The sequence below is a fragment of the Biomphalaria glabrata genome, chromosome 13 (assembly GCF_947242115.1).
Source record: "Biomphalaria glabrata chromosome 13, xgBioGlab47.1, whole genome shotgun sequence".
NCBI lineage: Eukaryota > Metazoa > Mollusca > Gastropoda > Planorbidae > Biomphalaria > Biomphalaria glabrata.
This window is the reverse complement of record NC_074723.1, coordinates 20,055,202-20,127,290: the sequence shown is the minus strand read 5'-3', so window position 1 is coordinate 20,127,290 and position 72,089 is coordinate 20,055,202. Positions and strand designations below refer to the sequence as shown.

Sequence of the window (72,089 nt, the reverse complement as noted above, 5' to 3'; positions counted from 1 at the left end):
TTTCAACCAATTGTCCAACGCATTTCGCAGCTCTGTGACAAAACCTCTAAAATTGTTCTGGCGTGGTTTTACCCGGTGGAACCTCTTGCGGCAGGTTTCCGCGTTGATATCCGCATGTCGGAGTAATACGGTCCTCACTTCCTCATAATTTTCATTCAAAAACAGACTGTCACGCAGCATACAGTTTCTTAGAAAGGTAGTTAGTTTATAGGACAGGAGCAATGACCATTCCTTTCTATCAATCTTGCATCTTGTTGCGACGGCCTCAAAGTGTGTTAAATATGCCATCAGGTCATCGTCTTCCTTCATTCCCTGGAAGCTCTTGTCAAGTTTATCTAAAACATTTCTAGGCCGCACCTCTGCCTGTGTTGCCGTCCCAGCCGCTGTTGCTGACTTTTCCTTCATTTTTTCTAGTTCCATCTCCTCTTTCCTCTTGAGTTCCTCCCTGGCATCTCTTTCTTTCCACCTTTCGTGTTCCTCACGCTTGGCCTTCTCCTCACGTTCAAATCTGGCCTTCTCCTCTGCCTTCGCCTCTGCTTTCAATCTTTCCTCTCTCTCAAATCTAGCCTTTTCTCGTTCAAACTCCTCTTTCTTAGCTTTTTCATAGTCTTCTTTCTGCTCAGCCACATACCTCTCTAACCTTTCACCTTCGTACCCCAGAGAACGACCATCACTTATAAACTGGGCAGTAATTGTCAACCTAGTTTCCATGGTAAATACAATGTACACTACTTGGCTGTATTATATTTAAATTATATACAATATGGGAACCAAAAAATTCTACTAATTGTACAAGAGATCAACTAAAGCCTAGAGCCTGCGGTTAAATGGCAAAGAAAGAAACCTATCTGTGCAGTATCCCACGTCGGAGGAAAGTGCCTCACTCAGGCCACAGCGTCGAAATATAGTTGCCACAGGACAATCCAACACAATACTAGTAGCCTCAGACTTCAGTACAGGTACCACTTTACAGCCACTTTACACTCACGTTCGCTTGCTGTCGGGAGCGAGAAGACACTCGTTCGAAGGTGAAGCACAATATAGAAAACAAGAAAATACAAATACGTTTCAATCTTGCAATACAATAGTTATATAGTATATAGTACAGTATAGTTATATAGTTATATCACTTATATCACAAAGGATGTATTTATCTGCTACTTTCAATATACATCGTTGCCAATGGTACACAATTCAATATTAGTACAGTAGATTGTGATGCAATACTATGTAAACAATTATTAGATTGTAGACACTGCTGCTACATAATCAAGTAACTAAAACTTATGTAATGATTGAAATTATAGTTCTGTGACTGGTAGTCACAGCCGGACTCGAGCCCCCAACTGTCAGGGTTATGTTAAGGCCTTAGCTCGTTTGCCCGGGCCCCTGACATTCAACCAGGCACCTTCGTGCATACAATAAATAAATGACTCACTGGTAACAATGTAAATATTTAATGATATAAATATAAGTATGATGACAAACTAATGGAGTAATGACATTGAATTTGGAACATTTTAATACTGTGACTTAACTAATTAAATAATAATTCTACACCTTGCTGTCCCACAACGTACACATTAATGTTCGAAACCACAACACAACACACTGCTGTCTTTAGTCACCAGCGTAGACTTCCAATCCCAAACTAACTCCCTGTAGAAACAAATAGTAAAGACAAACTAACAAAAGGTCTAGTATACTATGGCATCGAAACAACTGCGAAATGCAGTCATGCCTTAGATACTCACCCTAAACAGGGGAACACAGAAGAATCTCAACAAACGTTACACCAGCAGAACAAAAACACTCCATTAACTTACAAGCAAGGCAACAAAAAGAAAGTGCGTTCAAAAATAGTGCACTTAATACACATTGGTGCTAGAATGCCATAATCTACGCACCGACAGTCTTGTCAGGAAAAGAAATAATTGTGCAAAATTTTCAGCTTGATCCGATATTGAGTGTCGGAGAAATAACGTGTACAAACTTTTGCCCAGACTGACGTGTACAAACTTTAGGCCAGACTGACGTGTACAAACTTTAGGCCAGACTGACGTGTACAAACTTTAGGCCAGACTGACGTGTACAAACTTTAGGCCAGACTGACGTGTACAAACTTTAGGCCAGACTGAGTTGATAGAAGCTTTGTAAAAAAAAAGAAAAAAATTCCCAAAATTGTGAGGTAATATGCAGCTAACTTCAAATGTTGACACTTGTCATCCCAATGTGACCGAGTCTCCCAACTTTAACCCCATACCTCCACTGCCAATGGACATTGTCGTCACTTGTCATTAGCCCCCCCCCCCTCCTCTCTCTCCCTTTTTCTAACATAAATAAAACGGGGACATTTCTCTCTCGTGGTGCCTGTCATCACGTGGACTAGTAATGGGATAAACTGCGCATGAAACAATAGGAAGGAATTAGACAATCACTTCACATCATACAGGCTCTAACTGAACCTGTCCATGCGTCTCAGAGTCTTTAAGCTACACCTAGATTTAGTCATTTACTTGAACTTACAAACTTACAACCGACAGCAAAACAAAATGAAATTATTCCACCTTCAATGCACCTTTAATAAAAATTTTCTCTAATTAGCGAATAACTAGTAAGTACTTCACCTTCACCCATCCCTTAGCCTCTGGGGCACCACACAAGATCTATTGACTATATTCCTCCATACCTCTCCAACATAGAATCTCGTTCATAAACAGGCCTCCCTGTTGTCTTTCTATCGCTTTATTTGTCTGACATTTATTCTTTTGCCTGGTACTGTTCCCTGAAGGAAGGTCTTTGCGATCTCTAGGACCTTGTGATATGGCCATAAAGTTTTAGTTTGCATTTTTGACAGTAGTTAGCAGATCACCGTGGGGTCCAAATGCAGAACTAATCCGATTTCTAATCAGGTCGTTTGTAATACGTTCTTTGTAGTCATACCTAGGATCCTTCTGTAGCATCTCAATTCCATTGCTAGGATCCTCTTTTCTAGTTCTGCAAGCATAAAAGAATATGACCATGACCAGGGAGCTCATTAGTCTGATTTTAGTGTTAAGTAATTACTAGCTTTTTGGTGTTTCTGGTGTATAGAAGTTTACAGAATATAGTTAAATGTTAACAAGCTGTATGTATACATTGTAAGCTACATGATAATTTTACTCTTTTAACACTGCAGAATCAAATCTCTAAACTTTCTTTCGAAGGAAATGTGCAACTATGTTACAGTATAGAGAAAGGAAAGCTTGATCGGAAGATCAGTTACTATTGATTCGATGATTCGAGACCATAGACGAAGAGTATTTGGTGGCCCCAAATTGAAATACAAAAATATAAAATATACAGCGAACAAAAAATGTATGTAATTTATAAAAAAAAAATAGTGTACTGCAACTGTCAGAGATGGAGTGACCTCTCCATGGCTCGAGACGTATAATGCCACACAGAGTGTACTCCAACACCGAGGACAAGTTTCACTATTTCTTCTCTAAAATATATTTAAGAGTGCCGTGCTTCCACGGACTCAAAAGTATTAGACGGTTGCCTAATTTCCTATGCCTAAGGCCGGCTCTGTTGCTACTTTTGAGCTATTTAGTCTGCAACATCTTTCAATCTAGCGTCCTTGACATTGCTTTTCATTTCCAAATCTATCCCAATCAGTTCATACGTTTGTTGTTTTCTATACGTTTACTAAATCAACCACACATTTCTCCACATAACGTTCTCTTCTTTTTCTATGTAAAAATGTAGAGCGGATCCTAAAAATGACTAATGCAAACAAAGGGCAGATCACTCTGATTAAGATTCAGCGAGAAGATCCTCATTAAACAACACCCAAGAAGCGAACTAATGGAGTTTAGTTTTATACAGAAACACAAGAGTTCAGTTCAATGACCAAGCCTGGATGTGTGACCTGCAATTAAGGACAACAATGTAGTTCAATATAAAACGTTGGCGTCTGCACTTGATTCTCAATCATCACTGTTAATCGCTAATTTGTTCGCCAAGTGTGCTCGAACTTCAAGTGAAGAAATCTAAATTTACCTCTAACTACTGCACTGCAACAGTTCTCACTAACCAGGTCGGCACGAGGCATGCCACTCTCAAGCCCAACAGATTCTATCGCTAGTTATGAATTGATATTGGCCAAGATGGAACAACGTTGACAGACTTTGAACTAATCCTCAGGCCCTGACATTTGATGTCGGATTGATCTGGATTGTTGCAAAACTCAGTATATAAACACGAAAAAAATATGTAATACTTTTAAAAAAGCTTATTTGTACTGTAGATGTATGAATCAGTTTGGATCAGTCATGTCATTAAATTTATAATAAATCTAAACTAGCAAAAATAAATCTGTGCGATTAGAAATATTTTTACCAATGTTTTTTTTTTTTGTTTCGCACAATTTAATGCTTTTAGCTTTCTCAATACTCTAGGATCCTATCTCTTGTCTAATCCAGTTGTGAAAAGGGGGTGGGGTGGAGAAAGTAGTGAATATCTGGGTGATCGCTTTTTAAATGCATCAAAAAAATATATACGATTCGAACTCGAGGGCTCAAGACTCCTCAAGCCAGTACCACTAACCTCTGTGCCAGTGAGGTGCTTATGAAATTAGAAGGTTTTTATCGTTAGTCTCAGTCTTTTAAGAGACGACCTAATTCTCCAAACAAAGTATAAAGGAGACTAATTTAACTTATTCCACTTCATCTTTCAAGTACAATTTCTTCCCCTTGTTGGTTACCTAATAAAATAATAAACTACCAATAGTTAATTAACTAATTGGATAATTGTTTTATTAATTCTTGTTAGGTACAAGAAATAATTGTGGGTGTGGGAGATATAACGTGTACAAACTGTTTTACCAGACAGACAGAGTGAGTATAAGCTTTGTAAAAACAACTAATAAAGTATTTCCGAAACAAACGTGAGAATCACTGACACAATTACGACGCCCAGCGACGGAATGCCGTCACTTCCTGCGCAGCGCGAAATGAGATATCTTGGAGAAAACATGATAAAAATATCACAAACTTCAGTCGGTTAATTATAGATCCAGAAGATCATAATCGCTATGTTATCTGACGTAACTCTAGAAGTTTTGTTACTATTTTAAAATGAACGAATAGAATGAACCAGTGGCGTAGACAGGGTGGGGGGGAGGAGGGGAAAGAATGAGTGTTGTTTTCTTACATTTTCTTACATTAAATATTAAATATTACGCAAAACGCAGGGGCCCCCAAACAGGTTAAGCCCCCCAGGCCCCCAAATGATGGAATATTCCTAGCTACGCCCCTGGAATGGACAGGACAGCAATTTTTTCATCCTTTGACATTTAGATCTAGCTTGCGATTAATTTTCAATGAAAGACACTAATAGAGAAGGAGAGTGAGAGATGGAATGGCCACGCCATTTTTTTTTCATCATTTACCGTTTAAACGCTGTAAGGATTTGAACTTTGAGAAGAGAAAACTTGAAAGATATTCTATTTTTTTAAAAAAAGCTTATCCAAGGGAAAGAACTCCACACTTACAACTATATATCTCATTAATTTAGAAGTTATCTCCCTCATTCTATTTCAAACACATTAATTAATTACCAATAATTAATTAACTAATTGTTTATTTTTTTTAAATTTATATCTTATCTATGCAAATGAATAAGCATGCAAAGTTTCAACTTGATCCGAGCATAGGTGTGGGGAAAAATAGCGTGTACAAGTTTTTTACCAGACAGACAGACATACAGAGTGAGTTGATGTAAAAAAGGAGAAAACAAAGAAATGAGAATGAAAAGAGAATATAAGTAATGAAGAAAATAATGAAAGAGTGATATATTTAAGATATAGGATAGGATTTTCATAGATATTTGGGCATTGATCAATTTCTTCTTCTATACACATTAAAAACAATTTGCACCAATTGTCCTCGATAGCAAAGAGATATTGGTGCTCAAGCGAGGTCACGAGGCAAGTCAACAAAGATATAGTTTATCAACAAAGTCTGTTCATGATAACAATAATTTGTTAATAGGTTAAATTAACCCAGTCTGTGCGTGTTCGAGTACGAACAAGGGCCGCCTACGAGTTTGTGTGCAACCCAAACTCCCATCGTCAGCTATCTTGTTTGTATTGAACGTAAATGGTCTAAATAAAGAAAAAAATAAGATAAGCAAAGGTATGTATGCGTATTTTGCACTTTAAATAAAATTGTGTCTTTGTTTTAGAAAGTGAACCACAGTTTTGCCACCAAGTAGATACCGGAAATGCTTGAAATGAAAAGTCTAGGGAGATATGCAAGGTCTAGTGAAACGAAAGCAAGGTCTAGTGAAACGAAAGCAAGGTCTAGTGAAACGATCGGTCCTTTGGCAGACAATAAGTACAAGACATCCAATTCATACAACTGTTTATGTATCTATCGTTCTATTCTCACATCCTGAACACAGTCGTGTAAACTATCTGAACTAAACATTTGCCCAACTAGTTAGTAGCGCCAAATTGTTTTCCTTTCACCTCATCAAGCAACTGGAGAATTCCCTTTTGTTAGATTTCAAACTATGACAGTGACGCCCAACTTAATTCTTCCTGCGGGCCATTTTAATGTCAGACACTCGGGCCACATGACCAAAAATTCACGAAAACAAAATGAAATAGATCTGAAACAATTTATTAGAAACCTGTGGATCTAGTGCTTACATTAATTAATGGGATATCTGAAAGTTATCTTTTTTTTTTTTTTAAACGTGACAAAATGGTTTCATTTCTCTACTTAAAATATGAGCAACATTGAACTAGCTTATCAACGACTAAATTTCTTGTCCTTTTTTTTTTTTTTTTTTTGGTAAATATGCCCATCAATCCTCCAATCTCTAGGCGTGCCCATCAATCCTCCAATCTCTAGGCGTAGTTTAACAATATTTTATTAGCGACTCAAACCAATAATGCCTTCATATTTGTATCATAATGCCGTTCATATGTTGTTTTTCTGGACTAATCAAATATGATTTATGGCTTATTATCATGTTCCATTAAAAAAAAAAAGTAAAGATCACTTTTCCCGGAAGTTTCTAAATTCAGAGTCCGCTTCTAGTTTCTTCGGCTCTCCCATTTCATTAACGTACAAACGATAAAGGTAAACGTCATGGTACCAATCCATCAGGAGAAAAAGTGAATGCCCCAACGTTGAGGAGAAAAAGGAAGAGGGGGGGGGATTTTCTAAACTTTGTGCGGGGCGGATAAATGTGCCGGATCTGGCCCGCGGGCCGTATTTTGGGCATCACTGAACTATGACCTTTACAATAATGACAGCTATTTTGAGTAGAGAGGTAGAGGAGGGGGAGCGAGCTAACTGTTGATATCTTTTGGTGCTAATGACACACTTTTATGAATGACTTGCCAACCCTGCATCTGTTTGGCTGATAATATCAATACAACCGAAGTAAAGAGAAAAAAAAAAAAGCTGCCGACTCATCCTGGTGTGACTCTGTGACTAAGTTCTGATTCATTGTCAGCAAATAATAATGACTTAGAATGAGACCGCACGTACTGCAAATTATTTCAATAGATGATGGTAAGATTTAAAAAAAAATATTTGCTATATAAAAATATACATAAATAGAAAAAACAACTTAGAGCCAAATAATATAATTTATAATGGTTCTCAAAATGTTCCTAAAGTCTTTGCACATTTTAAAAGACTTTCGTACACGAATTATCAAGTTTGTGGATAAAATGAATATGTATACATTACATTCTGACCTTCCATCCTTTCGGATGTTTTTTGTACCCTAAAAGAGATTCTTCCTGAAGTTATTGGAAGACAGTAGACACCCCGCCCTTGCCAGCTAGTGGGTCTGGGGGGGGGGCGCTCTGAGTTTTTAACCTCAAACCCGCTTGAGGGTGATTTTATAAGCTCAAAACCCTCTAGAGAGGGGTTTAAACTTAAAATCCTCTGGAGGCGGTTTTAAGCTCCAAACTTCTCTTGGCCAGGCTTATAGAGTTTGTTGACTGTCGCTCGCTTTAGTGTTATACTGAAGTGGGAGTTTTTAACGTCAAAAAACTCTGGAAGAGAGTTTTAAACTCAACCTCCTTCCCCTTGCCTACACTCATGGACCTTGGTGACTGTCATTTGCTTTATTCTTTTTATTACAAAGGAGAATTTAACCTAAAAACCCAATGGAAGGGGATTTTAAACTCAAAACCCCTCTTGGTTGCGATTAGGCTGTGATTGTTTAACTTTAAAATCTCACCTACAATAAACAAAATTAAAGCAGGTAACCAGACACTCCCCCGAGGGGGGATTTCCTTTCGGGGAGGGGGGGTTGAACCCTGGCTACGCCCATGTACATATTATTTTGACATCTAAAATCCTTTTTTATTACGGCTGTTATGTTCTCATAGCACAGTGAGCCTTTTTGATGTCTATAGTAGATATTTGTATTTGTATATGAACTAAACACTATTCAACAACCTAGAAGATCTGGAAATGGAAGTAGATGCGTCCGGTTCCTAAATAAAGTTAATTATAACATCAACCAAATAGGCCCGAGTGTAACACACACGACAACATTGGGCGATGTCATCATCAACAACAACAACAACAAAAAAGTCTACAGGTGAAAGTATTGCGTCATTGGGTGCTCATTTCAGCGTCTCAACTAGTTCAAAGGTTAGCTGAACAGAAGCTCATAAATGCTTTCAACTGAAGTTATGGAGATGAATTGTGTAGACATTCTGAGCTGACGCAAGAGTCTGTCCCAGTTGCTAAGCAGGTTGTTAGTTTCGAATGTTTTTTAATCCAAGTAAGTAATAGTCCCATGATAGTGTCCACTTTGAAGTTTAGAGAGAGAGAGAGAGAGAGAAAGAAAGCGATTGAGAGAGAGAGAGAGATTGAGAGAGAGAGAGAGAGAGAGAGAGGAGGCTGCAACTACTTCGCCAAGAATTGATCATCAACGTAATGTTAAACCCTCTCACACATTTATAGATCGTCTCAGTTTTAGAGTTATTGCCCATGACTAGAGCGTCAGTCTGAAGAAGACTCATCCTTTGTTCCTGGAAACAGAGAGCTTACAAGACACAAAAAGGAACAAATTCGGTCAACAAGGTCAAAGAGGATGGAACTGCGCAGTTTCTCAGGACTCGCGGCCAGCACTGTGTGTGTGTGTGTGTGTGTGTGCTATTGACCGGTTTCTGACGACCACCTCACCAGTCTGAGTAACGTGATGACTGGCAGGGGTGTGAAGGGTGAGTAGTTTGACCATGGCGTGAGCTGCACCCGAGCCATGGCGTGAGCCTCTCCCGATAATGTGGCGTGATTTTATTAGCCTTCACCCTGGACAATGACTACATTGTTTGTATGTTTAGTTGTACTCTTTTTTTTTTCGTTTCGTGTCGTACTTAAGTTCCGGTAATATTAATTAGAACAACATTTTAGAGAAACAATTTCTTGACAAGAATGAAGTGACTATAAACATTTGTTTATAAAAGATTCATATACACCATTTTGGTATTAAAACTAAAAAATATTTTTTGGTCACACTATTAAAAATTTGACTTGACTTGACAAACGGGCTCTTTATTTTGGCGATTAAAAACAAGTATTGCATAGAATAGAAGCTTTCAGACAACTTAGAAACAGCTCATCTTATTCGTCTTCTTCATCGTCTGCGTTCTCATCACCATGTTGGAGGGTTCAGATCCATAGTGCTTTATCTGAGATAAAATGCACAGTGGTTTCTTCGACTACAGCGTCTAAGCCGTTCCTCGGGAACAGCTTGCAGACAGCGTCCAAAGAAGTTTCTATTCTTACACACCTTCTGAATTCTCTCTAGGGAAATGTTTATTTCTCTAATTTACTTGCTCTTTCTTCAATTCAATTGTTGACATCTGCTACTCTGGGCAGAAGTCATTATCATTTGTAAATCTGACAGCCTTTGCAGCCTTTTTTTTTGTGTGGATAAACAAAATTGTTAAATTGTTAGTTTTATATAAAAGTTTTGGATCTGAGTCTGGGTGGTATAAACTGCTACCCATCAAGAAGTCTGTAGTTCAAATCCCGACTGTTTGCTGACCGCATATAAGCAGCACGGAAACCTTCTCCCAGATCCCCCCCCCCCCAACGGGTCCACAACAGAGATTCGTGCTAATGCATGAAAGACCCACTATACAAAAGCAATTAAACAGAAAATCAATTTAAGTTTTAGATAGTCCCATCAAGCAAGATGTTCTAGAGAGGTACGTGACGTTAAAGTCGGGAGAATATAAAACTTGTTCGAGTTGTTCACTAGTAAAGTTCATATCAGCTCTTTATGTTCATTGGTCTTTGTCTTAAAGGTGGACATTTTGGGGCTCAGAATCGTTTTATGGTTCGAATCGAATTAGTTATAGAAGCTCTTTCTTTTTTTAGATGACATTTAATATCATTTTATGTTCGTTGAAATCGTTTTGTTTTTTAGATGAGTGTGTTAGTGTCTGATAGAGAGAAAGGCGTGCAAGGTCCACCGGTGAAGACAAGAAAGTTTCGCACTATTAGTGCAACTATTTTCGGACAACAAGTGAAGAACAAAACGAGAGGTCGGTATTAAATTTCAGAAGACGGGCGACACACAGGGCCGAATTTACGAGAGCCACCCAGGACCTTAGCCTCAAGAGAGGGCCTCCACAATCTAAGAACATGCAAACACTTTATAAAAATATGTATGCTAAAGATAAAAAAAAAAAAAAAAAGAAAATGTACATGCAGCCCACTCTAATGTCTCTTTATCTTTGTATTAATTTAGTTAAGGGGCCTCCGCAAAAATCTTTCACTACCACCACCAGGCCCACTACTAACTAAAACCCGACGCTGGCGACACACTATTGCAGCGTGTTGAAATATCAATACGTATATGGCCTAATTAGTTCTAATAGAGATTATTAAGAGCATTCATTACATTCATACAAAAAACTGAGTGATTTCTCTAAACACGATCGGTCAGTTTGTCTAGACAGGTTTCGGCCAGGCTGGTCAGTCAGTCAGTTCTATCGGTCTTTTATTTGAACGATCGTTCTGCCTGCATTGCATTTTGTTTTATTTAATTAGTTTGATATTTTTATTAGTTCAACAGCAGCAGATTACATTTTACACAGAGTTTCGCGCCCACCATTGGAAACGTCCGTTATTATCTAAAAAAAAAACAACAACAATGTATGAAATGTGTGTATAAATTGAACGTCTTCTGGACAGACCCCTAACCTTTCCGCGTGTAATCTGCCAGCCATTCATAACTGCGTAGTAGAGCCTTAGTATTATCAAGGGTAATGTATGCGAGACAGCTTGGGCTGGGGCTCTATCAAGGTAGTAACCTTAAGTGGAGGCCAAGAGGAATTTCTTTGTACGGAAACCTGTTATTATCATATATCTAATTCCATCTTGAGAAAAGCTAACTACGTGTGGCTTACCAAATTGGTTTTAAAATGTACGTCTACAATACCATAGTGATGTAACATCACTCAGTGGGTTGGAGGAGAAAAAAAGGAACACATTTCTGTGGGCAAGGAACATTAAATGATTGATACAAATGTGTGTACATTCTTTGATACTCTGAATGTGACACATGTAAAGATATCAAGCTAGTGCGGGCTGTAGTCGTCACAAGAAAGGAATTTAACTAGCGACCCTTTCTTCTTTGGCCCCCCCCCCACACACACCTACCACATTATTTTCCTTTTTGTATGTCGCTAATGCATTTTAATTTCAATCATAAAATCCGGACATTGGAGAAGGATAAGAAAAATAACAACCCAAAAGAAGTAAAATGGCTACCTATTGAAAGTATCTATACTACTATAGCTATCACTAACATAAACAATACTTGAAATTGTTGGTACATTCAATTATTTAGCGACATTGTTCATTGCAGTCAAAGGACTTTTTTTTTTAAATAAAAGATTTCATTAATGGTGAATAACTTCAAATATAGGCGTGTCCAGTGTATATAATATCTATCTATCTATCTATCTATCTATCTATCTATCTATCTATCTATCTATCTATCTATCTATCTATCTATCTATCTATCTATCAATCTATCTATCTATCTATCTATCTATCTATCTATCTATCTATCTGGATGGATGTCTGTTTATCTATCTATTTATCTATCTATCTATCTATCTATCTATCTATCTATCTATCTATCTATCTATCTATCTATCTATCTATCTATCTATCTATCTATCTATCTATCTGGATGGATGTCTGTTTATTTATCTATCTATCTATCTATTTATCTATTTGGATGGATGGAAGAATGGATAGATAAAAAGACATGCACGCACTACTAACTACAAAGGAATCACCTCTGCTGAGGTTACACTCATGTATTCAACTCTCCCATCACTGAAAGAGCACATGTTGACAGGAATGGAAGCTCTAGTAAGACTAAAGGGATCCATTGAAATAAACCAGAACCGCTGAGTTCTAAAGAACTCACTGACAAGAGTTGCGTGGCCAGGTTCTATTATAGAACTCTTATTGTCTTAAATAACTTCACTCTGTGTCCACACTGTCTTCTATATTTAGCTTGTATCATGTGCGGACCCGTGAGCTGCTCTGACGAAAGTGGACAAACACCAGTCTCCATTATATCCTGAGTGTAATACTATGACGTCAATAGGTCGCCGTGCTCATAGCAACATCTGCAGAATTAATTCTTGTAGACGTCCTCTACTGACGGTAATAAATTATTGACTTCCCTTCAGTCAACGTGGCACAGGAGACACTGCAATTCACCAAGAAAGAAATCTATAAATAGGACACGGGCAAGGTGTAAGGCTCACAAAGAACTATGGATTATGGCTTTTATTTTTTACTTCTTGGAAAAACATCTGCACTTCAATTTTCTAGGAATGAGATAAAATACATCAATCAATAAGAGAAAAGTCAAAATGTAGAGGAAAAAAGTTTATAGTTGAGTAATTGATATAAAATTTAATCCTTGTGGGTAATAATCTTGGCAATAGTTTAAAGTTTCAACGTGATCCGAGAGTGGGTCTGGGAGAAATAACCCGTACCCCCCCCCACACACACACATATTTAGCCATTAATTACAAGCTTCATTCATAGATTCGGGCATTGGTACAAAAAAATTGCATCTAAGGTCACAAAGGTAAAAGTGTCAATGGATCATTATAAAATATATTTTCCATTTATTAACTAACTCATTGAATAGAATACTGATTCAAATGTTGTTTTTAAAAAAGAATTTTGATACGAAATTCGTTTTAGTTATGAGTTTCAAAAATAACAAACTACTTTTATAGCGCGCAGTTTTGAGATCCTCATTATAGGGGCCTACACTTGACAGTCTAAATAAGACTAAATAGAGCCCTGATCTAGATATATTTTTAATAAATGTATTAATAATTTGAAATGTATTGATAATTTGAACAAAATTTTGATTATTAAGACAATAACATCTTCATACAGCTTAAACTGCAGATTTATTTATTATGTAAACAATAGTATCACATTAAGATACAACCATGATACAACGAACAGCATAGTAGGCCTACACCATTACCCGGTAACAAAAGGCCTACTATTCATGATCATAACATTGGCCTAGGTCTAGTAATTGTAAGATTAAACGTATAAATTCATACGAGCTCTAGTCTAGATTCTATATCAAGATTCTATATCTAGTTCTATCTAGGTGTTTCCACTGTCTTTGTAACCTTGTTTTTTTTTATTCCTGTTTTATTAGGTATAATAAATAATTGTGCAAAGTTTCAACTTGATCTGAGGATGGGTTTGGGAGAGAGAGCCCACTGTAAGTTACAGCCTGACCTATAGATAAAGTGAGTTGATATATACCTTGTAATAAACAGAAGATAAATAATTGAATCTCTCAATACTAACCCATCGAAGCATCGAGTCTCTCAATCATGGGCGTAGCCAGGATTTTTTTTCGGGGGGGGGGGGGGGTGGTTTGGGGGGGGGGGGGATTTTTTTCTCCCCCCCCCCCCGCGAAATTTTTTTTTTATATGTATTTATGTGTGTGTGTGTGTGTGTGTACGTAATCTTTATTGCATTCTGATCCTTTATTCTTTCGGAAGACGTTTATTGTGCCCTAGAATAGGTTCTTCCATGAGTTAGTGGAAAAATTGTAGATTCCCCGCCAATACTAGCAAGGGGGTCTGGGGGAGCGCTAGGAGCTCCCCCACCGCGGGGCGAAGCCCCGCCGCCAAGCACTGTTTCTGGTATTGAAAGCTAACAAAATGCATATTCTGAGGTATCTACAGTGCATTTTCCTGCTGTTAAAAAGTTTTATTTCAAAAACCTAATGTGCTATTCTTACTGACTTAGACCCTCCCGCGCCTTTTGGCGCATTTGCCGTCAAGCTGTTTCCATAAAATTGTAGATTCCCTGCCATTACTAGCAATGGGGTCTGGGGAGCGCTAGCGCGGGGCGAAGCCCCGACGCCCGCCAAGTACTATTTCTGGTATTGAAAGCCAACAAAATGCATATTCTGAGGTATCTACTGTGCATTTTCCTGCTATTAAAAAGTTTTATTTCAAAAACCTAATGTGCTATTCTTACTGACTTAGACCCTACCGCGCCGTTCGGAGCATTTGACGTCATGCTGTTTCCATAAAATCTGTCACTGGTAATGTCTGAAGCCTCTTCCCACCTGCCATGAGGACCTCAATGAATTAGAGTCGTCAAGTTGTACTAGGATATCATTGCAACTCTTCTTATGCGTAATTCATTTTGTCGGAGAACATGTCCCGCAAACCTCATGCGTCGCTCTCTCACAATCTTACTAAAGGGTCGACTCCCAGTTCGGCATAGGATTTCCTTGATTTAAACCAGATCTCTATAACTGACTCCTAAAATCTGTCTTAGCCATCTTTGTTGAGCCATATTTAGTGTTTTTCAATTTCGGCAGATGACTATTCACTGCAGTTTATTAAGGGAGCCCTGCCACTGGTAAAAATGTGTAACCACTCTTGAATACGCTCTTGGAATTAAGTGACTGTAGTTTGCTTTAGATTTTATATGGAAAAGAGAAGTTTTATTGTCAAAATCATCTGTTGGGGGTTTTCCACCTCAAAATGCTCTGTAGGGGGATCTTAAACTCAAAAACATCTGGAGGGGTTTTAAACTTTAAACAAACGCCATCTGTAGAAGAGGGGTTTAAACTCAAACCCCCCGAATGGATTGGCTACGCTCAAATAATTTTAGTGTGTAATTTGCTTTTTTTTTATATTGAAGAGGTATTTTTAGCATTAAACACCTCTGAATGGGGGTTTAAACTCAAAACCCCTTTTGGCAACGCTCATAGCATTTTGAGTGCGTAATTTGCTTTTTTCTTACACTGAAGATGTATTTTTTAGCCTCAAACCCCCCTGGCGGGGGGTTTAAACTCAAAACCCCTTTGGCTGCGTTCATAGATTTTAGTGTGAGTAATTTGCTTTTATTTATATTGAAGAGGTACTTTTTAGCTTCAAACTCCACTGGAGGGGAGTTTAAACTCAAAACCCATTTGACTACACTCAAAACATTTTGAGTGTATAATTTGCTTTGTTTTTATTATTAAAGAGGTATTTTTTACCTTCAAACCCCGCTGAAGTGGGGTTTAAACTCAAATCTGAGTCAAAATCCATTTAGCTACGCTCATAACATTTTGAGTGCGTAATTAACTTTTTTTTATATTGAAGAGGGGGTTTATCGTAAATTTTGGAGGGGGGTTTAAAATCAAAATCTTCCTTTACTGTGCTCTTGGAATTAGGGGATTTTCGTTTGCATTTTTGTTTTATTTTATAGAAGAGGGGGGGGGGGTTAACTGCAAAAGCCCCAAGTAGGGGGTTTAAAACTCAAAACCCCTAGTAGGGGGTTTTAAACTTAAAACCCCTGTTAGGGGTTTTTAAACTCGAACCCCCCTGGTAGGGGTTTTTAAACTCAAAACCCCCTGGTAAGGGGTTTTAAACTCAAAACCCCATTGGTTGTGCTGGGGCAATGGATGTTTAGTATTAAAATCTCACCTAAAATAAACAAAATCAAAGCAAAAAATCATTCACTAAATTCCGATCCCCCCCCCCTGGCTACGCCCATGCTCTCAATACTAGTGAAGTTCCTCTTTCAGACCATGCGGTGTATAAGGCAGATGACGTAAAGGTCATATGTTTCTTTTGCCAACGGTTAACGACCAGGGTGTCATGACCAACCGTCTTTACTTTCTCCCAACTTAAGTCAGGTACCCATTTCAGTTGGGCGCCGTAAAAATCCTGAAATTCAAAATCACAGTCTTCACTGAGATTCGAACCCAGGACCCCAGGTTCGGAAGCCAGGCTCTTAAAACCGCGCCCCCTCTCTCATTACTAACCCATCTAAAAATCAGCCTTTTGTAAAAAAAATATACTTCCATTACTAACACAAAACTCAAGGTGTATGACGATTGACAATACATTTCTTATTCTATATGCTGGGACAAATTCGTACCATTAAGAGTTGCCTGAACCAGCCCCAAAAAAACAAAAAAACAAAGACTCTAATTAACATGCACGCACTTGACGCACTTAGCGCACGGATACGCTTAGGACGTAATAATCTTTGTTTTTAAGTGAGGTCTCCAATTTATAAGATAAGATAACCTTACAAGTCAGCCTCTTGTAAAGAATGCCCAAAGAAAGCCAGAAAACAGCGCCACCTACAAAGTTTTGAAATCGCGTCTCTTAGCAGACTGGGCCAATGGGAAAGAGTTTGAAAAGAAAATGCGCTCTCTCAAAGCCAGTGGCGTCATTAGGGTCGGTATCATCCTGTGTGATAAGCCAGTGGCGTCATTAGGGTCGGTATCATCCTGTGTGATAAGCCAGTGGCGTCATTAGGGTCGGTATCATCCTGTGTGATAAGCCAGTGGCGTCATTAGGGTCGGTATCATCCTGTGTGATAAGCCAGTGGCGTCATTAGGGTCGGTATCATCCTGTGTGATAAGCCAGTGGCATCATTAGGGTCGGTATCATCCTGTGTGATAAGCCAGTGGCGTCATTAGGGTCGGTATCATCCTGTGTGATAAGCCAGTGGCGTCATTAGGGTCGGTATCATCCTGTGTGATAAGCCAGTGGCGTCATTAGTGTCGGTATCATCCTGTGTGATAAACCAGTGGCGTCATTAGGGTCGGTATCATCCTGTGTGATAAGCCAGTGGCGTCATTAGGGTCGGTATCATCCTGTGTGATAAGCCAGTGGCGTCATTAGGGTCGGTATCATCCTGTGTGATAAGCCAGTGGCGTCATTAGGGTCGGTATCATCCTGAGTGATAAGCCAGTGGCGTCATTAGGGTCGGTATCATCCTGTGTGATAAGCCAGTGGCGTCATTAGGGTCGGTATCATCCTGAGTGATAAGCCAGTGGCGTCATTAGGGTCGGTATCATCCTGTGTGATAAGCCAGTGGCGTCATTAGGGTCGGTATCATCCTGTGTGATAAGCTTAGTGTGTCACTCCTCCTCCCAAGGAAAAAATAATCTCCTCCTAAAAAAACAACTATTGTATTTGTTTTGCTTTGTTTCTTATTTTAAATAACAAAACTGTAAGCTAATTAACTGATTGGTTACATCCAAAAATGGTTTTCGATTCTATTTTAAAATGTCGTTGTTTTTTTTTTTTACTTTTTATTAAAAGTAATTACATTAAGCTCACTCGGAGTTGTTCTGGAAGAAGCCCCGGGCGCCAAGCGTGTTTCTAAATTTTCTGGCGTCTACAACTTTTGTTTTCTCATAATAGAAATATCACAAGTCAAAAAGAATTAAATTTAGAAAGTTTGTGACATGTTGGTACTAAACATGGGGGACATTCAAGATATTATTTTTATTTTTAAAATTGCATTTTGGATAAGTGCATTTTTCCGACTTGGGTGTCACCACCTGGTGGGTGTCAGTCGTGCGGCCCGCACCCCCACCCCCACTTCCCTAGTGACGCCACTGCTCAAAGCACCAAATTAACCTATTTGTTTTGGCATGTATGTGCGGGCGAGTATTAATAGTTTGCATACGTGTTTATGTGTGAGTTTAGTGTATGAGTGTATATAACTATATATGCGCCATGTTGCAGGGTATTCACTAACGCAGCTCAGTCAGGGGATACAATTAATTGGTCCATTATTGAAATACGTGGATTGCGCAATGAGCGATTGGCGCGCACGTCACGTGAGAAGCTCGCGTGTGTCGTGTACCGAGTGAGCAGGATCTATATAAAATACATAGGCGTTGATATATAGTGTAGCCACTACTTGTGCAGTGTAGGACACACGTGCAAGGGAATAAACTGTTGTTGCACAACCTCCAAATGAATGGTGTTCGCTGTATCAACACGTAATGAGCGAGTGTTTTACGTGTCATTAGGACGACCTTAAGGTTTCATCGTGTAAATAGACATTAATTAAAACGACAGTTGCGTAATATTTAATGATGTCAGGTCTATCTATATACACGTCAAAATACCGGTCTGTAATCTCCGGAAAGGATTCCAATAGATTAGAATAGACTTACGTTGATTGCCAAAAAGGCGGTTGACTCTTCACTACTCTTCTCTTTCTCTCTCTCTCCGAGGTGGCTCCTCATTGGGACAGTCCATGTGTTATTGTCAGGTACATACAAATATATTGATTCGACAAGGGGGGACAGTTACGTCTAACTTGATACTGCGTTTATAGTTTCTTATGATTTATGTCATCTTCCTTTAATTTCTCTCTCTCTCTCTCTCTCTCTCTCTCTAGCGGTCTCATAAGGGGAAAAAAAGGCTGCTATTGGTTTTGGGCTGTCTGTCTGTTCGTCCGTTAGCCTTTTACGTTTAGAGCTCAAAAATTAAAAGTAATATTGAAAATGTTATTTAATCCGCTGCAGGTAATCAAAATATGAGCAACGGCTATTCTTTTGGTCTTCGGAGAATAAACCATTTAGTATCAAAAGTTTAATATGCGAATTAATTTTCGTTACACGTTCACCACTTTAAAAACGAGATTGTCTAACATAAATGTGGTTTTGTTTGGTTATAGGTCTAATAACAATAAGCACACGTAGTAAATATTCGATATAATTAAGCTGCTTTGTCTACTCTATTAGTGTATTAATTAGAAATAAAATAAATGTGCTCAATGATGAAACTTCTTTTTTTGTTACATAAGTATGCATCTTGTATATACACGTACGAATAAACATTTTCTAAAATCAAGATTTCAATGGCAGTTTGGGTTAATGCGAATTTTTGTTTTAATGGTAAACTTTATTTTGTGCAAAATAATCAGACACGCTTGGGCCATCCACGAGTTTTTTTGTAAAACAAACTTCTATTATCTTGCGATACGTTAAAATGGAGAATGCCCTCGTAATAGTCATGTGTGACACAAGAAAGAAGATCAAAGAGATAATAGACAAGCCGTTGCCCTATAGTCTATTAGTATTGAGATGACAAACAAATAATTGCTACTAAATAGTTACATTTTGAGTAACAAATAATATGTGTGTGTTCATGTTTGTTTGTGTGTGTGTGTGCTTGGTGCAGATGTTCCACCAAATATTTCTAACTGTATTGTAAACATGTTGTTGTTGTTTCCTGACTTGTTGTTATTGTTCTCATTACGACATACATAGATTTGGAGTGGAACAAAAAATAATGCCATGTTTTGTTTCCGAGAAATAACAGAATCATTACCATTTCAAAGGTGAAGTTGATTCAGTCTGACCAAGATTCGGAGTCTATTTTTGAATTCAAGAAAGATTTCCGGAAAAAAAAAACCCCGAGAAAATACAATAGTTTTGTATCGTGCCATGCTAATAATGGCTCGTGGCTTCACAATGTAGGGGAGATAAATGTTATAATTGGCGACAAAATCGATGGATCTCAAATTGCGGTGTACGTGTCCCTTTAGCCCATAGCTATTAAGTTGCGAGCCAAAACTGTTTAAAAGAGAAACAGTAAAGCAAACAAACAAAATAGAGACCGCTACTATAGTGTAACTTTGCTTCTTTAATTCTGAGCTTTTGACATTATTTTTACAACATATTTAATGGCAGTGACTTACACAAAACGTCAGACATGTTTGATTCCAGAAAATGGCGGGAAAATGTCATGCGCGGAGATGCACAATACTGCGGATGTCTATAAGAGAAAAGAGTTTTGACGCATTTTTTTTTTTTTTGGGTTACTTAATTTGTGCGTGGTTGGGGGATGCGTAGATCGGAGATAAAGAGACTGACAGAGAAACAGAGAGAGAGAGAGACAGATAGAGAGAGAGACTGACAGAGAAACAGAGAGAGAGAGACAGAGACAGAGAAACAGAGAGAGAGAGACAGAGATAGAGAAACAGAGAGAGAGAGAGAGAGAAACAGAGAGAGAGAGAGAGAAACAGAGAGAGAGAGAGACAGAGACAGAGAAACAGAGAGAGAGACTGACAGAGAAACAGAGAGAGAGAGACTGACAGAGAAACAGAGAGAGAGAGAGAGAGACTGTCAGAGAGAGAGACTGACAGAGAGAGAGAGACTGACAGAGAAACAGAGAGAGAGAGAGAATGACAGAGAGAGAGAGACTGACAGAGAAACAGAGAGAGAGAGAGACTGACAGAGAGAGAGAGAGACTGACAGAGAAACAGAGAGAGAGAGACTGACAGAGAAACAGAGAGAGAGAGAAACAGATAGAGAGAGAGACTGACAGAGAGAGAGAGAGAAAATGACAGTGAAACAGAGAGAGACTGACAGAGAGAGAGAGACTGACAGAGAAACAGAGAGAGAGAGAGAGACAGAGAGAGAGAGAGAGAGAGAGATTGACAGAGAAACGGAGAGAGACTGACAGAGAAACAGAGACAGACTGACAGAGAAACAGAGAGAGAGAGAGAGAGAGAGACTGACAAAGAAACAGAGAGAGAGAGACAGAGAGAGAGACTGACAGAGAAACAGAAAGAGATAGAGAGACAGAGAAAAAGTTTCTCGCCTTGATTCGTTGAACTGTCATCACAAATAAAGAAAGTACTTTACGCTGCACGTCTTGTGCACGTACAAAAAAGTAAAAAAAATAATTTCTACATACCAGTTAGGTCAATAGTAATAAATATGCCAATGTGTCTACATATCAGTTAGGTCAAAAGTAATAAATATGCCAATGTGTCTACATACCAGTTAGGTCAATAGTAATAAATATGCCAATGTGTCTACATATCAGTTAGGTCAAAAGTAATAAATATGCCAATGTGTCTACATACCAGTTAGGTAAATAGTAATAAATATGCCAATGTGTCTACATATCAGTTAGGTCAAAAGTAATAAAAATGCCAATGTGTCTACATATCAGTTAGGTCAAAAGTAATAAAAATGCCAATGTGTCTACATACCAGTTAGATCAATAGTAATAAATATGCCAATGTGTCTACATACCAGTTAGGTCAATAGTAATAAATATGCCAATGTGTCTACATACCAGTTAGATCAATAGTAATAAATATGCCAATGTGTCTACATACCAGTTAGGTCAATAGTAATAAATGTGCCAATGTGTCTACATACCAGTTAGGTCAATAGTAATAAATATGCCAATGTGTCTACATACCAGTTAGATCAATAGTAATAAATATGCCAATGTGTCTACATACCAGTTAGGTCAATAGTAATAAATGTGCCAATGTGTCTACATACCAGTTAGGTCAATAGTAATAAATATGCCAATGTGTCTACATACCAGTTAGATCAATTACTAATAAATATGCCAATGTGTCTACATACCAGTTAGGTCAATAGTAATAAATATGCCAATGTGTCTACATACCAGTTAGGTCAATAGTAATAAATATGCCAATGTGTCTACATACCAGTTAGATCAATAGTAATAAATATGCCAATGTGTCTACATACCAGTTAGGTCAATAGTAATAAATATGCCAATGTGTCTACATACCAGTTAGATCAATTACTAATAAATATGCCAATGTGTCTACATACCAGTTAGGTCAATAGTAATAAATATGCCAATGTGTCTACATACCAGTTAGATCAATTACTAATAAATATGCCAATGTGTCTACATACCAGTTAGGTCAATAGTAATAAATATGCCAATGTGTCTACATTCCAGTTAGGTCAATAGTAATAAATATGCCAATGTGTCTATATACCAATTAGGTCAATAGTGATCAGCATGTCAATAGAATATGTGTGCATACTAAGTGGGTCATGTGGATATGATTTTATTAACAAGATGCATTTAGTACAATAATGAAGCAAGTATTAACAATAATACTTTTCACCTTTTGTTTCAAGATTATTATCTTTTTATATTCCAGAGGACGACAGGGGAGGGAACCTGACAGGGCTCGAACACGGAACCATCGGAATGATAGTTTAAAGCGCATACCACACGACCATGCTGCCATCTACTTTTATTGCATACTCTAATCGCAGTCTTCTACCCAGTATCCAAGTGCGGTGTCGTTGGGGGCACCAAGGTTGACTCTTTTACACCTTTGCGACATCAGCCTTGATTCTCCTCTGTTGAAAACGAGTCATTGAGGAATAGTCAAGTTTACTTTAAGATCTGTATGTCTCTGGTACTTTGTTTTCGACGCACCACTGTGCTTTTGTCGTGCAATATTTATAATGACAGTACCGGTAACGGAAATTCAAACTTAACTAGATCTACTTTACAATCAGACGAGCACTTTTTACAAAGCTTGTATCAGCTCACTCTGTCTGTCTGTCTGGTAAAAAGTGTCTACACGTTATTTCTCCCAGACCCATTCTCTGATCAAGCTGAAACCTCGCACAATTATTCATTGACATAGACAAGACATGAATCATAAAAACAAATTTACCTATTAGACAATTAATTACTGATAATTCATTATTTTGTTTAATAGCAGAAAGCGTAACAAATTCTTCACTATTTACAGATATGGCTAAATTTGTTATAATTATTAACGCTATTTCTCCCTCACACATTCTTCTATCAAGTTGATACTTAAAACAATTATGTATTGTACCTAGCAAAAGATGAATCAATGAACGCTAATGCCAAAGTAGTCAAATATTTATTGGTAATCAACTATTTTGTTTGATATTGAATAAGGGAAATAGCTTGTACATTATTGGTAGATATAGTTTTAAGGACGGAGTTATTCCCCTTTAGATTATCTCTAAAATATATATATATATATACTGCTTGTTTTTTTTTTGTTTTTCCGTTGAACTGGTAGAAGCGGACTTAGTTTGTAGTTCATCCTTCACATTGAATGGCAAGGTATCAAGAGGGAGTTATTTGTTCCTCGCTTGCATGCGACGCAGGTTCGAAAAACAAGAACAACAACTTGGTTTCCAAAACCCTGACCTTAATTATTTTATTATTCTGGTGTAGGCCCACATCATGGACTTTGGTCATTTCCTGTAAAAATGTCCGAGATTGACGTTTCTGTCATCATAGTTATTGTTTTCCGCTCTTCACATAAACGACAGTGAACAAAAAAAAAAAAAAAAGAGAGGATCAGGATGCTTGTCTCCCTTTATTTATTTTTAAAAGTGATCCAAGAACTCGGTGACCTAAACAATGGTACATCGATCATTTTAGCAAGGTCCAGGGGCAGTTGTTAGTAAACAAAGCAGGCCTACGTTGCGAGGGACCTTTGCGTGTGTTGTCCAAACAGACCAGCGTTAACATCTTCTCACCCTCACCCCACCCCCTCTCTTTTTTTTCATTTTTCCCGATGCTGGTAGCATGTATTTCCGGACAGGGGTCAATGCAAACCGTTTCCTTCAGAAGCTTGGTATACAAGGGCTTTTTCAAAATCTCTTTTGAGCTGATGATAGCTCCTTTGAATCGTCTATTATCAAAGTTAATCTATTATCAAGTTCTATTACAAGCAGCGTTTTGACGCGGTAGTGAATTAAGGACATTCACATATCTGATTTCTTTTGGGAATCACATTCAGACGGCCAAGCATCACATTGAAACGGTCAAACATCACATTCAGGCGGTCAAGCATTACATTCAGATGGTCAAACATCACATTCAGATGGTCAAGCATCACATTGAAATGGTCAAACATCACATTCAGGCAGTCAAGCATCACATTGAGATGGTCAAGCATCACATTGAAACAGTCAAGCATTACATTCAGACGGTCAAGCATCGCATTCAGATGGTCAAGCATCACATTCAGATAGATGGTCAAGCATCACAATGTTCAGCTCAAAGGCAGTCCAGTTACCAGTGCATCTCTTCTTTATTCAGTGACAGCATGCGTTCTGGACCTCAACCTAAGGACACAGCACAGGGACGTAGTTAGGAATTTGCCATCATTTGGAGCCCGGGAGGCTTAACCTCTTTGGGGGCCCCTGCATTTTGCGTATATTTAAAGTAAAAAGCACTCATTTGGGGGCCTTCCTCAAGTGGGGACCCGGGGGTATTTTCAAATTCTCCCTCCTCCCCCACCCTAGCTACGCCACCGGACACGCAAACATTTATACCACCGGTCTAATCTTTATAAAGCCACGGATAAAAAGACAATTTATTTCTAGCCATACGTCACCAAACAGTTAAATTTTTTTTACAAATCTTATAGTTGCTCACTTTGTCTGTTTGGTAAAAAAAAAATGTGTACACCCAATCTCGGACCAACTTAAAAATTTGCACAATTATTTATTGTACCTGACAAAACAACAATCAATTAAAAAAACAACAACACACAATTAGTTAATCATTGCCTTTTGGTTAAATCTCTCTTGTGCACCGTTCTGGGGAGGAGGGGGGGGGCGCAGGGAGATGTAGGGAGAAGGTTTCCGTGCTGACATTAGATGATCACAAACACACCGTAGCTCGAGTCGGGATTCGAACGAACAAAAACTGTAATGTAGTTTCAAAACATTTCTGCGACAAAGTGTCTTTTCACAGCATGTCATTATTTGCACATACATAGCTTTTCCTGTGGAACTTGGGTGCACATTTTCTTCGTACTGAAGGCTCCAACTTTGTTTAAAAAACAACAACAAAAAACCTAGCTTTCATTGAGATATTGGAGAGCCTCTCGTTTGTATCTCAGTTTAAGTCAACGTCTTCGGCCGAGGACACGACTCAAAAAAGGAGGACATGTCCTCCTTTTGTCGGACGTCTGGTAACCCTATTATTTCTTTTTTTTTAGGCTAATTAATCGACTGTTTAACCTGTTGATGAACGTTTGTTAGACGAGTGCCGGGGTCGGCAACCTGTGGCTCGCGAGCCACATGCGGCTCTTTGGATGTGAAGTTGAGGCTCTTCCGTTCCATACGCAAATATTATTTATTTTATCGAAGCATTTTTTTAAAATAATTCTGAATTGTTTAACGCGAATTAGGCGCCGATTCGATCTCTCAGCCACTTGTACTCGCTTTTCACCACACCCCTCCCCCATTACACTCGTCGTCACTTTTGTCAGTCCGTCTGAAGCTCTCGACTGACTCCCTCGTCGAATGTTTCTAAGTAGGTTTTAATTCGCTTTGACGCAAGACGAATTGGCATCTTAACTACGTGCTTTGACTAATACGTATAGTTTGTTGTTTCAAGTAAATGAGTTAGAAAGTGAATTATCTTCTCAAAGTTATAAGCAATCTACAAATAATGCTAATCTGGCACGCTTTGCGGTACCACTAGAGATTTGCACAAAAAGGCAAACCATTTACAGATGATGAGTATGCCAAAGATTGCTTCCTAAATTTTGTAAATTGTTATTTTTGGCACTTCCGACTAAAAAGGTTGCCGACCCTGCCCTAGTGCATTAAATACATGTTGAGAATAGCGTAGCTTGTAAACCTGAAACCAACAACACGCCACTCAATTTGCAGCATACAACTGAGCATTTCATGAAAATAATAATCTATTTTAATTATGAAAAAAAAAAAGGAACAAGACAAAACGACCCATCAATGCTATTTTTGACCACGTCTGAAGAAATAGAAAAAAAATCTGGCAGTATCGATTGCCTTGTGCAAGACGTCTGAGGCTACCGCAGAGAACATTCGTGACTTGCCTACTATTTGACGTCATCGGTCGCATACTCGTTGAAGGAGGAGGCGGGGCTATTTATGAATGGAGTCAAAAAAAAAAATTGTTTGTCTGAACGAAGAATTATTATCCATATTCCCTGGAGGAACTTTTCTGAGAACATTGGAGTCAGATTTTGAAAAAAACAACAAAAAAATTGTTAAAGGGAAAAAAGACTTTTGATTTATCCTAGTCTTAGTCTACAAAAACCTAGGACTAGCTTGTCTTTACCGGCCACGTTGAGTAATCCAATCCTGATGGGATGTTATTATTAAAGAAAACAAGTAACAAAAAAAAACAAAAAAAAAAACAGGTATATTCTATGGATTTGGGGGCCCGGGGGGGGGATTAGCTTTTTTGGGACCCCTTGCATTTTGGCATTCGACTTCATGACATGAGATAATGTACTTAATAAATATATTAGCCTACATTCAAATTGGTACAGTATATCAGTAAAATTAGAGGGCGCGGTGGCTAAGTGGTTAAGTGTTTGGCTTCCGAACATGAGGTCCTGGGTTCGAATCCCGATGAAGGCTGGGATTTTGAATTTCGGGATTTTTAGGGCGCCCCTGAGTCCACCCAACTCTTAAGGGGTACCTGATTTTAGTAGGGGAAATTAAAGACGGTTGGTCGTTGTGCTGGCTACATGATACCTTGCTCGTTAACCGTTGACCATAGAAACAGATGACCTTAACATCATCTGCCCAATAGATTGCAAGGTCTGAAAGGGAAACGTAACTTTTTTTATATCAGTAAAATTAACAAGAAATAATTATTAAGAATCTTTTAATGAATAATACCGCTGTCTATTGGCGAAATGATGCATAAGTGTCAAATCACAATGGACCTCATTCACCAATCGTAAACAAACAACATTTAGTCACGTGATCTTATTGATAAAACAACGAAAAGAACTGTCACGTGACAACCATCATGAATTAAACATTAGATCGTAAAATATATAGAAGAGATAGAGCACCACGTGGCTAAATGTTCTTTGTTTACGATTGGTGAATGAGGTCCATTCATATCGCTTTAAGTCTTGCTTTCTGTGCAGCAAAGGCATATATAATATCATCTACATCGATACTGTCTAGTATTTGTGACTCCAATGACACACTGGCGGATCCAGGGGGGGGGGGGGTCGCCCCCCCACTCGGCCGAACTCCACCCCGAAGGGGGGGGGGGACGAATTTTAGTATAGAATTCACACAATTTGTATACAAATTTATTACTTATGTTAATAATGTATACTAATTATTTATATTTCAACCTATTTTTTTATTATTTCGCCCCCCCCCTCTAGTATGTTGACCGATTTGGTGGGGTCGGGAGGGGGCGACGGTATCAATCCCGCCCCCCCCCCCATACACTTTCGAGTTGGGGGGGGGGCGGTCCAATTTATATGTAGAAATCACAGCTTGCTAACATAATCAATTAAATATCTATATGATTAAAACTTGTTATTGATATTTTAACCAATCTTTATATTATGTCGTTCCCTGGGGGGGGGGGGGCAAATACTTCTACTGCCCTTCCCACCTAAACTTTTTGAGTGGGGGGGGGGCGGTCCTACTTTTATGGAGAAATCATAGTTTGTGAACAAAATTAGTTGAATTAATATATAAATTTTATATTATGTCGCTCCCGTTCTGGTATCTTGGTCGATTCGGTGGGGTTGGGGGAGGGCGATTGCATGTACTGCCCTTCCCACTCTAGCCCCATGAATGGCAGGGGGGGGGGCGGTCCTATTTTTATGGAGAATCATAGTTTGTGAACAAAATTAGTTGAATATCTATAAACTACGTATTGATATGTGAACCCCTTGTATATTATGTCGTGCCACACTCTAATCTCAAATAATTTTATCATTAGTAAATTTAAATGAAAAAGGGTTGCACCAGGTGGGAAGGGCGATATATGCAATCGCATTTCCCCCATCGGACAAACCAATACTTTTTCTTTTAGTATTATAGTTAAGAAATTACAAAATTTAAAAAATCTGTCACTAATATAATTTATATATATACTATAAATGAAATTCGAGTCGCCCTACTTTTTTTTTTATTCTTTAATGCCAAATGCAATCTTTAGCAGAAATTATTAAAGGAGCGAGGATTTAATCGTTTTCACTCTACCGCCCCTCCCATTTCCAGAGTTTATGTAATTTCACATGAATTTATCATAATTATTTTAAGAAGCCTTTCTTGCGTCATTGTGCTCCTGATTAGCTTGAGCTTTGAGAATGTTCTCTCACATGACGCAATGGAAGTGGCCTGAGTATTCGGATGGAGGTTGCAAGGTTTGAGCACACATCATTACCATTTGAAGCCAGCTTCCTCAATATGTCAATTGCTGATTGTGGCACTGGTTTGTTGATGAAAAGTGCTAATGCATCAATGACATCATTGAACAAGCGAATTGCCTTTATTTCATCAAACAGGAAAAAGTAACACAGTTTTTCTTCAGCGTGTAATCATCCATAGACTCCAAGAGATGTCTTGGTTCAAGAAGAAACCCAAAGATGTCCACATGGTTTTCCAGCCATTGGAATCTGTCCTTCATCTCCATATGAAGTCTGTCTAGCACTTCTGTCGCAACACGTTTGAATTGCAGTTCTATTGACAGTCCTACATCAGAACTCAACTCCCCATCAAGTCTTCTTTTCTTTCTTCTGTTTTTTTTGATTACAGGAAATCCATAGCATTCACTACCTTCTTTTGCTCTTTCGATGGATTGGCTGATCAGTTTCGTCAGTTTCTCATCATTTAGCAGAAAGCATGAAAAGGTTTTACTTTCTTTAGCAGCTTCCCTAAGTGCAGTCCAGTCGTTTCTGAACTATATTAATTGGGCGCAGGAGATTTGACCAGAATTCCAGATAAGCAAAAAAAAATCCAATATTCCACTGCAAGAAGAAGATTCTGTGTACTGCTTCTAGTGTCCATTCTTTCAGTTGTTGATTCAGAAAGTTTATCCAACAGCTTATTGATTTTGTCGAGATGCAAGAACACTGCCGACGTAGCGGACCTTATATTACTCTCCTTTTTTAAACTCCAGGCTCCAGCTTCTTTCCGTCTGGCCTATCTCTGGGGTGAATTGGAAAAAAAAAAAACGTGAACAATTCATGTACAATTCCAAAAAAATTGCTGGATCTATCTCAGCAGAATGAAGAGCTGCCAGGTACAGAGAGTGATTACCACAGTTCAGAAATGTTGACTTTGGATTTATGTCTAAGAGGTGTTTCTGCAGGCCAGACAGACTGCCACACATTTGTGGCTGCGGAAAAATAGGTTTGACCTCTGCACAGATCAAAGTCCAGTCCAATGTCTTAAATAAACTTATTTTGAATTTCTGGTAACAAATATTGTGTCTTCCCATATTTGATTCTATGTAAGTGGTGTTTCGTAACTTCATCAAATTCTGCAAGAAATTTCAAAGATGCTAGGAAGTTCCCAGGATTGCGTGAATTTAGTTTTTCGTTGTGAACACATAAGCTTGAGTTTGTTTTTGCAAAGTACTTAATAGCTGCTGCTAGCTACAAGCTTCAGAATATCTCTCCAATACTGCTGATTTTTCCAAATTTGCATATGAAGCATATGTGACAGTTCATCTGGTTCTGCCTCAAGCTCTTCTTCTAGCTTCTACTTAAAAAAGGAGCTTGTCTGTAATGGACTCCTTCTTCAAGTTCTTTCAGTCTCTCAGGTTTCTTCCATTTGGTGAAACCAACTCCAGGTTTGCTCAATGCTCAAGAGAGAGAGAAAGTAATGGTACTTTGTAACACTGCCCAAAAAAAACAAGGAACTAATCCTAATAGCATTGAAAAGATAAATCTACATCTAAAGTCATTTCAAAAGTGGGTCAATTAAAAGATTAAAATTAATAAAAACCAAATTGATCGTTCTTTTTATATACAGAATAAAACTACCCAGAGAAATCTAGAAAGGGGAAAGGGAATGTGTACGAAGGACTCACTTTGTTGTTGTTGGCTGGGGTTGGGGGGAGGAGGGAGGGATAAGTCAAAGGGATTCTAAAATCTAACAGGTCTAAAATATGAGAGCGTATATGTGTCTGAGGGGCATTATGAAGCAGGTCTTTCCATATCAAGCCAAAATCTATGTGGGAGAAATTATGATGCGCAGTAAAAAAAAAAAAAAGAATGAGGATTCCAGAGAGAAAGAGAGAGCGGGTCATGAAAGTTCATTGTAACAGTTTCACCAATTCACAGGTTAAAAAAGTATGTTATGTTTCCATTAAAACGAGGCCCATTTAAAAAAAAAAAGGTGGGGTGTTCCGGCCATAATAATCAATGGGCGTAGCCAGTGTGTACTGCTGGTATATATATATATGTGTGAAGTTCTGACCAACCATACTAAAAGGTTTTTACTGCATTTCATAGATTTCAAAATTTCTATTTTATCATAGACTATATTGTATTCTTTAAATTGGTTGTTTACATTTCAATTAAAAATTGCATATATAATTTAATTTCATTTACTTTTTTGATGATGCAACGATACTGTTTACATTACAGACAATCATTACTGGATGCTGGAGGAAGGTCCTACCTTCCTAATTTTGTTCTACAATGAAATGAATGGGTCAGTTGACAAGCTCCTCATAACTTTGTTGTCGTTGTGCAAAGGAGGACTGCCGGCATTTATACGTTTAGAACAGTACTGTAGGGTGAAATTTCAAAACTTGAGTGTTCCTATACCTCTGATTATGAAGTGCTGAACTTACGCTTCAGGCCTTGTTCTTATCATCACATTCCTAATGTTCTCAAATTGAGTAAAACAAGGCCAGCTGCGTTACATTTCTCTTTTTGCAGTAACAATAACAATTTTTCAAATAGAGGAATGAACAATGTTTAAGAACAAACTGTTACAGCACTTCTATTCTGTACAAAATCATTGAAGTGCACATGCCCTGATGTGTTTAAAAACATTGTCATGCATATAACCAAGCAGTTATCTATTTATTATATAATTTTTTTTAAACATCAAATAGCTGAATAAGGTTGAAGGAGAAGGGGGTAAGTTTAAAGTCACCCCCACAGTAGATACACCTATGGGATTGGTGCTGGAAACAGATCATTTGGTTTTATTATTAAAACAAAAAACTCAACTGTCAATATCAAACAAACATTTTATTCATGAGTTACACAGTACTTTAGTGAGAGAGTGTGATGCAAGCTGAAATGTGAATTTCATACAATGACTATCTGTAACTAACATTCACACTTGAATGCAAGAACAAGAGAAGAAAACAAATACTTATTTGTTTATATTTTTACCAATGTTACAGTTATTGTGAACCAAGCTCAATCTCTCTACCAGCAATGGTACTTGACATATTTTTATTTTAATTGTTTGTTATTTACCATGATGTCAACATTTTACTTCTAATTTTTGTTCCCAATGAAACTTTTTTTTTTTTTTTAAGTAAAGGGAGGCAACCTTTTTTTTTTTTCAAACAAAATTTCAATCTAAGAAAGTAAACCAAATTTATACAAAAAAAAAAAAATATATATATATAATAATAATGCTAACAAATGTGTTTAACTGTCCTCAAAGAATTTGGGCATGTCTTTTCCTGTCAATGTAAATCTTTCCACACCATCTTTAGAAATGGCAGCTAGTCTGATAATGCCACCACTACTTCCATCACGGTTGATGGCCAAGGAAACAGCTGTCAAACAAACAAAACAAAAAACTAAAACAAATATACATTTTTGATTGTATTCAAAGTAAGTCAGTTACACAAAGTAAAAACTCAAAATGGTGTAATAAAAAAAATATCATGAAATTACCATATACTTATTATTGAAAAATCAAACAAAGCATTTGGATTTATTAAAAAACTTTTCAAAGAAGAACATAAAACTAAAATGATATTTAACAAGATTAGACCAATATTAGGAAATGAGTTTGGAACCCTCAGCTCAAGAAAAGAGACTTGAAGACTTACAAACACAAAAACACAACCTAATAAAATACTCAGAAAAACACAAAGGCAAAGACACACATTTCTTTTTCAATATGCAAGAATAAATTTTATAAGTACCTGGTATGGCAATCTGAGCATTAAAAATAAAAATAAACTGTATAGAATCCTAAATGCTGCTGGTAAAATCATTGGCAAAAAACAAACCCCATTTGGGCAGTTGTTTGAGACAAACATCTATAAAAAAGCTAACAAGATCCTCGAAATAAAGAATCACCCTTTGTGTCAAGATTTTGTGATTTTACCATCACAAAAGAGATACAAGACAACGATAGCAAAGACAAACAGACACAAACACTCTTTTGTTCCCCTGGCAATCAAATCATTAAATAAGAACAATCTGGTATAAGCTTTGTCACATGTAAATTATGAGTGAGTCTGGTCTGAATATATACTTTGGTAAAAATGTAAACATTGTATCTGTATTGTATATATAGTTTTTGTCTCTAATTAACACGAATGATTAGATTAATAAATGGAGGCGTGTAGGATGTAATTATCTTTTCTTTTGAAGGAATGTCATAAGAATAAGATAAGATAAATGTGGGCAAAAAATGTAAATATGTAACTTTCGAAGAAAAAAGTTATGGCCTAAAAAAACAATTTATTTTCTCCCTATGATATTGAAATATTACAGAGTCATATTATTTATTTGTGAATATAGAGTTAAATCACTTTTTCTATTTTACAAAAAAAAGGAAAAAAAGAAAGCAACAATATTAATTAAAATAAAAAAAAATAAATAATTTAATCACACTACATTACGATGAAACATTTTTGTTTGTTTCAATAATTTGTTTAAGAAATAGGGGAGGTTGTTAACAACAGCAAATAAGAAATAATATTTTAACAGTTTATGAAATGAAATTAATAACACCTGTTAGGATTAAGCTTAATATTATAGACAATTTTTCTGTATTACTAATAGCTCAGTATGTAAGCTTTAATTCAGAGAGGTGAAAGTAATAGAATCAGCTGAAAAAGAAGAAAGTATTGAACTAAAGCATTTATAGAGAAAAGAGAATGAAGGCAATGTGTGGCTGTAACAAAAAAAGCCAAATCAAGATTTCAGAACTGTCAAAAATTATTTTTGGCTAAGGCCTAATATTTTAATAAATCCAAGTATAAAACAAATAGGTCTTATGAAAAAAAAGTTTAAAAAACAAAAATAACCCTAGTCATATAAACAAACGATGCAATTAGAAAAGGGAGGGAGGGTGGGTGTAAAGACTGAGTAACAAAGCTTACCATTGGCTATAAATTGTAAAGACTTGAGTAACAAAGCTTACCATTGGCTATAAATTGTAAAGACTGAGTAACAAAGCTTACCATTGGCTATAAATTGTAATGCATCTTCCTTTTTCATATTGGGTTTATAACCTGCATCAACATAACCATAAAGATAAGTGCTACCAGATCCTCCAATAGAATAGGGCATTCTTTGTAGCATGCCACCTAAGGGAATGGAGTACACCTGTTGGACACAGAAAAAAAAAGTGTTAATGTTCTTTCATAAAAGGATTTGACATTCACAATTATGCTGTTAATTTTATTTTTTTTTTGTTAGACTATTTCATCTTTGAATTAAACTCTATAGAAAAATATAATAAAAATAAGTAGGTCAAGCCTGTGTAGAAGCTTGTGCAAAAAGAAAAACAACTTAAATAGACTTGCACTATGATAAAAAAAAGATTATTTGAACTAATTTTATAAGACTAAGATTGCTTTATTAATCCTTATTGGGAATGTGTTATGATTACTGCAGCAATTGGACAACATGATGACCTGCTAACTATCGTAAAAAAACGCAAGCTTTTATGGCCATATTATAAGATCTTCAGGGCTCGCAAAGACCTTCCTTCAGGGAACAGTACCAGGAAAAAGAAGAAGAGGCAGACTGAGAAAGCGATGGGAGGACAACATAAAAGAGAGGACGGGCCTGCCATTGAAAGAGATTCTAACTAAGACAAAAGACAGACGGTCGATGAGTCTTGCATGGTGCCCCAACAGTCCAATAGATTAAGGGATAGGTAAAGGTAAAAGGTTGTGATTACAAGGACACTTTCTTATTTCAATTAAAAACAACAAGAACATCAACATCACACAAAAGACAACATACACAATATAACACAGTATAAAGAGAGGTTCCTTGATTAACAACAAACAGAAGTCAAGAACTTTTTCTAATCCCTAGTCAACGCTGATATAGTCTTACAAAGTAAGGAATAAACACGTTTTTTGTAGTGCTTGGTTCTTGCCTCAAGGGACAGTAGTAGACCAGTGTCACAACAACATTCGGATGGTATGATGTCACGATGTGTTGTGATGCCGGGGATTTTATTTGAATTCAATAGTTAACAAAAATGAAGATCTAGAATTACAATTGAAGATTCTTTGATAAAACAAAACTCTGGAACTTTATTAAATACAACGTAAGTACAGTTTATGTACAAATTACAAATCAATGAGCATGGAACATATTACAAAGGCTTTTCAAACAGAGCTCTTAGAAACGTGACTAGCTACAAGGACTTAATATTATCGACTCCCTTTACCTTCTTACTACCGCCAATTCTCTGGCGCTAACTCTTTTCAAAAATGTCTCTGTTTAAATTCAAAATCAACCAATAGATTTCAAACATACTAATTAAGTCCCTTGGGTAAATCCTGATTTGAATGTCAAGTGTCTAAATTTGAGGATTAAATCCCGAGACTCGTGTCGAGGGCTTATATTTCTTTTAAATAAGAAATGTACACACAATTCTATAATGTGATCTGTGACATATTACCCCCCTCTCCATTTAGCATTTGTATGGTAATAGAAATGCTCATATGTATTAAAAATATTTAAATATACACAAAATACCATACATGAAATTATAGAAAAATGGTTGAGGTAACATATGACAAAATAAAGTCAACTTGGAGATAACAACAATAATAAAAAAATGTAAATGCAGAGAATAAAATTATTGATGACTTTGAACACCTGTCTCACTATTGAAATGGTTATGAAAATGAGACAATGCTTGTCATGAACAATATCAAAAGTTGTACAAAGCATAAATCTTGAATTGAATAAGTTATGAAGCTTCATGATGAAATTAAAATATGACATTATAACTCATTTGTGAAAATGTGTACATGGAAAAAAATATATTGCATATGAAAAATTGACATAGAAAAATAATTGTGATAGTACATGACAATCTTCTGAGAAAATAATACTCAATGTGATATAAATCTCAACATGAAAAATTCCAATTGTCTGTCATGTATCTGTACTATCATAATAGGATATATGCAATAATAATATACCTGAAATAAAATGCTCATGATTTAAAAATTAAAATGTCTGATGCATGTCATATGCAAAGATGCTGAAACATAATTAAAAAGTATCTTGAATGAGTGACTTTCCTCAGTGTGTTGCTTGGTGCTGAAATAAATATAACATCTGATATAGAACTCCTGTGGAAAAAGTGAGTAAACAAATTAATTTATTAATTAAATATAACTGGATAATGTTCTTCCTTGACGAGTATGAATGATAATGGATCAAGTGGCACTAAATATGCTATAGTACATATGTAGAGTAGAAATGTAAAGTTCGGAACCTTTCTGAATTGCCGACATGGATGTGCATTTTCTAAACTTGAAGAAAAGGTCTTTCAGTTTATGAAGCTGTTGTCTCCATGTCATAATGATCTCACAGATAATGTCTGATTGAACCGCGTTTGAGTTTGGTGAAAATAAGAACTGTCCGAAACCAAAACTCAATTTTCTGGTTGATGAACTTTGACGCTGTAGAACAATGGTAGCAGAATGCTTTGCATTAGAATGTTCAATAGAGCAATGACTGAACAAGTCTGAGCTCAGTCGGTCAATACAGCAATGTTGAAGAAGTTCATTTGTTCCTTTCTGAAGAAAAGTTGCCCCTTGAGTGGACGGAGGATGAAACTTGGTGTTGTCAATGTTATTGCTTTCTGAGTTTCTTTCAAATTGCAGTACTGGAAATGTCTCAGAAACACTGGTAAAGAAATCTGCATGGTCTGGAAACACTTTAATGTTCTTCACTGTTTGTAGTGCTATGTCATTCAGAGTGATGACCTTGGGAATGTCAATTTGATTTGATGCTGGTAATGAAACATCTATCTCAGGAATGGGTGTTGATGATGTTTCTTCTTCTTCCTCAGGAATAGTTGCTAAGCTTGTAAAATTATCAACTTCTGCTTTGATGTCTTCATTATCTGTTTCATGGTAATGTTCAAACATATGAACATGACATACTTTAGTAACCTTGTTGACATTGATTTCATAAAGCAGGTTGGAAATCTTTCTGATGATGTGAAAAGGACCTTGCCATTTGTAAAACAGTTTGTTACTGAAATCTGGTAACAGTAATTTGACTTGATCTCCTTGAGCAAAATATCTTGATTTCATGTGTTCATGTAATATTCTTTGACTTCCAATGTTCTTGGTTGTAATGGCTTCTTTAGTTGACTCATATTCTTTCAAATGAGGAATATTTGTATGAGTGTTAGAGTCAAGTTGCATAGTTTTTCTTTTGTCTGTTATAGCCAAAATTGATTGAAGATAAGTTTCTTTAGTTTCTGCTTCTGGTTCTTGAGACTTGTCTTGATTGTAGCAAGAATTTTCAATGAATACCATAGTATTGGTAGATAATGATGCAGATGCAGTCTTGTTCAAGTCTTGATGCATGAAGTCATCATGTGTGAAATATGACTTGTCTTGATGGACTTCAGTTTGGCCAGTTAGAGTTCTTGTATCATTGTTAGAGACTCTGGGCATGTCGTCTTGTTCTTCAAAATTCAACAATGGACATTCGGGAATTGGAGGTGGACTTATGACCGGTAGGGATGGGCTTGATGTAACTGGGGGTGTCCATGTTGAATGTTCTTGATTGTTGCTGGCTATTGGACTAGTAACTGGTTCTGTTGCATTCTGCATAACTTGAGTAACTGAGGTAGCCATGTGATTATTTTGGCTAACTTGTTCAGGTGCCAAATGTTCTTGTTGTCTGGACATGGATCTTGTCCTTACTGCCAAAAATTTTTGACCTTGCTCTATGGCATTTGTACATTCAGTAAGTTCTTGAGGAGTGCATTCTTTAACTCCTTCTATGTTTCCAATGATTAGGTCCACTGGTAGATTGGGTGTTACTAATGCTTTTGTTTGACCACTGAAGAATGGTGTGGTAACATAAATGATGGCTTCAGGTAACTTGCTGACAGTTCCGTTGAATGCAGTGACTTGGATGTGGTTGCCTGTGAAACGGTTTGCGTGTACGAAGCGTTCATGTACTAATGTGGACGTGCTTCCGGTGTCACGAAGAACTTCCACCTTCTTGTCTCCTACAAAGCCTGGATAAAATTTGAGACCATTGGACTTTGCAATGACTGTCATAGTTGAGTGCTCATTGTAATAGCTTCTGTTATATGAGCTTCTGTTTGGCATATATTGTGGTCTGGAGTCCTGTGAATGACTTCTGTAGCGAGGTTTGTTGTTATCTGGTTTATTGTTTCCAGGTGCTTTGTTGAGATTGTATTGCTCTCTATTGTTGTATCTTTGAGTTGGTGATGTGGGTCTATCAAAATTTTGATTTTTGGAGACTGCCTGTTTTTTCCAACATTCATGATTTTGGTGACCCTTTTTATGGCAAAATGAACATTCTGTGGTTCTGCTGCGGCATTGAGACGTGAAATGCCCTAGTTTATGACATTTGTTGCATTTGACTTTGTCATCTGACTTATATCTTGCATTTTTGTCTTGAGCAAAGCAGACAAAATTTTCTTCAACAGATGGTTTGACTGACTTGTTTGGATAGGCTGCTCTATATTGTCTGATGATCTTGGTTAATGTCTGTATATCAGTAGGATTTCTCTCTATAATGTAGGATTGAATATCTTCTGAGTGAGCATGGGTGATGTTGTCGATAATAATATGTTGACGAAGAGCTTGGTAACTTTCTTCTATTTTTGCCATGGATACCCATCTATCAAACCACATTGACATATTAGCTACAAAAATTTGAGGATCATCATTTTGCTGTGGCCTTTCATTATAGAATTTCTTTCTATAGTTGGCTGAAGTTGCTCCGTATTGGCGCAGTAGAGCTTCCTTGATATCAGAGTAAGTGCTGCGTTCATTGATGGACAGTTGTGAGCAAATGTTGACAGCTTTGCCAGTCAAAAGGGTGAGGAGTGAGCTCGACCAATGTGCTTCAGGTAGACCGGATGTTGTAGCTATTTCTTCAAATCTTATGAGATACGAGTCCATATTGTCAATGTTTTCGTTGAAAGCCGATATTTTGTTCATTAATCTGTATTTGTCAAACATACTTGAGTGACCTTGAATTGAAATGCTTTCTTTATTTTCTTTATTTTGCCTTTCGAATTCCATTTTTTCTTTTTCATGTTGTCTTTGCTTTTCGGCGTCTTGCCTTTGTTTTTCAGATTCTTGCCTTTGTTTTTCGGCGTCTTGCAATTTTTTTTCTTCTAATTGCATGCGTTTTTCAGATTCTTGTAATTTTTTTTCTTCTAATTGTATGCGTTTTTCAGATTCTTGCTCTTGATATTCTTTTTCTTCTTGTTTCTCTGCCCACTGGTCTGGCTTTGAAATTTGCTTTTCTTTGGCAAATTCTATTAATTCGAAGAATCGTTGTGTTCTAGAACTGGAAGCCATATTTAATTTCTTTGTTAGTTTCTTGTATTGGAGCAAAATGTTCAATATCTGGATTTTGGCTTTATCTCAGATATAATAATAATACAGATCTATTGAGCCGATGTACTTTTTACTGGTTTAACAGTTGGTTAAATCTGGTCTTCTTTATAACGCCAGTTATTTGATTTACTGGTCTTTTTTATACTGCCAGTTATTTGCTTTACTGGTCTTTTATATTGCCAGTTATTTGCTTTACTGGTCTTTTTTATAATGCCAGTTATTTACTTTACTGGTCTTTTTTATAATGCCAGTTATTATGTATATTGGTCTTATTCCTTTTGCCAATTACATATAATAATAGTTTTCGTGAGTTAGACGTAACTCTAACGAAAATCTTTATAAAAGAATTATCGATAACCAACTGACCTGTTAAACACAGAAATTCTGTCCTCCGTTAAATAAGAATGAAGTTCCTTTGAAGAGTTTAGAAATTGGTCCCAGATCTAGATCTTGAATAAATTTCGTTAAAAGTTGTCCATGAACTTTTGTTAGTCGGAGAGTGCCAAATATGTCACAACAACATTCGGATGGTATGATGTCACGATGTGTTGTGATGCCGGGGATTTTATTTGAATTCAATAGTTAACAAAAATGAAGATCTAGAATTACAATTGAAGATTCTTTGATAAAACAAAACTCTGGAACTTTATTAAATACAACGTAAGTACAGTTTATGTACAAATTACAAATCAATGAGCATGGAACATATTACAAAGGCTTTTCAAACAGAGCTCTTAGAAACGTGACTAGCTACAAGGACTTAATATTATCGACTCCCTTTACCTTCTTACTACCGCCAATTCTCTGGCGCTAACTCTTTTCAAAAATGTCTCTGTTTAAATTCAAAATCAACCAATAGATTTCAAACATACTAATTAAGTCCCTTGGGTAAATCCTGATTTGAATGTCAAGTGTCTAAATTTGAGGATTAAATCCCGAGACTCGTGTCGAGGGCTTATATTTCTTTTAAATAAGAAATGTACACACAATTCTATAATGTGATCTGTGACAACCAGCTATGCTGGAGCAGGTGATAGTTAACTTCAAACATTTTTCTGACTTTGCTGAAACATCTTTGTAAATGTGTTGAAAAAGTTCACTCAAATATGGTGGGTTATGTGTGTGGTTTCTATTGATATTTTTATAAGACGGAGCTCCAAGCAGGGCAACAGTTTGGATATAGTTAACTTTGAATCCATAAAATTGTTTTACCAAACAATGTTTTTTTTTCTAAAGTGTCTACTAAACCGTTAAATGATTAAAGATCATGGCACAACTTGTCTATTAAGAGACATTGCTAATAAAAAAAACAACAACAAAAGGCTGTTAAATAAATTAAAATGTTAGTGCCCATTTGACAAAAGAGCATGAAGACAGAATAGAGGCTAAAAAAGAAAACTGCTGAACTTTGTGATCTATCAGTAGATATTTAGTTTAAACAGATTCAATACAAACAGCTATAAAGCAGGGCCGCCTTAGGCCACTGCAACCTATGGGACAGCAGTGGGCCCCCCACTTTCATAGGTCAAGCGCTAATTCTAGGTGTAAATTATTAAAATAAACCATAATAAGTTATAATAAGGACTCCTGGGGCCTCCTGATTTTTCCAGAAGATCTTGGAAATCTCATGCAATTGTAAAATATAAGAAAAGTCTTCCTTGAGATCTGAAATTATTAAAATCTCCTGAAAACTAAAAAAGAATAGACAAAATTGTCATTTTGGGGTGTCATTCAATATAAAAAATGCCATTACTATGCGTGATAAAAAGAAAACAGCATTGTCAGCTTTCATTTATTAAATTGTAATGGAAAGACAAATTTATTTTGCAAATACAAAATCTTAATTTTCACTTATTATTCTTTTCCCTACCCTGACTGGGGTGACCCATTAAAATAGTGCAGACAAAATAGAGCGAAATTTCCCGACAAAATAGCGAGGACTTATAGATGATGTGTATAAAAGTAAAGGATTATTAGTAATTTAATCACCTGGGCAACATTTTTGTTGATGTGTCTATCCTTTTCAATATTAATACACCTAAAAGTATGCCATATTTGCAGAGAACTAGAGTACTTTAAATTTTATATCATTCCCCTTTTTCACCTTTGATTAACATGCATAACTTGCTAAAAATAGGATTTTGAAATGTGGTGACTGGACAAAATAGGATAGGAAATATGAAAGTGTGTTATACTATAATCGGAAATCTGTAACATCTTTCTTTGACCAAAACAGGGCGTAAGGAATTTGTATGACTATTGGGAGGACAACTATATTGGTCGCCAGAGACGAAACTGCAGAGTGACTCCAAGATTTCCTATAGCATTAAGGAATATTAGAGATCGTGTGCAGGACATTCTTCCACAAACAAACAATTCAGTGGAGAGATGGCACCATGCATTTCAACTGTCTATTGACGGTCATCACCCTGATGTGTACAAGTTAATCTTTCACTTCCTCAGAGAACAGGAGAACACTGAGAACAAGATTCTGATGTACAATGCTGGAGAACGAAGTAAAGCTGCAAGCAAGACAAAGTACCTCCAACTTAAAAGACGACTTGAAGCTATATTGCCAATGTACAGAAACAAGCCAGTGATGGAATTTCTACATGACATTTCCTACAATTTTACGTTTTTTAAGTACACTTTTCATTTTTATAATGTAAATAAATGCTATATTTTGAAATGATTCATTTTACCTTATTATGATTTTGCTTATTTATGTTTTAAGATATCTAAAGTGTTTCCAGCAAAATGACTGAAAAATTAAGATAACTTTAAAACAAACAAAACAATATTGGCTCTATTAATAATTTACGATATCTAAAGTATTTTTTTTCAAAATGACTAAAATATATTTTTTCTGCGCTATTTTGAAGGGGTACCCTGACTGGGTCCCGCGCAATCCAATTCGCCCAGTAAATGTTAGGGCAGGCCCTGCTATAAAACATGAACCTAGATTTTATTTGCTGAAACAAATGTGCAGGATTTAGAACACTTAAAATAGACTAAATTAATTTATTTTAGAATTAAGTTTCCCTTTGTGTCCATTAACCCCATGGAAAACCTAAATTCTGAGGAATTTAGAAGCTAGAAAAAATAAAAGTAAACATTTTAAAACTAAAAAACTAACATATAGTAAGAACAACTGAATTATTTAAACAAAGAACTGAAGCTTATGTTGAACTTGTAGCACATACTAGCTAAATCACTCATTGCCATTTCAGTGGAGTAAATTAAAGATAATAGTAAAAGTGCCTAAAAAAGATGACACCAAAAACTAAAACAATCAAAAGGACATCCATCTTCACACTGTGCCAGTGAACATTTTCTGCAAGGAAAGATCTTCAAAAACTTGTTTTTAGTATTAAAGACATTATTTAGCTTTAACCACAGACCAATTCTATTTCACACTGTGCCAGTGAACATTTTCTGCAAGGAAAGATCTTCAAAAACTTGTTTTTAGTATTAAAGACATTATTTAGCTTTAACCACAGACCAATTCTATTTCACACTGTGCCAGTGAACATTTTCTGCAAGGAAAGATCTTGTTTTTAGTATTAAAGACATTATTTAGCTTTAACCACAGACCAATTCTATTTCACACTGTTCCAGTGAACATTTTCTGCAAGGAAAGATCTTCAAAAACTTGTTTTTAGTATTATAGACATTATTTAGCTTTAACCACAGACCAATTCTATTTGCTATTAGTGATTTAATGTAGGTGTTATAAAAATAGACAAACTCCCATTGTGACTATGTGGAAAGCATATCCTTATAGCACGACTAAGAATTGTATAACATGCAACAGTAATCAACTTCCCCTGTCAAGAATGATCTTGAAGTGGAAGTACAAAATGTAACATTTTCATTGATATCAGACAGTCATTTGTATTTTTATCAATGCTGTTCCAGTTGACCATTATTGTAATTATTATGCAACAATCAATCCATAGTCAATCATGGGGCTTTAGTTAAGTTTGAATGCAATTAATTGCAATTAATAATAACAACCAAAAATAAAAAATTTGGATTAATTAAAAATGGAATCTAATTAGAAATAGGCACAAACATACAGACAAATAAAAGTAATGATCTTGAGCTCTCCTGCATTAGACTTACTAACATGAGGCTAAAGACAATAACAAAATTGATCCATTTCAAAGAGTACTGAAGTACAATTATGAAGTCTCCATTGTACTAGCAAGCATTGGCCATCATGTCTCAAACTAGTAAATATTGTCCAAACTCTAATCCTAAGTGAACAACACTACCAGACACTTCCCTAAATCACCAACTTGAAATATTTACAAAAATGTAGCTAGAAGACAAACACAAACAAATCTCTAGTTGTAATACCTGTCCTCCTTTTTGTTTATCCCATCCAGCCACAATGATTCCAGCTGAAATTTGATCTCTGTTTTCATAACACAGCTGTCTGAAGATGTTGGCTACAGTGTTGACAAGAGGCTCTTCCCCTGTCTCCATTCTGCAAAGTAAAACAGGACATATAAAGGTGATGCATTATGAAAAACAAAAATTCAAATAACAAAGAATGTCTCTTTAACACATACATATAATATACTGTTACATATCTCCTACTATCCAGGCTCTCTTCAAACTGCACCACACGCAACAACAAACTTAAAGCACCTCACAACTCAGGGCTCCAAAGTATCAGTAAGTTTAATTTCAAATGCATCACAATTACTGTACAGTTGGCAACAACATTACACTAACAGTCCAAAAACCTAGTCTTTGCTATGGACTGACTTCACACACAGTGCTGGTTCTGCCTTCGCATCGTACTGGTCACATTACGAGGTAAGGTGAAGTGTCTTGACTCTAACACACTCGCTCTTATATAGGGTCCTTACAGGCCTTCTAGAATCGGATGGAACGTCGCTTGACCACTCAGGTTGATTACATTCGCCGTGACTTACGTGCGTAATATTTATGACACAGGCCCTTGCCGAACTGGTGTGTACTGTCACTGGTCACGGTTGACCGCTCGTCTTGCGCTGGACTGGGGCCATTTGCGTAGGCTAAAAACACTCACAGCCTACGACTATCTGTGTCACCACCAGGTTTATAACGATTATTTGCTAGATGTTTTATCTTTTTAAATTTTTAATCAAGAATAGAACCACTTTATAATTAATAAACCAAAATACATTCTTTAGCCTGTTAATTCTATAACATAGAGAAAAAATTTGTTAAAAATATAAATTAAGGTTCATTGCTGGGGTCCTAACATATCCTACAGCTGCCGCAATGATCTAGGAGATATTTATGCCATTAGATTATTCTAGTATCTGTGAATGTCCAAAGAAAGTATAATAATAATAATTTCATTTCTATAGCCCCCTTAAGAAATACAATATAGGCTGAAGCACTTTGAGAACTTAACAGACTTGCTTGAATGAAGTGATGCATGTGGATTGTCGGAGCTCATTGGGGAGCCAATTCTAAATCTTCTGTACTAGAATTGTAAAGACTTCCAGGTCCAAAATTTGGAGGAGAGAATGCAGCACAAGTAGAAGACAAGAAGTCCATGAAATGCAGCGATCTCTAAGCGAAAGATGGAATAAGGATTGATTGAGGCATGAGGTTTCATCCTTAAAGATGCACTGCTGACAAAGTGTGGCCACCCTGGTATTGAATCTTGATATTTATTTATACTTCACAAGACAGAAATAAGTTAAGTAAATGACAAGATGACAAACTGTATTAACAAAATGATGCTTTGAATGTCATCCTTTTTCAAGCACCAATCTGAATAACTCTTAGGACTGGAATTACATTAAAAACATTAAACTGTATTAATTCTAACTAGTTTAACTTCATGACCAACCTGTGAAAGTCCACATGATATTTGACAATGTCAGCTATAGCCTGGGTATCTGCTGCAGAGCCAGACCGACAACAGTAGATATAGTCTGTAATTTTGGTCAACTTGTCTGTGACACGGTTAGCAACGTAAGAACTGAAATGTTTGAAAGTGCACTCATTAATGGCCTAACAAAAAATTCATTCATTAATGGCCTAAACAAACTTTAACGGATTAAACAAAATTAAAAATTCAAATTATTGCAATAAATTTTTAAAATTTGTTCATGGTGGAAATTATCTTTCTTATGCAATTACTTTATGGAGCAAAACACCATGTAAGTATTTTACAAATGCATTTTTTTTTAGTGAATCAATTATTCTTAAACTTCAACAGTGTTTGGTTATTTGATGCAGGTAGCATTGCTTTCCTTAATCAAGTCGATTACAATTTCACAACAAGGCCAGTAAAGGAGGACCTTGACCCTAACTGAAAGTTCCAGAGTGAGCAGGTGTAATTCAATACTAGCAATGCATGTGATAGGAGAGGTGGATACAATCTATTAAGGGACAAGGAAAAAATAAGATGGAGATAACTCTTTGGTGTGCTTATTGAAAACTCTTTAAACTTGATATCTGTAAGAGAACTATGTTGTTTACTTTTCTATGATTATAAGTGACACATCAACAAGCTAAGCTTTAAGTAGGTTTTGTTTCTACTTGATTGAGTTTAGAGTTGTGATGATAGATTTTAGCTATCACATAAAACACAACAAATATTCCAATATGTGTAGAGCATATATATATATAAGAAATATCCCCAAGTTGACTTTAAATACTTTAATTAATAAATCAATCAAGAATAATCACAACAGGTTTAGAGAAGGACTATCTGTATTTTATTAGATAAGTCTTAATGGTAGTATTGTAATCACATTTAAAAATAGATATGATTAGGCCAAATTACTATTATGATTAAAAATTAAAAGAACAAACTGAATTAATCAAACAAATAAACCTCAATTTCCAAAATATGTTATTTCAAGAGATGTGTCTGTCCTAGATAATTCCACATTCGAATGTCAGGTGACAGGCTTATTTAATTGCTTTCTTAGCATTTCATGAATGTACTAGGTTCAAGGTTGGGCCACTTAAAAATATATTTAAAGTTATATTTTAAAACTATTTACCCTGTAGTAGTCCTGGAATCTGCACCAATAATGACGCCTCCTTCAAATTCAGTTGCAGCAAGTGTCGTCTGAAAACAAACATTGGTATTAGAATACAATGAAATTATTTTATCAATAACTATACTCTTAACACCATGTGCCATGCACACATATAGATTAATAGTACAAAGTTGAAGAACTGAAAAAATGAGATGGCTGAAAAAGATATAAAGTGCACCAAAATATTTCAATGTTTTACTTAAATTATTAAATTTAAAACTGCTTTTTTCGATCGTGACCAATATGGAAAAACACCCTAATGCCAATTTCCATTTATATGAGTTTGAATTAGATAAGATCTATCTGGAATCCACTGTGCACTGAATAAAATAAATCATAGTGTCCAGAATTACAAACTAAAACAGCCAGCTTATTTTAGCTAACCAAATAAGATATATATAGAATATTATCAGAATAAATATTTCTAGTTTTAAATGCAGATTAAATCAATATATGTGATGCAAATCTTTCTAGATCTGTACATCTAGAATGTAGATGTAATAGTAGAACAACAATTATTGATCGACCAAATACAGTACCAAAACAAAGGTGTGATGTCAGGCGCACTGAGATACTCAACACAGGAGAGGTAATTTTAGACTAACAATTATCAATCAACAAGCTACACTAAAGGTGTTGTGTCTAACCGGAGCAATATGAGTGTGTATACAATTATCAAACAACCAGGTAAGCTTCGCCCAGCTGTAAAAGTATGAAAAATAGATTTAGATGAAAGATTTGGGGGTTATAAAATGAAATAAATACGAAAAATGGGTTTAGATGAAAGATTGGGGGTCAAATCACGCTTTAAATGCATGAAGTCTTCTGAAAATTTTAACCAAAAATATTGAATAATAAGAAAGATATGCATGCTTTAATAACAAAAAGTCAAAATTCAGGTGCAAAAATTGTTTTATTGAATACAAAGCCAAAGAAGGAAAAAAAAATAAAAACAAAAAAATCATAACTTTGCTTCTACTTATCATAGAAACATAAATTTGATATTTTTGTAAATGGGAAACCAAGCTCTATTTAATTATATCAATTACAAAACAATATGATCAAAACAAATTTTTTTGTTGAAGTGCTGTTAGATCGTCTAAGAGCTGAGCCGAAGGCTCTTCGAACTCTAAGTTTGAAAAAAAAACCTGTTTGAGCGTCAAACAGTAAAAAAACAACAACATGTGAACCACAGTTCTGTCTGGAAGAGACCCAATTCAATGCCTATATAAACTAATATAAAGCATTACTATTTCCGACATAACAGGCCTCTGGACGCATTGGCCAGACATGGCCAAAGGACAGAGTTTACCGGGAGCCTCTGCCATCTTCATATGGTATACCAAGCTAACCATGGGAGAACTCACCATTAATGTAACGGTCCCTTGAGGAACAGCGCATGGATTATTGACAGGGTCGTGAGAGCTCTCTTTTAACTCCATCCGTGCAATGGGTTCGCTCTCGTGTACCCTTAAACACTCAAACAGGAGTTTTGTTTTGCCATCCATTTAGCTTAGTTACCCCCTCAAGTAACCGTTTCCACCCGGGTGCCACAATGAGACAGAACAACGTACCCGGGTGTTGAAGTGCCTACCTAGACTCTAGACTATTGTATATTAGATTAGTTAGGCTAAAAAATCCAGAAATGCGAAGTAAAAAATGACCTATAATGTTGAGATAGCGCTTTCGACTTTTTTTTGCATTGGCCTCACTTGCAAATTTATTACACTTATGAATGAAATGTGAGAAGTTTTTAGCTTGTTATCGATTACTTTAGACAATGGCATAATTAAAGCTTAATTACGTTTTTTTTTAAAGTTATTTATCATTTTAAAATTTATTATCAAAAATACTCATCTTTTGTTTTTAGCAATACAGGGTCCAGGAAATGATCAATGATTAATTTTTTTTTTTCACGGTAGATATCATGCCCGGCTATAATTCTAGCAAGATTTATCGCGATATCATCGTCGCATCACCCAAAAACTTGAAAATACGGTTAGCATTGTGGGCTATGGTATTTACAGTTTTTTGTGAGTTTTTGATAAGGAAATTTCGTCATCGACGTAAAACCACTGGATATATTCAAATAGATTTTGTGTATTAATCGTCGTCGCATGAAAAGCGCATTTGAAAAATAATTGTTTCAAACGATTTTGATCCCACTTTTAAATATTTTGTTATTTTCTGCAATCACAACGCCGCCATTTTGTCCCTGCCTCTCTGACATTTCTTGTAGATCTAGACCGGATAATTTGTTTATTTCATCAATATTTACATTTTAAACAAGTAAAGTTCATAAAAATAAATGAAATCAGATTTGTGAGCTAGAAATTCACTATGAATACTAAATCTACTATTAAATTTCTTATTTAATAAGTAGATTTATCCTCTACGAAAATCAATTCCAACTTTTAAACTTTTTGAGCGGGGTGTGTGTCTCGCTGACTTAGCGAGCAAGACGATCTCATGATGACTCATCTTACTTGTTCCATGTCATTGTCAACCATGTTAAGCCAAAACGACACAAAAAAATCATAACTTTCTAACTATTAAACATACAGTCATAATTTAAACACCATTGGAAAGTTCTTTCAAAGTAATTTAATGATGTACTAACGAAAAATTGTTTTTTCAAAGATTAATTTTTTATTTCACCTCCCTAATTAGATTATTATTATATAATTATTATAATAAATAAATTTTAATAAATCTAGATTCCATACCTAGATGAGTCTAGAATCTGGATCTACTCAATGCATAGGCTCGATTGTTATATTCATTTTTTTTTTAAAGTTTCGATTTCGATCATTTTTTTTTATTTAATTTTATCGATAACAGGTCACGATTGAAATACTTAAATTATATTAATTGGCATTGGTGATTAATTATTAAAAGTTGAAATCAGGAATGTAAAATTTGAAAAGTAGTCTCACTCTAATTTCAGATAGCTTTGAATACTTATTGTACTTACACCTGTAGATACTTCATTGTTCATCCACTCCATTCCAACTCCTAAACCTTCGGAATTAGGAAAACCGCTAGTCATCATCATCGCCATTGTGAACAGTAAACAAGTTATATTTTTTTATATTCACACAGTGTATTTAAAAACAATTTTATTTTCGCCGAAACGAATGATGCCGATGTAATAGTGAAAACTCAGACGCAAATAATGGTCTGTGAATGAAATTCAATGCGTTGCTTGCCGATTATGCGTTGTTCTAGAATAGATCTTTTACCTTTTCCTATCCCTTAGTCTGTTGGACCGCTGGGGCACCAAGCAAGACTTGTCTACCGTCTTTCTCCATTCCTCCATGTCTTTTGCCTTGTTTAGAACCTCTTTCAATGGCAGGCCGTCCATTCTTTTATGTTGTCCTCCCATCGCGTTATATGTCTGCCTCTTCTTCTTTTTCCTGTTACTGTTCCCTGAAGGAAGGTCTTTGCGAACCCCGATCTACGAGAAAAAAAAAACATTAAAAAGACATATTTATTGTAAATGATTCACTTGTGTAAAATATAAAGATCTAGACTTCTTTCTAGGGCTACTAGTAGGCCTACTAGGCGTCCGGGAAAAGGAGGATATGTTCCCATTATTATGCAGTCCTACGCACGGCAGTGTTGGGTTGGCTTGGAACAAGATGGCTAGTGTAACAACTGATGAAGTCCGTGCTTTGACTGAGAAAAACAATTTGTTAATAAAATTAAAGAACAATATCCCAACTATAAACTCTACACGGTAAAGTTTGCGGAAAGCTGCATTGAATATCAAACATGTCAATGATCCTCTAATTAACTCAACGAAAACAAACAAACTACAGCAGTTTTTATAGATTTGCAACAACCTAACCCTTCAGCCCTTAGCTGCACACTCTTTCTATTCTTCATGAATAACCTCCCGGACCTCATTTCAGTCAATAATTAAGGCACTTTACGCAGATGACCTCTTAATTTATACTACTAAGAAATATCCAGTGCTGACTAGATCCAAATTAAACAGAGCCCTCAAAACTATTTCCACGTTTTCAAAATTATGGAAAATGGAAATAAACAAAGAAAAGTCAGTTTATTCAATTTTTAGCCACAGCAACAAAATAGCAAAATGAAATTACATCCTAAAAATAGAATCACAGCCAATAAATAAATATGAAAATCCAACATATCTTGGTGTAAAATTAGACACTTTATGGCAGATTTAAAAGAAAAGGCATCACAAAGATTAAACATAATAAAACACCTAGCAGGAACATCCTGGGGAGCTGAAAAGAAAACCTTAAGACAGTTATACACTGGATACGTCAGATCTGTCATGGATAACTGTCTCCATACAAGTAGCCGCCAACAAAACCTATCAATCATCTTTTGACACAATCCAAAACCAAGCCTTGCGTCTAATCAGTGGAGGTATGAGAACTACTCCAATAGCAGCCTGTGAAATAGACTCCAATATTGAACCTCTTAAGTTAAGGCGCAACAGAGCAGCATTAGAAGCTATTGAGAGATACAAAAGGTTGGAGGACGACCATCCAAATAAACTACTAATACAGAGAAATAAGAAAAACAAGGGGGGAAAAAGCAAAGAACTCTGATCCAACTTACTGACGAACTAGCCCTAAAACACCATCTATCCAAAAACAGAAAAACTTATCAGATTCTCAAACATAACTCCTGGACTTAACTACAAACAACCAACCATTAAAACTCACTTAATAAATAACACTCTAAGAAAAGAATTAAATCCACTGGAGCTCAAAGTAGCACGCTCGAAACTATTGAAAGCTATCCAAAAAAAAACAGCCATTCATGTATACACCGACGGATCAGCCTTCAAAGCCACCATCAATGCTGGTCTTGGTGCCTTACTGGTCTTCCCCAAAAATAAACACTTTGAAATAAGTGCACCCTGTGGCGACTACTGCTCAAACTTCCAAGCCGAAATTGAGGCAATTACCATAGGTTTGCAGACAGTCGAAAACAAATTATATGAAGGGATACAATCACCATCAGATATTGTTGTCTTTACAGACTCCCAATCCACTCTTCAAGCACTTAACAGCAGCAACTCAAAAAGCCCAAGACCGTTGACAACACTAATAGTGATAATACATCAGATGATGACAAAATTAAACATCAACATTACATTACAGTGGATTCCTGGACATATTGGCGTCATTTGAAATGAAAGGGCAGATAAGCTTTCAAAGGCAGGATCATCTATGGAACAACCAGATAGACCTGTTAACTACCTCACCCTAAGGTCAATGTTAATCAACAACCACAAAGAGGATGTCTTAACCAATGGGCAACAGGAAACACAGGCAGAGCCATGTACAAAGAAATGAACATGCCCAACAAACTGGACAGTAATAACTTTCTCCCCTGCAAAGAGCAATCTACAATCTTCCAACTAAGGACAGAACACACACCTCTGTAAAATTACCATCTCAATAAAATAAATTCTACACAACTCCCCCTTTGTAGACACTGCGCCCACCCTTATGAAACTGTAAACCATATCCTTTTTGAATGCCCCTTCCTAATCCGCCTTAGGCAGACCCTACTAACACTACAGTCCTACATAACCAACACTCTGTACGGCAGTGCTGAACAACTGAAGAAAACAGCACACTATTTTTCCTTGGCACAGTCTGCAAAAGAGCTCACAGCTCAGCAGCAGAAAGCTGGCTAGAAGAAGAAGAAGAAGAACTCAACGATCAAACTTAAGGTGTCTTAGCCACAGGCAGTTCCGAGAAGTAGTTGATGATGTGGAAACATAAAATTCCGATGTTTGCCTCCACAGTAGCGTCCGCTGGGTTAGCATTGGGCAAGGTATTGAGAAGAATATGGGATCAAGTAAGAAATTGTTATGTTCCTTTGCTGAAAGGTAAAACTATTTCTTGTTTTATGGTTGAAAATAACAAGACTTGTCGAATTTGAAAGCAAATTTTAAAACGTCAAGAACTTGAGACCAATTTTCAATATCCTCTCTTCACCATCTAGTACAGCAGCTGATTCAGCTCCAGGGGGAATGCCTCCAAGCAAATTATGACCTAAAAGAGAAGTTCCAGTCAGTTCTTCCGCGGCAGGCAGCTTTATGGGTACCAGAAGCTGTATTTCCACACTTAAAAACATGATGCTAAACTTTTTACATTAATTGGGTCAGCATAATCTATGAAAAAGCATTTTTCTTTTGTTTGAAAATAAGCAACTGTAAGAACAGGTCGATGCTGACCGACTGTAATTTGACAGCTGTCACAAGCTTTGTAATTTGAAACTGGATGTGCATATAAATAGAAAAATCTCTCTATATATTGGTCCTAAGAAAGTCTGTAACAGGTCTTCTGTGTGCACTGATGATGTATTAGAGCTCTACATACAAATTACAAATGAACCAAAATGAATACAGAGTAGTGTCCTAAGTGCAGAACAAAGATGTAATCAACTGAACCTTGCATTCTGTGCGCTGATTTCTGTTGTTTCTCCCTTTTTTTTTTAAAATTTTAATCTGAAAAAAAGAGAACTTTAATCTGAAAATGATTTCCTTTACAAGGGCAAGAGCAGATAATAAAAAAAAAACAATGGAATTAATCTGATTATGTCCCTTATATTAATAAAAAACAAAAAAATGTATCAACAACGCATTATAATATAAATATAGTGAGAACTTTCCGAGTGAAACTAGTGTACCGGTATACATAACAATTAAAACTAACTAACTAGTTATTATTGAATACACTACATTAAAATCAAATATGGTAATCTGTTTCTTATAACGTTTATAAATTATTTTTTTTTACATTTTTAAAAATTCTCAAAGAGAGATAACCAAAACGCTAAATTATTTTATTTGATTACCCCCCTTAGCCCATTTTTTTTTTACGCTTACATATTTTGTTTTTTAAAAAAAGAAAACCAGATGATACATTTTATTACTTCAACAAATGACAGCTGTCACAAGGTCAAAAACCATTAAGCTAGTTCCACCAGTTCCAGAACATAATGCACGACCGTAAACAGTTAAATACCTATTATAGTGTCCCAATCTGAATAAAAATTATCGTAATAAATTTGTATTACCACTACCAAATACAAATTAGTCCCAACACATGGTGTTCCGATTGTTTCATTTTGAAGCCAACATACAGGACCAAAAAGAACATGGCGACGCAGTGTACCCGATGAAGCCGAGAGGAAAGGAAATGGGAAGTCGTTTAAAAAAAAACAAAACAGCAAGAGACCATGCTTTAGCCGAAACCCTATGGTCAATGTGGAACACATCGGACAGATGATGGTGAACAGACAAGACCGGATTTAGATTTAAGGCCCCTAATACATTTGAGACATGGGCTCCCTGGTCATCAACATTTGTTTGCTTTGTTTTTTCTTCGAAATGATAGAAAATATGTCTTTGGGTGTGGGGGATGGGGCAAGCAAGTGGGGGTCCTAATCTATAACTTATGTCGCCTGTAGACTAATCCAGCACTGTAGACAGATGTGTTGTAACATGTATTATCTCCATAGGACGCCTTTGCAAATAAACTAATAGATAAAACAAACAAAAATGGTAAACGATCAACGAGTGATATGACAAACACTACTACTTATAGCTCCATGCTGTTCTATATATCCTGATTATATCATCTTCTATTAGAAATAATCCGAATTAGGTTCAGATCCTCGGCTCGGCAGAACAGCAGCTTTGGCATTTAGCAATTAAATAAACGTTGTATCCAGTGAGAAGGGTCACTTGTAAATAAATGTATCCATGAGTTCATACTAAGCTCCAAAACAAACCTTCATATTCCTCGTGACCAAGGGTTTTCGGGCAAATGTCCGGTGGGCCTATACAAAAAAAGACCAGTGGCACCACCACCAAATGGACCGCTTTAAGTGGTAGAAAGGACCGCGGTGAGTCGTAATAACAACTCACCTTAACTTTTTAAAGATTTTATTCCGACTCTACAGTGTAACATTAGTCTAACTTATTAAAGATGTTATAAAGACTTTGCAACAGTAGCCAAACACATTTCCCGTAATAATTTTCCGTAATACTGCTATATGTGTCCTCTTTGAGTGTGGTATGTGCTACAAACTGTCGTTTTGATTCCCCCGTGCTGGAAACCAGCCCGTCACCATCATCGCCTTCCCTCAAGACTTGTAGGCCAGGGCGTAATAAGCTGCATTGCTGAAGAAACGCCTAAAAGTGTTAAGTCACGTGGGCTGGGCTGTATACTGATGCCCAGTCCATCCCGGTGTGTGAAAATGTGATAAAAAAAAGAAAGCTAAGAGAAGAATCCCTTTCTTTCTTTCTTTTAGTTTGTTTCATACGATTTTACTTTTACAAATACTGATATAACACGGTGCTAGCTGTTTGCTGGTGCAGTAAACTTTTTTTTTTTCAGGCCCGTTAGGCCTCCTAGGAGCAGATATATTTTAACGAACATTTCTTTTTAAAAGATTAATTCTATTTTAACTTTTTTTCCCTTATTTATAGGTTTTCGTGGCTTATCCGTAGATTGGCTCCAATCTAGTGAATTATTGAATAAGAATAGTATTTAGATCGTTATAATATTTATTACAAAGCTTTTATGAACTCGTCTGTCTATCTGTCTGGTAAAAAAGAGTGTACACGTTATTTCTCCCACACCCAATTTCGAATAAAGTTGCAATTTCGCACAATTATTTATTGTACCTGACTAAACAGAATCAATAATAAAAAAAAAACGATAATATAATTAACTGTTGTAATTAATTATTTTGTTTGGTATTGAACGAGGGAAAGAAACTGCACTTGACAGATGCAGTGGTATAAGTTGAATTTGTCCCTTTCATACGTTGAGTAGAAAATCGTCGCTAAAAGTTTGAAACTAACAAAGGATAACTAGAAAACCTTCTATTTTCATAAGCACTTCCCTAGCATAGTTGTTGGTAGGCTACCTTCAGAACACTTGAGCCCTTGAGTTCGAATGGACCTCATTCACCAATCGTAAACAAACAACATTTAGCCACGCGATAATATTGATAAAATAACGAAAAAAACTGTCACGTGACTGAGGCCCAGTCAAGTCGTACACCTACTTTTTCTACACCCCATCCACGCCCCTTTCCCAACTGGCCCAGACATGTGATAGAATCATAGCGTAGTGAGAAATCTAAAAGCATAAAATTTCGATAAACATAAACAATTGGTAAAAATATTTATAACCGCACAGATTTATTAATGTTTATGAGGTTCTATTTTAAATTTAATAACATGGCTGATCCAAACTAATTGTGATACAATTACACTTATAAGCTTTGATGTTTTTTTTAAAGTATTATATATATATATATATATCATGGGCGTAGCCAGGGGGGGTTGGGGTTCAACTCCCCCCCCCCGAAATGAAATCCCCTCCCCCATGCGGGGGGTGGGGTGGGGGTGGGGAGACGGACTTCAGTGACTGATTTATTGCTTTGATTTTGTTTATTTTAGGTGAGATTTTAATACTAAACCATCACTTGCCCCAGCGCAGCCAAGGGGGTTTTGAGTTTAAAACCCCTAGCAGGGGGTTTTGCAGTCAAATTCCCCTCTTCTATAAACAAATCAAACAAAAAATAATGCAAATGACAATCCCCAAATTCCAAGAGCATAGCTAAGGGAGGTTTTGATTTAAAACCCCCCTACGCAATTAACTATAAAACCCCTTCTTCAATATAAAAAAGCAAATTACACACTGAGAATGCTATGAACGTAGCCAAATGAGGGTTTGAGTTTAAGCCCCCCTTCAGCGGGGTTTAAAGCTAAAAAATACCTCTTCAAAAAAAAAAAGCAAATGACGCACTGCAAAATCTATGAGTGTAGCCAAAGGGGCTTTTGAGTTTTGAGTTTAAACCCCTCCCCTTTCAGAGGGCAATGAAGCTAAAAAAATACCTCTTCAATATAAAAAAAAGCAAATTACATACTAAAAAATCTTTGAGCATAACAAAGGGCGTTTAACCTCCCTCGCCCCCCCACTTCAGCGGGGTTTGAAGAGAAAAAGTACCTCTTCTATAAAAAAAAAAAAAAGGAAATTACACACTCAAAATGCTATGAGCGTAGTCAAAGAGGGTTTTGAGTTTAAACCCCCCTTCATCGGGGTTTGATACTAAAAAATACCTCTTCAATATTAAAAAAAAATGTAAATTACACACTAAAATTCCTTGAGCTCAGCCAAGCCAAAGGGGAGTTTTGAGTTTAAAATCCTCTCTTCCAGATGACTTTTTTTTTTTAGTTTAAAACCACTCCAGATGTTTTCGAGTTTAGAATCCACATATAGAAAGTTTTGAGGTTGAAAGCCCCCTTTTCAATATTATTCTAAAGCAAACTATACTCACCAAATTATATGAGCGTAGCTAAATAGGGTTAAAAAAAAACTCCAAAGATTTTTTAGTTTAAAACCCCACAACAGATGATTTTGACGATAAAACTTCCATTTTCGATAAAAAATCTAAAGCAAACTACAGTCACCAAATTCCAAGAGCATAGCCAAGAGAGGTTACATAATTTCTACCAGTGGCTGGACTCCATTAATAAAGTGCAGTGGATAGTCATCTGCCGAAATTGAAAAAGACTAAATGTGGCTCAACAAAGATGGCTAAGACGGATTTTAGGAGTCAGTTATAGAGATCGGGTCTCAATCAAGGAAATGCTATGCCGAACTGGGAGTCGACACCTTGGTAAGGTTGTGACAGAGCGTCGCATGAGGTTTGCGGGACATGTATTCTGACAAAAGAATTACGCATAATAAGAGTTGCAATGAAATGGAGGCCATTAAGAGGAAATCGCAAACAGGAACATCCTAGTACAACTTCACGCCAAACTTTCATTGAGATCCTCAGAGCAGATGGGAAGAGGCTTCAGACATTGCCAGTGACAGATTTTTGTGGAAACAGCTTGCCGAACGGCGCGGGAGGATCTAAGTAAGTAAGAATAGCACAAGTTAAAAACTTTTTAATAGCAGAATAATGCATTTTTGAGGCTTTCAATACCGAAAATAGTGCTTGGCGGCTGGGCTACACTCACAGCGCTCCCCCAGACCCCATTCATTGCTTTGGAGATCGGGGAGTCTATAAATTTTCCACTAACTCCAGGAATAACCTTTTCAAATAAACGTCTTCCAAAAGAATGAAGAGTCAGAATGTAATAAAGATTAATTATATATATACACAGACACATATATATATATATAATTTTTTTCCGCCCATGATATATATATATATATATATATATATATATATATATATATATATATATATATATATATATATATATATATATATAGTTATGTGTATGATATTTTATGCTTATGATTGTATGATTGTAGGATTTAATTAATTATTAATAAATTAATTTGTATTGTTGCTATTTTCTTAAAATCATTCTTGATAACGGACACATTTTAAAATGAAATTTAAAAGTTCGTTTAGGATATTTTTGTGTATGGAGATCCATTCATAAATAGCAAGATTTTTTTGTTCGGTATATCCGGTCTGCAGAATATGGATGTATTGATACCTAAAGTAATTAAACAAACTTTATAATAGTTTCGGTGCAACTTTTCAGAATCGTATTTCTATTGCTCATTCACTTGTAGTACAAAATATTTTTAAAAATTATTTCTTAGTTTTTCTTTATCCTCAATTATATCGCCACCACGTTTCTGAACATCGCTTTTTCTATTGCCTTATTGTTTATGGCCTCAAAGAACGTAAACGGTACCTTGATAATCAGAGAGCAGATTACTGTAATTAATTTTAGTGTGAACATCCACAATAGGATTCCCATATTTGTATTTAATTTTGTTTTATCTTTGTATCTTCTTATATAATACAGACGTTACTTCTAGTAAGAAGATGATTACGTCCTACGCGTCATGTATCTAGTCATGTTTTATAGATCTATGGTAGATTATATATAAATAGATAAAATTGCAATTTTTTCAAAAGAATTCGTGTCTTGTAAATAGTTGGCGGTTTAGCTACGCCTCCCGAATAGTTCCCTCTCCTCAAATGTTTGCTCCGATCCAGATCAAGGTCAATACGACGACAAACCTTTACACTTTTCGGACACACTCAAACTCCTTCATCCCGAGGCCGTTAACACTTCCATGACCGGTTACCAGGCGGACAAATTAGACCCGCTCTTCTCTAGATAGTTGATTATCATTATTTGCCACTTTTAACTCTAAAGTGACAGATCATTTTGATCACGATGGCCACTCCGTGACCTTTACGACCGCTGACGCCCAACGGTCTCCCCACCCTGCGCCCCACCTTCATCCATTCTCGCCTTGTCCCTCGCGTCCCCCTTAATACAAAACTTGTTTGATAATCTTTGAATTGTGGAATGACGGCACGCATGTGTGTTTAGGTGGGAGTGGAGGGGTGGTGCGCTTCTATTGTCAATGAGCCATGACGCTGAGGCCAATGCAATGAGGGGAGGGGAGAGGATACTGATGACCGTAATAGTCCAGGCTAGTTAGCAGCGTGTTCGTAGGGTTTCAATTCAAATGCAAAATCAAATTCACCCCTTGACCCGCCACAGTGGTCAAGTAATTGCTTCCAAGTGTCTCGGACATTCACTATTCAACCGCCCACACCCCAACCCTTTTTCTTTTTGAATCCTATGAATGACCAGAGGTCATCGAGAATTGAACAGTTGGGATGACCCGTGGAGACGTGTGACGTCGTAGCGGTCAGAAAGTCAGGAAAAAAAAGTTTTTTGTTTTCTCCTCAGTATGTGCACATCTTCCTGCTAGTGAAGGGGAGAGATAGGTAGTGAATGCCCTTGGTCATCTCTGTCATTGTTACCTTTACTTGAGGTCAAAGGTGGCCAAGCAGATTTCATTTTCTTTAGCCCGTTCACCTCAGCACTCCAGAAATATTGTCTTTGAGCAAAACCCCACTATATAATATTGTATGTTCACACGTAAGTTTTCATTTTACTCACATACAGGATGTGTCCATATAGAAAGCATTCAATTTCCTTACTTAATATATATATATAACAAAAGTAAGGCATATGTATGTATTATATTTGTATGTCCCGAATACAAATTATAACTGTTTGACCAATCTTGATCTAACTTGGCAAAGATGTTTCTTAAATCATGGCGTAGAATGTAATTATAGGTGCGTCATTGTGACAAAAATTAACTTTACTGTATCTCTATTAAATAATATAGATATAGGGTAAATCGGGTAAACCCGTTTTCACATTATTTTATATTTGATATAAATATGTCGTCTAAGCGGGTAAACCCATTTTCACATACTAATTTTAGTTTCGTGGCAAAAAAAATGTGGGGAAACATTCTCCATGTTTGACATAGATCAAAATACTAATAGAAACCAGTAGATCAGTAATACCCAAAGTTAGATCCGTAGAACTAGGGTCATATCCGGCTAGTGTATACTAGTGTATGCATATTAATTTCGGACACTCATTGTGCGCTCCCCTTCATGTGGGGGCCCGGAGGGATTTTCAAATTCAGACACCCTCCCCCCACCCTAGCTACGCCACTGTTGCAAGAGTCAATGAATAAACTACGCCATGACTAAGTGCAAACGTTGACCTGAATAAGTAGTAGCAGACGTGACTATCAAGTGGATGTAAACTGTTTGCAGTCCCGATTCCAGACAGTATATATTGACTTTCGTCTCCCCCATAGATCGCAAAGGTCTGAAAGGGTTACTAGACAGTAAACATAGGAGTGGTCAATCTATGGCGCATTGCACAATTACAAGTGGCGCATTTTACCTCGAGGAAACAAAAAAAAAAAATAATAAAGGCATGCCTGTTTGCAAAATGATATTAACCAATTTTAAACAGAAAATAAAGTTTCACAAGAATTTAATTGGCTAGCTATTACGACGCACATATAAACGGAAATGTTTATAAAACCAATCAGACCAAAAACAAAGAACAAGTTGTTTTAATGTAATTATTAGCATTGAACTTTCGTAGTTGGAATATGAATAATCTTTCTTTTCGTTAGTCTTGGACATTTTAAATGTTACCTACTTAAGCTTTTCGTTATTAGAAAGAAAAAAAAAGATAATTTGAATATTTTTAAAGACCTTATTGACCTTAAGTCACTCTAAAAAAAAAGATGGTTAGACATATTTAAGGAAGCAAAGCCATGTCTAGAAAATCATCAATTAAATAAAGTTAACTAAAGTAAACTGGTAGAGTTACTGGAACTGTATCTTGCTTATGCCTGTCATATACTGTTGAGAGCAAGGATTTTCATTCATGAAAATGATCAAAAACAAACTGAGGTCACGAAACGTTCACAAATCCCCTACTTTACACAATTGTGAATAATAAACCAAATATGTACAATGTATTGAAGTATTGAAACTTGTAAGATTGTAAGTAGCACATCTGAATCAGAAATGAAAAAAAAAATGGCGCATGAAACCTCCTCTGGTATATAATGACTTTTATCTGCCCCACAGATCGCAAGGTCTAAAAGGTTTACTTAAAGCTCTGAAGAAAACAATTCTACTTATGGGGGTACTTAAGTAAAACCAAAGTTTGAGAACCACTGAGGTAGGTGCTTGTTTAGATGTTTGTTGGTGTTATTAGACTGGCGCCGGTCTCGCGCTGCCTTCCGCTCGTTTCCCCTCTCTCATCCTTTTATGTGTCCTTGGACATACACGCACACATACACACGAGCGCGCGCAATGTTGCGTTCCTCGGGTTGAAACACGAGGCCTGCGACAAGCATCTCGAGGCCTCGTGCTGTTATGTTTGCACCAGGTGTGAGTGCGCAGCGTATGCGCCTAATACTTTGTGTGCGCTATGTCATATGTTTGTACATGTTTGCGTGAGTGAGTGAAAGAGGAAAGATAAAGGGAGGGAGGAAGTAAATCAAATTGTCTTTAAAATCAAAGGCGGCTCTAAAGATTAAGGTAGGAGGGAGCTTGGTCAGAGGTGGCCCTGGGCCGTGATGGACAGAAGTACATACTCATCAAGACACGCTTCGTACTTCCCATCACACAATGTTAAAGTTCATGGCCATATTTCTCAACTAAAGTCATAAGGAGGGGGGGGGGAGGGAATAGTACATTTGGGAATTGGTGGGTGGCATGACGCTGGCAGATGAGGTGAAATGAAAAGAGACGTGAAATAGTGGCCGGGGAAAGGTGTGGGGGACAGTATACCCACTGCCAATATTGTCAAGCTCGTTACATCCACCTTTCCCAATTTTTCTCTTCTACCTTTTCTTCACCTCCCCCTTTTCTCCCTGTCTTCAACGAATGCACGCGCGCCAAATGCACGTGTGAATATTTGTGCACCCCACGTCAAGTTCTATTTTTAGCACTGCAGACCTTAGACAAAACAATAACTGGCGAAAAAGATTTTCTTTCCAAATATCATCTCGCGGGATTTGGGAGTCACATTGGGAAAATGAAGGACTAAACAAAATACTGGTGGATGGGTAAATGAACAGAAATAACAGAGAACGGTTAGTTTGAGCCAAACAGCGAATCACCAAAGAAAGCGTTATCCCATTTTTTTCAAAGCATAGAGCGGCACACTCTGCCTGGTACAGGTCTTCTACAGCTTAGTCCTCCCATGCTTGGATCAAGTTGATCAAGTGTATTTATTATTGGAAGACAACACATGAATCAATTTAAAAAAAATTAACCAATCAATTAATTAGTTAGAGTTAATCAATTAATTTGTTTTATATAGAGAATGAGAGATAAATCTTGCAATATTGTGAGATATGGCATTGATTGTGCTGTTCGTTCTTAAGCTTTTTTTACGTTTCTTTTTATATATATATAAGATAAGATACGATAATTTTTATTGATCCAATCAAATGGAAATTCAGTTTGACAACCATTGACAACCCCAACTACTGTAACAATAACATTATAGATGCAAATACGAACAACATTCACACACGAAACACATACACACTCACAACCAGCGCTTTCTGAATTAGACTTCTATGTACTTCTCGATGACGACAGAAGATCTTGTAACACTCTGACCGACTCTGGCTTGATTTTAGTTTCATCTCTTTACGAACAGTACGAACAGACTGTAAAGTTGAAAAAAAAAAAAAAAACGCTGCATAAAAATCAAAACTGAAAGTATGTTAAAGTTGAGCACAACCCAGCTGCGTTCACATGAAGGACTTTTTTTGTGTTGAAAGTGTATATGAAGGAATTCAGTTTATACCAGAGTGAATACCTTTTGTGATTGATAAGGCAAATGATGTACGGTCGTCTGTTTCTATGGCTGACGGTTAATGACTGTCTTGTGTGGCCAGCAAAATAATAAAATACAGATATAAACATGAGAAAAATTAAGGTTTGATCGCTTTGATGGTATATAGTCTTTGAAGACCATAGGCCTGTTTTTTTTATCATGCACGATATTGATACGCCGAGTTCCAATATTTGGTGTATCAAGCTGTTACGTGAACTTCAGCGTGGCGTGCCAGAGCACTAAACTTAAGGAAAGGGAGATTTTTTTTTAAAAGAAAATGTTGTTGTTTTTTTCTTTTTCAGTCATTGAATAAGAGATTGACCCTTTACAGAACAAATAGATCAATTAGATTAACATTATATGACATGAGTTAGGTCAAGTTCACATAAAACTTCTCCTTCAATTTCACCTATCCTTTGGTCTGCTGGACCGTTGGGGTACCACACAAGATCAACCTTCTTTTTTCATTCTTCTCTGTCATTTTCCTTTGATAGAATTTCATTCTGATTTTGTTTCGGAAAAAAAATTGTAACCTGCATTTTTACCTGCCTGGGTGGACCACTTCAGGGGCCGATTTTGAGTCTGTGTCTCCACACAAACTGTCTTTGTAACCTTGTTTTTAGAGGTAATATGCATGTTTCATTAAAAAAAAAAATATTTGTATTATTTTAAATGTTGAGGCTATATTTAAGCCTTGGGCAGCAGCTGCACAGTCTTGCACTATGGTAAGTCCGGCACTGGAAGAAGATGCAATCAGATCTATAGCTTGCACTAATTTGACTTGCTTTATACTTTCTCAATCTCTTCTATCAAGTCTATTTTTAATTTTCCCTTTATATTTTGGTTTCAAAATTCATCGTAGGGTTACCTAAGTATAGTAAGTAATACTTGGCAATTAATATAATGCTATTTATGCTATGGACAAAATATTATGTGAAAAAAAAAAACAATCTTAGAAGAACAACAGATGTGCAAGAGTAAGTTTGAATTTTTGGAATTCTCGGAAAACTACCTGTGAATAGACTGCAAGCCTTTTTTTTTCTCTTTATGACTAGTTGAAAGTTGAGGTCAGCATCTCGCCACAAAGGCAGACAATGATAAGCCGTTAGACTATCAGGTTTTCACATCCACACGTGGCCTTCAGTGATGTCACCACCTTACCTGTCCTTCTCGCGACCTCAGTCGCCAGTTGACCAGTGACCATCGCGTTGTAATGCAACGCTCCCCCCCCTTCCCCCAGTAAGGCTGCCTTCCACTTTGAAGCTGGCTTCTACCGCCCCCCCCCCGACAACTCCGGTCACGGGAGGACGAAGGGCAAGGGGTCACTATGATCGTAATCGTTGTGCGAGTGACCGCGCCATCTGTCCGAGTCTGCAGCACCAAGGCGCCCTTTCTTCCAGCAGCCCATTCCCTGTCCTCAAACCATCCTTCTGAACATACAAAAAAAAATGCAGCAACCTGCACATTTCGTGCTTTTAAGGATGTGTGTGTGTGTGTGCGCGTGTGTGTATGCATGTTACACCCTTTTCACCCCGTCTCTTTCCACTTCTCTTTGAATATCAGATTTCTCTCCCACATTCTCTTTCACTACCCATTGACTCAGGACCAGACAAAACACAGGACGTCTCTAGTCAAGCGGAAGGGTTGCCACGCCCTTCAACACCTCCCCTTCAATCTGACATCCACTCCCTCTCTCCCCCTCATCCCCAACAAAAAAAAAAAACACACAAAAAAAAAACGCCTTTGCATTAAACAGCTTTCCTGTTTGTCAAATCATCCATCATAAAAGCTCTTTAAGCACGTGGACTGTCTGCTCAAACAAGCCACTCTTGTTTTATCCGAGTGCTCTTCCCCTGCTATTTGAACAGGGTCATCAGAGTAGCCTGCTCTTGTCTTCTTAATCCTAAACCTTTTCAACATTTTTAATCCTACTTAATCCTTGCATGACTGTAAAAATAAAGAATGAGGACGTTCAAATGGATTAATGAGAATGCCAATAATAGGTAATAAAAAAAAACGTTTGTTATTCATGATTTATCCACTTCATGTGCACGCTATAATCAGTGTTCAATCAATCCATTCGCACATTTAGCACGAGTTTAGGGCACCATCGGTAAATAGGGCACCAATTTAGAGCGATAAGTGAGATATTAAACTAGGGAGAATCACAAAGTAGAGAGTTGCTATGTAATGATAAACATGTTTTCAATTTAACACCTAAGCACAGGACACAACTGGACACAACAACTGGGAAGAACCGGGAGTAGCGACACTTTTTTTTTATCGGGATCATATTTAAATTTATCTTAAAAGATCTAATTATCATGGAGGCCATTGGAGGCATCCGCAGAATAGCTTTTCTTTCCTTAGAGTCCAGCATCACTGCATCTGACAATATAATTTTAAGTTTCGTAATTTATGAAAACAAGACCGAGTGCCCTGCTACCTTGACTAAACGCCTTGCTACATTAGCTAAATGCCCCGCAATCTTGACTAAACACCCGCTTGCTTGACTCAATGCCAAGCTACATTAATTAAATGCCCCGCTACCTTGAAAAGATGCCCCGCTACCTTGAAAAGATGCCCTGCTACCTTGAAAAGATGCCCTGCTTCTTTGACCAGGTGCCTCGACCGTCTGGACGAGAGTGCAGAATACTAAAAATCTGTAGTTTACATTTAATGAAACTCGTCTGAAGATGTACAAGAAGTTCCTTAACTTAGTCCCCCCCCCCCTTTTTGTTGTCCAACCACCCCTCCCCTCCTTTTACTAGATCCCCCCTCCCCTTCCTTCCATGAAATGCATGAAACAAGAAATGAATGTTAATAATGGAAATATTTGTACATAAGATAGCCATGGCATATTTCTGTATTTTATCTCTTAGAGATAATTTTAAAATAATTTCTCTTAGAGAAGACGTAGGTCTATGAATCTGAATTATACAACTTTAGAAATGTATGAATTGGATCAGCTAGCTTATCACAGTGGGGCACAGCTGCATTGGCGTCACCTTCACCCCCCACCATTTTAGCCTTAACAATTGTTCGAAATATAATCAGTCTTTGGTTTATACTAATTGCCTAAAGCTATTGATTAGTAAACAACTGTCAAATGTGAACCTTCTTACAAAGCTTATATCAATTCTGTCTGTCTGTTAAAACGTTATTTCTCCGATATCCAGTCTAGGATCAAGCTGAAAATTCGAAAACGTATTTATTTCTTTAACCTGACAACACAAGAAGCTATTGGTAGCTATTGGTAATTAATTATTTTGTTTGGTATCTCTAACAAGGGAAAGACATTTTACTTGACTGAAGTAGTAGTATAAACTGAACTAGTCCCCTTTACAAGTCTCTTACAATTTTAGTGAACACAAACATGAAATACAAAGAGACTATAGAAACAGTACATAACTATACAATCTCCTATATGATCATAAGAACTTCGCTAGGTCACAATGTCGGCTTGAGGAGGCTTAAAAATATTTTCTGTTGTTGGTCTAGAATAAATCTAGATATATTACAAATTTGATTAAAACTAATTGATACAGCTATGCTTAATATAAGCTTTTTTTTTTTTAAGTATTTAATTTTATTTCTGATAAACTGTAACTTCCAATTCATCATCTTTCGGTCCGCACACTCCACACCTGAATCATTTTATAAAAGGTATGGTGTTATAAAAAAAAAAGCGCCCAACGTGGGGCTCGAACCCACGACCCTGAGATTAAGAGTCTCATGCTCTACCGACTGAGCTAGCCGGGCTTATGCTTGTGTCATACACATGCTTATGTCATGACGATAAATAAATGGTGCCTGTGTGTATATGAGAGAGATAAAAAGAGATAGGGAAAGAGAGATAAATAAATGGTGCCTGTGTGTATATGAGAGAGATAAAAAGAGATAGGGAAAGAGAGAGAAAGAACGAGAGAGGGGGAGAAAGAAAGAGAGAAAGGGGGATAGATAGAAAGAAAGAGAAAACTACTAAAGTTTTAAGTCTCTTTATGATTGTCATTCTTTGTTTGATCTTTGACCCTTCCGGTGGGCGGCTTTGTCGTGGTTGCGTGTTCAAGGTCAAAGTTCAAGATCAGGTAATAGCTGCAGACACTCGTGACCTCCATGTCGAAGGCGCCGAGACACTTCCCCTTCCCTCTTCATGCACGTGGGAGGAGTGACAGCCTGCTTTATGAACTTGAAAAGTTCTCCAGGAGATATACGAGGAAGTGGTATGGAGTGGACATTTAAAGCGTTTCCCCAGTCGGAACGCAGCGGTCAGTTTTTACTTATTAACGCTTGTGGTCGGGCCCCCGTGGGCGCGTGTTCTAGTGAAAGAGAAGCAGGAAATGACGTACAATAGATGGAACAGAGGCGACGTTAGGAGTTACCATCATTATGGGGTCCCGGGGGCTTGTCTCTATGGGGGGCCCTGCATTTTGCGTAATATTTAATTTAAAAACACTCCTTTGGGGGCCTCCCTCAAGTGGGGGCCCAGGGGGACTTTCAAATTCTCCCCCCTCCCCACTCTAGCTACGCCTCTGAGATGGAATGTATTATAGTGAAACACATTTGGTCTATATCTAGTGTCACGAATCGATACTGTGACCTCTTTTCCAGAAACGGCGGTCAGGTCAACGCCTAAACCAACATTCTCTTGCAATGAAGAAGAGCACCCCAGAACGTACTAGTGCACAGTACATAATGCATTCTTAATTCTAGATTTCAATTTATTGAGAGGAGAGAGAGAGACAGAGAGAGGAGAACGCATGCCTAAAGAGCTCTAAATCCTCATATCAAAACTGACCAGTAATTAACATGGTATTCATCAGAGTGTCCTCACCAGTCCACGGTGACTACAATGAAACCCCCAGGCAATTGACCGCATGCACCTGCTCGATTCAGTTGACCAGCTTGCTTCTATTGATATGTTGTTTCCCCCCCCCCCCACCACCACCACCACTTCAACCATTTCTTAAAATGAAACGTATTGCACGTGAACATGAGCGCCCCCCCCCCCCCACCACCACCACCACCCCCGTACCACATTGTATTGTTCCTGTTGTTCCTCTTCTTTTTTAAAAAAAGACACTTATTTTTTTACAACTACTCTGCAGTCGAGTGTGTTGTCAAAGTAGCATGGCCGCCTCCCGTTCCATGTGCACGCCCCGCTTGTCCGGTCAGATGAGGCCAACCACATCCGGGACACGTTTGTCCTGGGCTAGAAGTCATCCGCTGGGGAATGACCTGGGAAGAAATGCACCTTTGCACCATGCACTCACGTGGCTGCAGGTGAAGGGGGGATGTCGGCGGGGAGGAAAGCGATGGGCAGTGTTTCCAAAACTGTGTTCTCCGGAACCCTTGTGTTCCGCGAGGCCTGGCCAGGTGTTCCACGAACTAATGGAATTACTAACTAGTAGACCACTATGTGAATTATCATCTTTAAAAAATAAGCTAAGTGTTCCGATAAATACTCAGAATGTGTGAAATGTTCCGTTAAGGAAAAAGTTTGTGAACCACTGGTCTAAGGAACATGAAAGGGCGAGATACATACCTCACCACATCTCAGCCTGACCTTGAAATAAAGTCTCTGGTTAAGTTGTTACCGACTACAGAACTACATTATATTGTATCTCGACACTAGAAGTAGAGCTTCAATATTTTTCTTCTAACCAATGCATTGACGATATTATTCAATTATACTAAAATAACTTTAATAGCTTCTAATACTGACTCTTTCAATAACAGCGAATGTTAGATCGTCTGATAAATATTTAAAAAAATATTATTTAAATGCAAAGTTAGCGCTTTCAATATTTTTTTTTATGGGATTTTCACACCAAAAGTTTATCAGAGTAATCTGCTCTTCGTTTAAACTTTGATTTGTAAGATTCCGCTTACATTCTTTTAGCAATAATATTCGGTAAGAGAGAGAGAAAGAGAGAGAGAAAGAAAGAGAGAGAGAGAGAGAGATAGAAAGAAAGAGAGAGAGAGAGATTGATTGGAATAAATATGGCGGCAATACAATGGAATCTAAAGAAAAACGTTAGAAAAAAACAAATTGACGATCTTATCTTATCTTATATAATACAGACGTTACTTCAAAAAAGAAGATGATTACGTCCTACGCGTCATGCATTTAGTCATGCATATTAACCAATGACTTAAATTCTGCCAAGTCACTGTTTTTCCTGGCTAGCTCAGGCAACCCATTCCATGCTCTAATAGCACTAGGGAAGAAGGAGTATTTGTACAAATTTGTCCTAGCATATGGGACGAGGAATGTGCCTTTATCTTTGTGTCTTTCAGAGTATTTTATTAAATTTTGTTTTTGTATTTGAAGATTATGGTTCAGTGTTTTATGTATGATTGCTACTTTACTTTTGAGCCTTCTGTCCTGAAGGCTTTCTAAATTTAGTGATTTTACTAAAGGTGTTACTCTAGTCAAATGTGAATATTCGTTTGTTATGAATCTCACTGCTCTATTTTGTGTCTGTTCCAGTTTCTTAATGTTTTCTTGAGTTGAGGGGTCCCAAACGGAGGATGCATATTCTATTATTGGCCTAACCAAGGTTAAGTAACATTTTAGTTTTATGTTCTTATTTGATTTATAGAAATTTCTTTTAATAAATCCTAATGCTTTGTTTGATTTTTTTGTAGTTTCATCAATATGTGGATTCCATGATAGTTTTTCATTTATTATAACACCTAGGTATTTTGCGTTTTTAGTCTGTGATACTGGTTTGCCATGAATAAGATAAGTGGAATTAATTTGTTTTAGTTTTTTTGTTACTCTTAACAACTGACATTTTTCTGGGTGGAAAGACATGCTCCAATTTGATTCCCATTTCTGTAATTCATCTAATTCTCTTTGTAAAATATCTGTGTCTTGTGTTGTTTTTATTGTTCTATATATTATGCAATCGTCTGCAAATAATCTGACTTTTGTTCCTGAACTAATGCAGTTTGGTAAATCATTTATGTAAATTAAAAATAGTAGTGGACCCAAGACTGTACCTTGAGGTACTCCTGAGTTTACTGTTATCGGTGTTGATTTAGAGCCATTTATTATTACAGTTTGTTCTCTCCCTATCAGAAAGTCTTTAATCCACTGATGCAGTGGACCATTAATGCCGAAATATTTTAATTTTTTAAGCAAACTATGGTGGTGAACTTTGTCAAAAGCCTTAGAAAAATCTAGTAAGATAGCATCTATTTGTTCACTATTATCTAAACCTTTTGAAAAATCATCAATTAGTCCTATTAGTTGTGTTTCACATGATCTATATTTCCTAAAGCCATGTTGGTATGGTGTGAGGACATTATGTTTGTCTAAGTGGTTTATGATGTTGCTACATATTATGTGTTCTAGGATTTTACATGTGATGCTGGTAAGTGATACTGGTCTGTAGTTCCCTGGGTCAGATTTTTCTCCTTTTTTAAATAGGGGGGTGACATTAGCTTCTTTCCAGTCCTTTGGTACTCTGCCCTGGTTAAGTGAAGCCTGAAAGAGTATTTTGAACACTGGGGCTAGCTCATTACTTAGTTCTTTGAGTAATCTAGCTGGGATACCATCAGGTCCAGAAGCTTTATTTGGTTTGGTGTTGGCTAATAGTTTTTGAATTCCATTTTCTTGTACTACTATATCTTCTATGTTGTCTACTTGGTTCAAATTCAGTAATATGTCTTTGTCTCCTGGGGCTGAGAATGCTGATGCAAAGTATTTGTTTAGAATGTTTGCTTTAGTTTCATTATCATTATGTATTATGTTATGTTCATCTTTTAATGGCGCTACGCCTGTTGTTTCCATTTTCTTAGACTTAATGTATGACCATAGGTTTTTGTTGTTATCTTTAGATATTACATTGTTTATGTATTCACTCTGCAGCTGTCTGCTTACTTTTTGGGTTAAGTGTTTAATTTTTATATACTTTTTGTAAACTCTTTCTGCATTAGTTTCTTTAAATTTTCTATAGAGGTTTTCCTTCTGTTTACAAAGCTTCTTTAGTCTATTATTAAACCAGCATTTATTTATTTTGTTTCATGTGTATTTAGTTGGTATATGATTTTCTATAATGCTTTTAAGATGGTTTTTAATGAAATTCCAGAGGTCATCGACTGGTTGGTTAATATCTTTTTCTAATAAGGATGTTTGTTGAAAGTTTAGTGCAGCTTGGTGTAGTTGTGTTAGGTTACATTTATTCCAGAGTAAGATTTTTCTTTTGGGTTTTGTATTGGCTACTGCTTTTATCTGACTGTGTATTTTTATGATCTCATGGTCTGATAGACCAGGGATAATTTCATAATCAACTACTAATCCAGGTCTGTTGGTTAAGAAGAGATCTAATGTGTTGTTTAATCTAGTTGGCTTTTTAATGATTTGATCTAAACTTAGGTAAGATCGTTAGAGTTTTTGAACTAAATACTGAAATATAGAATGTCAAGGGCGTTAATTTGAAAGATCTCTGTTGCCATTTTAATTATAAAAATAAAAGTTGTGCTAGAAGCTAATGAGCTGAGTTATTTGATTCTACAGTGTCAAAAAGTGAAGGAAAAAAAAAGTGCTTTATTAAAATACTTTGCTTGTCAACGCTTTCGTAATACGTACACAGGAGACACCAAAAAGATTGTTATTTATGGATTGGTTTCCAGGTTGTTACAGTGTGCAAGCTTCAGTAACAAGAAAAATAGAGAAAAACAACAACATAAGCTTATCTAACTACACAATTACAACTATATATTTTTAATATTGGAGACGTTATTGCCCTTCTTGAATATAAAAAAAAATTACCAAAGATTAATTGACTAATTTTTTTTTGTTTTAATTGATTCATGTTTTGTTATAAATAAATAATTGTTTGAAACTTCAACTTGATCCGAGAATGGGTGTGGGAAAAAAACACACTTAATATTTAGTTATATCTCTGAATACTGAATTAAATTATTTTCCCATGTCAGTATAAAAAAAACAACAACAACCCAGTAATTAATAGATATATAGTGTTAGAATTTTTTTATTGATTCATGTCTTGTCTTTGCAATTAAACAATTGTGCGAAGTTTCAACTTGATCCGAGAATGGGTGTCGGAGAAATAACGTGTTCAATCTTTTTACAGACAGACAGACAGACAGACAGTCGATTTAAACAGGCTTTGTAAAAATGTGATATTGACAGTTCATTTAAGCCAATGGTATCCAACATCTACATCCAGGGCAGCGATTCTGCACACACACACTCGCGCGCGCGCACACACACACAAGGAATATTTCAGTGGCTTCATTATGCTCTGTTACAAAAGTATGGAAAGGGGGAGGGCTGAATAGCACAGCAACAGGGGCCGGAAAACTTTCGCAGGCCATAGTTTTGGCATCACTGACGTACGTGAATAGTGACCTTGGCATACTGATAGTGTTCTTTGTCAGCCATTTGAGCCACACAGGTGCCATGAACCAGGTTATCTCACTGCCTTTTCTGGCACACGAGCAGAATTACGTCAGGTGTAGCAATGTCCCCCAGGGATCGGAAAATCCTCGTGACCTAGTAACATTCTCACGACCAGCCAAGAGATAAAAAAAAAAAAATAATAATACAATAAAATAATAGCTCTTAACTTGCAAAATGAACTTCTTATTTTTTTTTTTAAATTGTTGGTTTATAAATGTAATTTTTTAGGTAAATCGAATATCTATTACATCTACATTCTAGATCTAGAAGCATATCTAGACTAGATCATTAGAGTTCTAAATCTGAACTTTAGGTCTAGTGTTAGATCTAGGTGTCTATATAATAAGCATAAATAGTCACAGATGTATGTCTTCCCCGCTGGCCGAGTCAGAAAAGGCGGACATACAACTATAAGGCAATCAAGCCGCTGACGGTTGCTCGGGTTCGATAACCGAATTAAATCATTTTTTTTTTCAAATTATTTTATTATCTTTGTCTAAAGCCAGACTTTGGAAATTGCCAGTGACAGATCTTTGTGGAGACAGCTTGCCGTCCAATGCGTCG

At 36.7% G+C, this 72,089-nt stretch overlaps 2 protein-coding genes and 1 non-coding gene across 3 annotated transcripts in view; all 3 read right to left on the bottom strand.

The window, feature by feature from the left end:
- Positions 1–1,908, bottom strand: part of LOC129922275 (trichoplein keratin filament-binding protein-like) — a 3,266-nt gene extending 1,358 nt beyond the window's left edge. Inside the window, exons 1-2 of the mRNA XM_056007558.1 lie at positions 1,755–1,908; positions 1–1,659 (exon numbers count right to left, since the gene is read on the bottom strand). The exon at positions 1–1,659 is cut by the window's left edge and continues 1,358 nt beyond it. Of these exons, the coding sequence (XP_055863533.1) occupies positions 1–711 (711 nt within the window). The 5' untranslated portion in view covers positions 712–1,659; positions 1,755–1,908. The remainder of the gene's footprint in view (positions 1,660–1,754) is intronic.
- Positions 1,909–31,159: 29,251 nt separating this feature from the next.
- On the bottom strand, positions 31,160–48,972 carry LOC106057702 (proteasome subunit beta type-6-like). The gene is made up of 6 exons (XM_056007559.1): positions 48,815–48,972; positions 45,802–45,869; positions 44,637–44,768; positions 43,142–43,271; positions 33,365–33,509; positions 31,160–31,720 (listed from the first exon to the last, which is right to left on the bottom strand). The coding sequence occupies exons 1-6, from the start codon at positions 48,899–48,901 to the stop codon at positions 31,590–31,592; spliced, it is 693 nt and encodes a 230-aa protein (XP_055863534.1). The 5' UTR covers positions 48,902–48,972; the 3' UTR covers positions 31,160–31,589.
- Positions 48,973–65,778: 16,806 nt separating this feature from the next.
- Positions 65,779–65,851, bottom strand: Trnak-cuu (transfer RNA lysine (anticodon CUU)). Its single transcript has one exon. It is a non-coding gene; the product is annotated as a tRNA-Lys (tRNA).
- Between the last annotated feature and the right edge of the window lie 6,238 nt (positions 65,852–72,089).

What these genes read in the sequence shown, in the direction of transcription:
- LOC106057702 (XM_056007559.1), bottom strand. Translation starts at nt 48,901, where the DNA reads ATGGCGATGATGATGACTAGCGGTTTTCCTAATTCCGAAGGTTTAGGA. An exon ending in TATCATGTGGACTTTCACAG is followed by an intron (nt 43,272 to 44,636) that starts GTTGGTCATGAA and finishes TTTACTTTGCAG; the next exon opens with AATGGAGACAGGGGAAGAGC. An exon ending in ATTACAATTTATAGCCAATG is followed by an intron (nt 31,721 to 33,364) that starts GTAAGCTTTGTT and finishes TTTGTTTGACAG; the next exon opens with CTGTTTCCTTGGCCATCAAC.